Here is a 61,707-nt window from a genome sequence, read left to right as displayed (position 1 = left end):
TGTCCAATAATATTATATACTCTAAAATAGTGTAAAACATTTGGTTAGCACCGGGGAAGAGACAATCGCGTAAATCTTCCAAACCAATGAATTTGTTTGAGAGGCTCCTGTCCTGTGCGCGTGTTACAGAACCCCACCGGCCAGGCCCACCCTACATAGAGAAATTCTTTCCTGCACCGAGTGTATTAGTACATCCCATACACCGTTTCTCCAAAAATAATATATATATATATATATATATATATATATATATATATATATAAAATATTTTGGAAGCATGATTTCAAGTGAACTACAAAACGTCACGTGGCGCGGTTTCATAAAAGGTTCCAATATATCTTGAAAATAGTACTAACCATCAAAAATTATAAAATAGTATAATGCTTTTCTTCTAGTTGAAGAATACCTCTCTCTATACTGTTGATTTGGTGTCTATAAATATTAGGGAAAACTTCAAATACCCTCTTGTGGTTTCACTTTTTCTCACTTTAGTACCCTATGGTTTAAAGTGTATCAAGTTAGTATCCTGTGATTTCGCACTTTCTCACTTTAGTACCCTGTGATTTAAAAACCATAGGGTACTAACTTGATACAAAAATAAAAGCACAGGGTACTAACTTGAAACAAAAATAAAACTATAGAGTACTAACTTGATACACTTTAAATCATAGGGTACTAAAGTGAGAAAGTGCGAAACCACATGGTACTAAGTTGATACACTTTAAATCACAAATTACTAAAATAAAAAACTACGAAATCACATGGAGGGCTTTTGAAGTTTTTCCTAAATATATTAATAAGATTTTCAAATCTTATGCCTTCTATATTTCAGTTCTCGACCAAAAATAGGGTACGTGTCGGTACACCGGGTACGCCGGTTACACACCGGGTGCGCGCAATAATTTCTCTCGGGAGCAACGGCTACCTGGTTTTTGAAAATTCGAAACGACAAAGAACCACCGACCACAGCGGCAGCAGCGTCTTTCCAGCTCGAACCCCACCACCTGCCAAAGAGACCTGCAAACCCCGCGCCCTCCAGTATTCAACTTCAAAGTTCAAACTCCTCTCCACCACCCCCCCACCCATAAATATCCAACTGAGTACTTAACGAACGAACCTCGCTCGTAGCCACATACGGTACGCCAACATATCAATGCCCACAAGAAATAGGAGGCCCATACTGGAGAGGGCGCTGGCCCTCCTCGCCCTCTCCCTCACCCCCATGGCCAAAGCCAAGAAGCCCATCGCCCGCAGGCTCCTCCTCTTCAATAAGACCAAGCGCTTCAAGCTCTTACGCCACTACAACTACGCGTACATCGGCGAATACGAGTTCTCGCCCTCGAACACCCCCTTGTTCCACCACTACCACCGTGATTCTTCGGCTCTCGTAAAGAAGAAGAAACGAAGACACACCCGAATACTGTCCCTTCTTTGCGGCGGCGGCGGCGGCGGCAGGGGGGATACGGCGGCTTCTGCGGAGGCGGAGGCATTGCATGATGACGCCGGAAGGGATACACTACTGTTCGATGAAGTGCTGTCGGAGTGGGGAGAGGAGGATGATTTTTCGGTCGACGGGCGGGCGGAGAGGTTCATAGAGAAGTTTTATGAAGAGAAGAGGATTGAGAGGCAAGAATCTTTGCTGCAGTATAAAGAGATGCTTCAGAAGATTTGCTGATCATAGTTTTGTGTTCTGCTTTGCATTGTTAATTAGCCTATGCATGATGTGTTTTTGTTATCATGTTCTTCCAGTTTTATGCATAAGAAGATGCAGTGTTTAATTCTATTTTTCTTTCCTTCAGGCTGTGGAGCTAGCTAGGGTTCCAAATTTTGTTGCTTGCGAATCCTTTTTTCTCGTTGGTCACTTTTGAGTGTGTATGTTGATTCATTTTGAGTGATTTTATTATTTGTCTACTGGTTTGCAGTTGAAGCTGAATCCAACTTTGTATTTGCGATTGCTGGCTGGCCGTAAGGGTTATAGATTGCTATATATATGTACAGATCTCTAATAATCCTTAATTAATTTCTTGTTTCCCTCTGTTTGTCAGTGTATTTTCAGTGAACTTGAGGAATGTAATATTTTCGATCATTTAAACTGATCAACTTTGTTAGGATTTGATTAGATTTGTAGGTTTTTTTAGTTGGATAAAAATTAATATTTAAATCTATTTAAGATAAATTAAGATTTAAAATATTAAATAAAGTATAAATCTAACTAGACTAAGATATATATATTTAAATTTATCGGAGACAAACTAACTATAGATTTAAATATTATTTAGAGTATGAATTCTAATTATATTAGGATTGGGATACGTACGTTTTATTGTAAGCATTATATAAGTATCATGTGGTTGCTTTTAGAATATAGTATGGAAAAGAGAGAGAGCCTCCTGGGTGGTGTGGTACTAGAGAGAGAGAGTTGGCCATGGTTGCATGCACCTAGTGTATGGGTGCATCCAACAAGAGAAGTCTTTTAGGTTTATAAAGGACGAGAGAAAAGGAAAAGAGATTCAGAAAGAGAGCTCGGGTTTTAATCTACTCTGTTACAGAAGAGAAGTTGACGTAGGACGGGATATAGGGTCCTACGTTTTTAGAGGGCTCTAGAATATAATTTATAATTTTTGAAGCGTTTTGAAAATTTTAAAGTCTTTTTTTAGAAATTTTCGTAATTAAAAAAAAATAAATAAAATTAAAGAAAAGGTAGAAGACAACGACGGTGGACACACTTGGCGACGGCAACAATAATGGGATGTGAAGGAAGTGCAGATGGAGCCGGCGCTGCTATCAGTAGATGGCGTCGAAGGTACTGGACTTCAAGTCGGAGAAGACATTGCAAAGGAAAGGATAGAGATAAGGGACTCGCCCCCTACAGACTCGCTCCGGTCGACGCATAAATGCGAAGAAAAATTAGAGAACACATCTCATTTTAAAAAATAACATTCTTCTTCATTAATATCATCGTCTAATACATAGAATATTTAAAGAGTTTTCCTGACAGTAATAAGCTTAAAACAAAAATCCTAACAATAAAATCTCTACCAAATTAACAACCTTCATAACAACTTCTAGATAAAATCCTAACAATAAAATCTAAAACTAAATACAGATAAAACTAAATTAGAGGATAACAACAAAATCCTTATTTAACTAACTAAAAGATATGCTCAACTAATCTAATCTAAGTTTTAAAAAACAATGAACTAAATCAGTTTAATCCGATCAATATAGGTTCAAGTCTGTTCTGCATCATTCGCTTCCGCTGTGCAGAATCTCGTCCTCGAGATTAGTTGAATTTGTAAGGAGATAGGAAACAACCTAGTGGGCAGAATAAAGTGATGCAGTCCAATGCCTGCATGTCGAACAATCGGTATCATCCGAGTTTCCGGCTTGGTCTTGATGTAGGAAGAATGATTGATAAATTCATGAGACTTCATGAGGTTTGATATCAACGAGAAAGATACTTCCGATGCAATTTGAAGATCTAATATAGTGGACTCATATTGCTGGACCAATGAGGGTAACTCGATCTGTAATCTTACCTCCTCAACACACTGATTTACCTTATCTTCATGAATCAACTCTGGATTTTCTAAATCTAACTCGGACTTGGCCACATCTGGAACTTCTTGGCAATCGGATGGTGTGGATGGAACTGGATCAGAATTGTCGACTTCCAACTGTTCTATAGGTTGTGTACTCTGTTGAGCAACTAGGGTTTCCAGTTGAACTTTTAGTTGGATCCAGCGATACTCATCTCTGACCTTACCCATCCATCGAAAATCATCTGCAGCAATTTTAGCACCATTTTCAATATTTTTCAACATTCTTTCTTCTTCCTCCAAAAATATTATGTTAAAATCAAGACGAGATATTTGCCTTTGTCTATACCACCATCTCAAGTCATCAAATATTTCCATCCGAATATCATTTCTTCTTCTCTCAAAATATAACCTCTGATCGTACAGCCGTTCATCAAACTCTACTCCTGTCATCTCACATATTTCTTTTAAAGACTCAATATGAATTCATTTTCTTCTACCATACTTTTGAGAAACATTTTTAAGACATTCTTTTGCATCCATAATTTTTTTTTCTTTTTTTTTCTTTTATACACTCTCCATTTTCTTTTTCTCCACACTTTTCTTTCAACTTTTTTTTAAAAAAATTTCCACCTTGTTTTCGTCCACAAGCCCAAATTTTTTGACGAAATAGAATCGTCAAATAGCCTAAGCTCTGATACCAAATCTGATGCAAGACGGGGTATAGGGTCCTACGTTTTAGATGGCTCTAGAATATAATTTATGATTTTGAAGGCTTTTTGAAAATTTGAAAGTTTTTGAAATACCTTTTTTTAGAAATTATCGTAATTAAAAAAAAATTAAAGAAAATAGAAAAATTCAAAAAAAGAAAGAAATAAAAAAGATAATCAGGACTCACTCCTGAACCGAACTCACTTCGGGATTGGACTCACTCCAGGGTGACGCATTCGCGAAGGAAAAATTAGAGAACACATCTCATTAAAAAATAACATTCTTCTTCATTAATATCATCGTCTAATACATAGAATATTTAAAGAGCTTTCCTGACAGTGATAAGCTTAAAACAAAATTCCTAACAATAAAATCTCTACCAAATTAACAACCTTCATAACAACTTCTAGATAAAATCCTAACAATAAAATCTAAAACTAAATACAGATAAAACTAGATTAGAGGATAACAACAAAATCCTTATTTAACTAACTAAAAGATATGCTTAACTAATCTAATCTAAGTTTTAAAATATAATAAACTAAATCAGTTTAATCCGATCAATATAGGTACAAGTCTATTCTGCATCAGAAGTCAGATGTAATCTTCTCGTATTTAATAAATCTTATTTTACCAACATATTTTCTATTTGGATTTCTTTCTTTTGTGATTGTATCAGCTTTTACTGAGGAGACAGATTTATGATAAAAACTGGATTCGATGCTTCCATTGCGGAATCCCAACATTGAGTACTGAATCAACAACAGTTGGTATCAGAGTGGGTTGCGGATTCTCAAAATTTGGCACCATGCAAGTACCATATTCCCAACAATTGATATCAGAGCTTAAAGTTACCAATCTGCAAAAAAGATCGACGGAGATGGCCATGAAGTTCAAAATCGAGAAGTTCGACAGTAAGAACAATTTTCAGATTGTGGCAAATTAAAGTACGAGTGATCCTCGTACAATAAAAGTTGAATGAAACATTGAACAAGAATGAGGCAAAGTCAACAGAGGTCATGGGTGCGGCATGGACGAAGATGGAGCGAAAAGCGTTGAGTACGTTTTATTTGTAAATAGTAAATGACGTTCTTTATAATAGCCAGCGAGATGACACCAGCAAAATTGTGGAAGAAATTAGAACATCTATACATGACCAAATCCCTGACGAAAAGATTGTATCTGAAGCAACGATTATTTACATTGCGGATGCAAGAAAACCTAGCCTATATGAGCATTGGAAGGAGTTCAACAAGGTAGTAGCCCAGTTGACCAGCATCGAAGTCAATCGGGATGACAAAGATAAGGCCTGATTTTACTCTCTTCGCTACCGGCAGCATATGAGCATCTGGTGACTATATTGCTTTATGGCAAGGAGACCATAACCAATAAGGTGGTCACAGTGGTGCTTCTTTCGAACGAGATGCGAAAGATGACTCAAGAGTCTGGCATACAGAGCAGGGATACTACTTTGGTGGTAAGAGCAAAGAAAAAGGCTACAACATCGGCAACTAGAGATCGATAGAAGAAGCCGCTCTCTGAGGTAGAGTGCTTCTATTGTCACAGGAAATGTCATATCAATCACAACTGTCAGAAACTTCAGAATGATCTAAACGAGTTAAACTGACAGAAGGAGAAAACTGTCGTGAACTAGGACAAGGAGATATCAATAATGGCGCAGATGACAGAATTAGAGATGATCAATTCTGATGTGCTGTATGCGGCGACCAGTGGTGCAAAAATTTCAGATGATGCGTGGTTGCTCGATTTGGCATGTTCCTTTCACGTCTGTCCAGGGAAGGAGTTTTTTGCCACCTATAAGGCAATCAAAAGTGGAAAAGCTCTAATGGAGAGCGGGATAGTGTGCAAAGTTTTGGGAGTCAGCACGGTGAAGATCCGGATGCACGATGGGGCTGTGAGGACGCTGATAGGTGTGCGGCGCGTTCTTGGTTTGAAGCGGAATTTGATCTCGCTAGGCGCGTTGGACTCGAAGTGTTGCGATTTTTCAGTGTCAAGCAAAGCTATCAAGATCCAAAAGCAAGATCAAGTCGTGTGCGAAGCAAAATGGAAGTACAGTCAGAACGGGAGCAAAATCAGTTTGGGTTCCAAAAGTTCCCGGAGGTGCAGTCGCTCGAGATGGAACGACGAATGCGGTGACATCAAGTGAAGGAGACAAGCTCAAGGAGGAGCTTGCATGGTGAGCTCGATGCAACGATTGATGGCTACAAATCCAACCAAGATAGAGATTGTTAGGATTTGGTTAGATTTGTAGTTGATTTTCTAGTTGGATAAGAATTATATTTAAATCTATTGAAGATAAATTAAAATTTAAATATTAATTAGAGTATAAATCTAACTAGATTAAGATAAATATTTAAATCTATTGGAGAAAAATTAAATATAGATTTAAATATTATTTGGAGTAGGATTCCTAAGTATACTAGTATTGGGGTACATTCTATTATAAGCATTATATAAGCACCATGTGGGTTACTTTTGGAAGATAGTACGGGAGAGAGAGAGCCTCCTCTTGGGTGGTGTCATACAAGAGAGAGAGTTGGCCATGGTTGCATGCACCTAGTGCATGGGTGCATCCAACGAGAGAGAAGTCTTTTAGGTTTATAAACGAAGAGAGAAGGGTAGGAGAGATTCAAAAAAATGGTTCGAGTTTGAAGCTACTCTATTACAGAAGAGGAGTCAGGTATAATTTTCTTTTATTTAATGAATCTTATTTTATCTACATATTTACTGTTTGATTTTCTCTCTTTTGTGATTATATCAGCTTTTGCTGAGAAAATGGGTTTATAATAAAAACTCAATTTGATGCTTTCGTTGCGGAATCCCAACATTCGGTACCGAATCAACGATAACTGGTATCATAGCGGGTTGCGGATTCTCAAAATCTGGTACCAAGACGAGTACCAGATCCCCAACAAATTTTATAACTTATCTTTATATATATAGAGAGAGAGAGAGAGAGGAAGAGAGAGAAAGAGAGTTGAGCTCTTGTACTTTTAAAAACACAGGAACTCAACGTATTTGTAATTTTTTAGTCGTTTAACCACCTCGTGATTTGTACAATACTAATAAAGAAGACTTAATAGAACACGTCGTTAATAATGTTGCACCAATCTTGAGATAATCCGACAACTAAAAAAATCATAAGCACAAAAAGCTCAACTCTCTCTCACTCTCTCTCTCTCTCTATATATATATATATATTACAAAGTTCTACTATTTGGATTTTAGGCCAACCCAAATACAAAGAAACCAATATTTTTTCTATTTCTTTTTTTCAATTTTTCACCCATTTATAGGACCAACATTCCTACTTTGTCTGCAAGTCAAACTCGTTAATAAACAAGTCAAACACAAATTAAATTTTTCGGCTTAATATTTTAACAAGCTCGCTCGTGTTTGGTTCGTTGACAGCCCTATACACAAGTGATGCTGGCAAATTACAAATTAATGCACAGACATTCCACAGTTGAACTAAGAATTACAGAAGATGAAATGACATTCAAAAAACATAGTTTCCCTCATGATATTCACATAAACCAAAGATATGAGGACTACATGACAGGTTCTTTTTAAACTTAACATACAATGCTCTACCTAAGCGACACAGCTGCAATTTCTGGTCATAACTTAAACATCCTTTCCGAAAAGTGCTTTCTAATCAATATATCCATCAATCTGTACATACTTCTTACTTATGTCCCCACTCCAAAACAAATTTAGCAAAGATACTGCAAATGATATTCAGCCACCAGTAGTAGTGCTTCTCTTCCAGCATTACCACAAATCAAAGACAAATTCATCAACAAGTGCTTGAAGTATATTGTTCTCAATCTGCATTCCTATCTCAAATTCTTCATTTTCGAATGTAGTCCACTTTGTGACTTGACAATCGAATTCCTTCTCTACCAAATTGTCCAGAACCTTCCCAGCCATTTCCCTCCAAACCCTTATCTCCTGGCTGACTTCTTTTATTAGCCACTCTTTGCTAAGAAGCGGACGCAATTTTGACCATGTATTGTATCCAGTTTTACAGAAATGAGAGTAGTTCGAGTCCAAAAACTCAATCATGCAGTCAAATAGAAAGCCCCGAAGCTGATATCCCTCTTTTACTTCTCCGAGAACTACGCTGCCTTGTGAACTTACATAGAGGGCATGCGCTATAGCTTCCAACATGTCAAGAAGAAAAGAATCTAAAGAAAACATTAATGTCCCATCTGAGTTGCTCGACAGAAAGCTACTGAATAGGACTTCAATATCTGAAATAGCTCCGGTGGCACATTTGAGTTTGGCTTCAAGAAATCCAAAATTCAGTGAGTCAAAAAATTGCTCAGTTAATTTTTTGCCAGCATTTACAGAGGTCGGTGAATATGAAAGGTCAAAGTCTAGACGGGGTAATTCTTTTTTTTCCCGATTGCCCATCAGCACAGTTCGTAATTTGCTTCCTGCAATCAAAAAATAAAAAAGAAATGGATTAGAAACATCACTAAGTTATCAAAACATAGCATTGACAATTCGTTAGTTTGATTACTAACTCTTTCAGATTGCACGTATAAGCTCAAGTCGTCATGACCAAGAAGTCACTTAATGCCAATTAACAATATGCACTTTTTACTTACAATAAGGAAGTCGCCATCTAATCAAGCACATGCAATTACTTGGTACATCACACATATCCTCTTTCTGCCATATATGCAGTCAACTGAGAAGCAAAAATAAGCAGGTCTTGGAAGTTATAAGTGGGCAATGGTATTGATTTCTGTTGATCTATATGTCATAGTTGTTTTCGGCAAAAGTAAACTAAATACTACCTTTGCTTCAGTTATTTCTAATTGTTCAATCATTCAGAAATTCATAAATGGTATTGCTATATTTATTTGCTTATGGACTTGAGAAATAGTACATGACGTTCGTATTGGATTTTATTGGATTTTTGTGATTTAAAACTTGTTTAGGCCTCTTGGGCTGCCCAATAATTATTAATGGGTCTTGCTTGGGAGCCCAACTAAAGTTTTCATGTGTGAGATTTAGTCTCACATTGGAAACTAAAAGAATGTTGTTGGTATATATATATTTCTTTATTCTCAAGATAGTTGTTTGGGAGAAAATAAGAGTTATGCTTTCGTTTAAACACACGCACGCACGGCATGAGCACGAGCCGAGCAGGGCCGGGCGGGCTGTCACAGGGTTAGCTTTTTCGCCTTGAAAATCCCCCGCGCGGCGCTCAAGTGTCGCACACCCGAGCCAGCCTTCTCGAGTCCTCTCCACGGACAAGTCCCAGACTTAACAGCGGAATACCAATCCAAACATTTTGCCAAGCTTGCTCCTCCGCGAGACTTACAGCACGACCCTTCACCTGTAATCGAACCCCTCATCGGACTCCTCGAGTTCCCAACGAGCAACCCCAATACCGAGGTTGGCCACCAAGCTAGGTGCATCCCGTCTTGCCAACCGATCTCTCCTCGAGAGTGCTTTATAACCGAATGCCATGTTGCCTCTGTCACTAGCCCCAAGGACATTACAAGTTCTCCGCAACTTGTCCCATATGAGTATAGCCAAGCGTTTCGCCTCCCACGCGTTTCGCTCCCGCGACTCAATCCGCACGCCTCAAGCGTCGAGGTCCGGGCTTCGCGACATCGCATGCCCCGAAGGGCACTCATAACTATAAGTTCCGGTCCAACGGCTTACCTCCGAAAAGCCACCCAAGTGTGCGCCACAAGCTCGCTTGTCCCCAACATCAGCACCTCAGCGTGACACCCCGCACGTCCATGCTTCGCATTTCCGTGCTTCGCATCCGACCCGTGCGGCCCTCGTGTCCCATCGCTCCTGACAAGGGAACCAACAAGTCCACAACGTGCTTCTCGACCGTCTCAACGACCCTCACTTTGCCACGACGCTCCGCGCCCTTAACCCCCATAGGTTCGCCTCATAAGGTCCCATACAAACGAACCGGCCCTGCTCCGCATCGCTAACCACTGGCCCCATCCTTGGTTCGGCCACGCCTGGCCGCTCACACCATTGGTCCAGTCTCTCGTGGTTCACTATACGGATACCGATACCGCTTGCCTCATTGGGTTCCGCCCCTCGAGTCTCGTAGGCCACCAACCTTACGAATTCTCCCTCGGCGTGCCTCACTTTAGCGTTCCTATTGAGTCCCACCTCCTTGGCCTTCGTGGGCGCCGCGCCCCACGAATCTCCGCTCGACACACTTGCCTTTGCGAGCCTTGTCCTTTACGGAGGACCGTCCGTCGCTAGACTGTCCCTCATCCGCTCGTACGCTCCACTACAGAGATCCAAGCCCGCATAAGGTAACGCAAGCGATCCTATGGAAGAAGCCTCCCGGTATTCCCCACTTCCGTAATGTCGTCGACCTCTCGCGTCTCCGACATTACCCTAGGCCCGTGTCCCTTCAACCGTCCATTAACCGGCTACACGGAACGCTAGGCTTGGCTACTCCGCTAGCCAAGGGACGACCCATGTCCTATGGGTCGACGGGGGAGTCGGGGCCACTTACGGAGTGTCCACCCCTCCTCTAATACCCTTACGAGGCATCCACTCCTTTGGCACCCCGGGAGTACAAAGGTGCTCACCGAGGGGTACGTTTTCAAACCCCGCATGCGGCACCTATTTCCATGTCATTGCACGGGCCATTGCTAGGGAATTGCCTCCGTTGACTTGACAGCGACTCCTACCTGTCGGAACGCCTCAACTTCGCAACTCCATAACTTCGTCAACCCAAATGCCTATCAAATGTGGCCCCCCAAAGGTGTCACGGTCGAGTCCCAGCAATCGACCCGTGACAGGGCGGCGGCGCGCGCGGTCATACACCCGGTTTATTTTATTTTTATTTTTTTCGGTTTTATCTTTATCCTAATCCGTATCCGTATCCGTATAATCTTAGGTTATTCTGTTCTACACGGATTTGACGCGTTGAAGTAAAATTCTTGCCTTGGTTATATATATTGGAGGAGATTGTGTTAGTTCAATAAGAACCTGAGCATACCTAAACCCTACCTCGCCTTTTCCTGCTTTCTCGCCATTGATTTTTTGCGCCAATTTTTGTCGAGCTTTCTTTGTGCGCCATCTTGAAAGTGTGCCGACGGGGTGGAACGTGTCGGATCGTTGGCGCTAACCATTAATCCCAAAAGCTCGAGCTATTAGAAATACGCAACCAATTCACTTAAAGCATACAGAAACAGCGCCCACGGGTCTCGATTGTGACTCGGCCCACCTGGCCTCACGCCACTTCGAACATGACTCGGCCCAACCCAGCCTCACGCCATTTCGAACATGACTCGACCCACATGGCCTCCCGCCACAGGGCAGGATGCTGGCCCATTTAAGCCAACAATCCCCCCTCCAGCACCTGCACACATTTGCAGCATGCAGGAATCGAACCCGTGACCTCTGGCTCTGATACTACTTGTCGGATCGTTGGCGCTAACCATTAATCCCAAAAGCTTGAGCTGTTAGAAATACGCAACCAATTCACTTAAAGCGTACAGAAACAGCGCCCACGGGTCTCGATTGTGACTCGGCCCACTTGGCCTCACGCCACTTCGAACATGACTCGGCCCAACCCAGCCTCACGCCATTTCGAACATGACTCGACCCACATGGCCTCCCGCCACAGGGCAGAATGCTGGCCTATTTAAGCCCACAGAACGTGGTTGTTGTATCGCTGAAAGTAATTGCCGGGAAGCCTCGCACGTGGAGGGACAATTTCGCTTCTAGGACAGTGCTCTGCACGCCTCGATCCACAGGGTTTTTCTAAACCTTTTCTTTACAGTATTTATTATTATTTATTTTCTTCCTCGGATCTTTTCTAAAACTTAAATTAAACTTTCGAATTGTTTTACGGAATATTTTAATAAAAGATCAGAAAGATTTTTCCAACAGTTCACACCATCGCATGGCTGGAAGGATCAAATAGGCAGAACTCATACACACGATAGAATATAAATTGAGCAAGCTTACTGCAGTGACATACATAGACATTTAAACAATTCTCTATATTTACTGTTGAATTACCTTTACACATTTGGGAAGTCTATATATTTTTAGATATGAATAAAAAACAAAAAATGCACATGCATATCCAATATAACATGAGCGCTTGGAGGTAACTTGATTGACTAAGTACTTAGCTGCCTTATAGAAAACTGAGAGCATCTTTTGGCACCGTTCCACACTAAATCTTTGGTAGCGTATAGCAATGGGCATTATATCAAAAGGGTATTACTACCTTGTTATGAGAACATTATGCTGCATTCTACAGATCTAAAACCCCTGTGGTATTACTAGTTTGTACTACAACAGGCTTTATGTCAAAGGGTCAAAGGGTGTTTACTAGTTTGTCATGAGTTTTGAGAACATTATGCAACATTTCATGCTACAACATCTTAGAGGTTCTAATTATATAACAATAACGCCCTTCTTCTTCAACCATAACTATCTCCCATCCTTTAATTCCTGGTTGTCTGTAACTATCATATGCAGTACTCCCCTTGATTCTTTGATCTTCAATGCTTTCTGCCCTTTAATCACTCACACAACCTTTAGCAGCAAAAGGGTGCCATCAAACTATATGTCCTTCTTTCTCTCCTCGTCATAACTCCCCAGGCCTGGATCCTCTTGCCAATTAACAAGTTCTCTGCTCAACCATTTCATCCTCCTGTCTCACCCTCCGATCCCTTGTGTGGTTGTAGTTAGAGTAATTAGTGCATATATATTTAGAATGACTGAAAGTAGTCTATATTAGTCAATATTTATATTTATTACTATTTTATTATTGATCTAGTTGTATGACAACTGGCTTCTACCTTACATACACCTGTACCTATTATATATAATACAATATCCTAAAGGGTTGTGTGGTGGCTTTTATCCAATCTTTCATGGTATCGGAGCAAGAGATCCTGAGTGCGAGTCTTACCAAGCTCCTTACTTCATTAAGTTTCCTCCATTTTAATTCAGTTTCACATCTTGAGCCCAGACATGAAGTAGAGTGATGAATGTAAATATTTAAAATACCATTCTCTAGTAACCTAAGCTTTTGGAGAACAATGGTTGTTTCATAATTTTCAACATGGTATGACATAACTAATTTCAATCATTTCAAATACAAATGCACTAATTATTCTAACAGTTGCAAACATATTGGTGGACTGAAAGGTCATGACAAACTATCCTTCTTCAATTCTGTCACAAACTCAACATCCCTATGCTGTTGGAAATATTCAAGTTGTTAAATATAAAAAATATATAAACATTGTTCTCTACCAGCTTAAGCTTTTCGAAAACAACGGTGTTTATATATTTTTATATTTAATACTCCACCTACCGCTATACTCTAAAAACTTAAGCCGGTAAAGAACAGTGTTTATATATTTTTATATTTAACACAGGTAATTAACAGATTCATTTGATCTTCAACATAGAAACGAAAATTAAAATAATAAAATAGAACTAAGAAAAAAGGAAAAAGGAATGGCCTGGTCGGATGATCACCTTATTGGGCTGTCCTAGAATCAATTTTTACCTGCACTGGTAAGGCTATTGGCAGTGGTGGATCTAGACATATAACGAACCTTGGATCACTTTGACCATCCGTCAGTTACATCTCCAAAGCATCACACATATTAGTGACTTTTAGGATCTCAACAAAGTGAGCATAGGAAACAGCATTAGTAAATTAAAGACAATCAAATAGCATTCAATAGTTAAGGTTTGATGTTGACTACTGTATTCTAAATCCCGTCTTGCCATTGCATAGCATTATATAAAGAAATGGGATCATCGGCATCGGCATGTGGTTATTGTATTCAAATGAATGGGTGCAAAATCTTGCAACCCACCAGCATGTCTACCAGCTAGTAACAACTTGTTCTAAAAGTTCAAATCATAAATAATTTACTATAAACATATATAGATTATATCGAGCATGCAACATGTGAAAGTGTTCTCTGTTCCATTTCCTATACAATGGGAGTGCAAGGATTTGGCTTGATTTGTGGTTATCCAAAATCAAGTTTAAATTCAAATCGACTTGGAGATAAAAGTTATGTACCGATGTGAGTAGATTTTCTTGAAGCTTTTTAGAGAGAACAATATCATGATGCTCGTACTAGTGATGACTAAGATCTTTGACTCTAGTACAGGCTTACGTGCCTCAGAAAATAGTAAAGCTACATCCCATCTTTGTCTTCTTCTTCCTACAATGTTTCGTAATGAGTAATTACACCGCTAGCCCCTATACTTACATCTCTGAACTTTGACTTGTTCTATTATGGAGCTAGAACAAGGAAATTCTACTCTTAGTCACACTGTCAACTTTGAGCACCCAGAGTGACCAAAATTTAATGTGGCACCCCAAGTCATTGTTTTTGAGCGCATCAAGTACATGATTACGTAAGAAAACATGGTCATTTGAGCCTCGAATGACAAATCTTAGTTTGAAAGTGAGGCATTCTTTACTAAGATTCACTGTGTGAGAGACCCATCTATAGATATAATAAATCCTGAGTTTTACTGTGGCCGACGTGTTGGCTCCTCAGCGCCCCCCTCTCTACCATTCCCTCTCACGCCTCTTCGAAGCCTCCCCGCGTTTGGCGGGGGGGCTTCGGTGACCCCTGATTCCTGCCCCCTCTGGATCCGCAAAGCCCGCAAGGTGCGGACGGTTGTCGCACTATGCCTCCTACGCCCCTCTCCCCGCCTCCTGCCCCTGTCGCCCGCCCGCCCGCGCTGCCATGTGCGCGCGACCCGCTGATCCCTCCTCTCATCTCTCTCCGATCTCTTCGCGATCTGCGAGGATCTTCTTCTCCTCTTCCCCCCCCCTCGCCATCACGCGGAGGAGCTGGCAGGCCCCCGCGCCCTCTCCCTAGCGCTCGCGCCTTGTTTGACGAAATGCCGAGGCGATCGCAGGGCGCTTCGCGAAATGGCTCATGCTTCAGGTAAGTTCTATACATTTTTACTAACATTCGAGGAGCTCGCAGGCCCCCGCGCCCTCTCCCTATCGCTCGCGCCCTGTTCGACGAAATGCCGAGGCGATCGCAAGGCGCTTCACGAAATGGCTCATGTTTCAGGTAAGTTCGATACATTTTTACCAACATTTACAGTGAACAATGCTATATTTGTAATTTATTTTGGATTGTAGATCTTACTGGTATTTATTTTAATTTAAATTTTTAAAACCTGTAGTGAGGGATCAGAATTCTTGAATCTTCCTACAACCTAGACGACGGTAGAATCAGATTATGATAAAATTAAAACAAAGTCAGAGAAAATTAGAATGTACCATCTTGAATATTTTGTTTTGATGCCAAAATTTATTTTATGCTTTGTACTGAATCAAGAGTTTTAGTTCTCTTTTTCTTTGTTAAACACTCTATCTACTAAGATTACTACTGGCAAAAAAACAATCATGTAACAATCATGTAAATTTACATTGGTTCTATCATTTTCTTAATTGCAAACACACCAATGTGCCATTGAACAAATAGCCAGTTAATAATCAAGTTTATTTATATGACAATACGAACTTATTTGAGTGGACATAATAATGTTATGATGTTTAGTTGTACTCGAGTTTGGCATTCCTATTTATTTAAGATGAAAAAGTTGTGCTTTTCAGTGTGCTCATCTGCTACCTACCTGCTGATTCAGGATTTACCAACAGCTCTCTTTTTGCACTCTTTATTTTCATGAGGTATGAGCTGTGAGATTGGATCACCTAATGTTTAGCTGGTGGCCAAATATGACCCTCGGATATTTTATTTTCTGGCTGATAGCCGAATCTTTTGTGGGCAACCAGTTTTACAAATGTTTAGTTGCGCTGGGGTTTACTATTCCAAACTTTGTTTAAGATTAAATACAGTTCCTTTAGATGGCCTCAGCTGCTTTGATTCATTGTTATTTTCCTAAGATTACTTGATTTTTCCCATTCCTTGCTGTTTCTTTCTAATTTCTAGCTCTTCTTCGAGGCGATGATGAAAAGTTGAGAAAAGTGAGGAAAATGTTTACTTCGAACAAGTTGAGGTTTGGATGACCTACTCATAGGCAGCCGCTTCATATTGTCTTATCCTTGGTGGTTGCGTACATTTTCCTCTGGCGGTAATTTATTGCTCGGCAACCAGAAAGTGCAGAAAATGTTTACTTCGAACAAGCGGAAGTTTGGACGGCCTACTCATTGGCAACCGCTTCATTTTTTTTTTTCCTTGGTGGTTGCACACATGTTCCTCCAACGGTAATTTATTGCTCGACAACCGCTTCCTACCGTTCTTATTCTTCGTGGTTGCACACATTTCCCTCTTACGCGAAGCTATTGCTCCTACTACTACCCTGTGTACTTATGAGAGATGTTGCCGAGTACTTATGAGCAATGTTGCCGATCCAACTTAACTGAGCCTTACCTTTTTGTCCACCTTTTTTTACATTGTTTCAATTGATTTTCTTTTCCCCTTTTTCCCCCCTCTTTTTCCGTGGGTCATTATAACAGAATTTATACAACTGTTTCGTTTGTTTCTTGCTTATTGACTTTTTAAATAATTTACTTGGTTTTGACTGTCGACATTGGAGTTGAATTCTTGCTAGGATTTTTTTAGATGTAAGAAAAGCGCGCACCCTTAACTGTTACTGTGTGCTTCATTTGTTTGGAATCAAAGCTGATGCCTTAGTTTTAAATTAAGAAAATTGTATACATCCAATGCATAAAGTGTCTTTTCCCCATTAATTAAATTGAATCATCAATACTAACTGTATATGTTGTTAAATTTTTGGGATGGTGGCTGGCACAAGAATGTGCTCAGGTTTAGTTGTAGTCAAATTTGGTACTCCTATTTTTAATCGGGGTAAAAAGTAGTAGATCTTGGTAGAGATCATCCACAGGTAACTTGGATTCCTTTTTTGTATCTTAGCGCTTTTTTTTTTTTAAGCAACACTTAAATCATAGCACTTTATCCTCCCACAATATGCAACCTTCTACAACAAAGCCGTTCTACAGATTTGTTGTATCATAAGTTATGTGATCCTCAATCAATATGATAGTCTAATAGTTGTTCAATTAGTATTATTGGTTGCAGGATGTTGACTAGACTGGTTGAATGAAAGGCTAGAGAGAGGGACAATCCAACTGGAATGTTTTTAGAAGTATTGAAGTGTTCATGTGTTATAACCTTCTTAGTCATTAGATCAATCCTAGCATGCATCCCTTAGATCATGCATAATGGATGACTCCACAAGTAACCATCATTGTCAACCTGCTGTTTTGCTACTCTATAATTTTAAGTGTGCATATGTGATGCCTTCCTGGTGATTCGGAATTTGACGTCAGCTCTCTTTTTACAATCTTTTTTTTCATGAGGTGTGGGTTGTGGGATTGGATCACCTGATGTTTAATTGGTGGCCAAATATGACCCTCGGGCATTTTATTTCTGTTTGATGGTCAGATAATTTGTGGGCAACCAGCTTTACAAGTGTTTGGCTGTACTGAAGTTTTCTATTCCTATTTTTGTTTGGCATTGAATGGAGTAACTTTGGATGGGCTGCACTGCTTCGATACATCATTATTTTACTGATATTACTTGGTTTCCTTCATTCCTTGGTGTTCTTTTCTATTTACTAGCTTTTATTTGAGGCAATGATGATAAGTTGAGGAAAGCGCCTTCATTCCTTGGTGTTTTTTTCTATTTACTAGCTCTTCTTTGAGGCGATGATGATAAGTTGAGAAAAGCGTGGCAATTTTTTGTTTCGAACAAGTGGGAGTTTAGTCGGCCTGATGATAAGTTGAGGAAACTAAAAAATTTTTGCTTCAAACAAGGGGAAGTTTGGACGGCCTGCTCATAGGCAACCACTTCCTATTATTTTTATCTTTGGTGGTTCCGCGCTTCTTATCCTTCGTGGTAGCCCACATTTTCCTCCTACGGCAGTCTATTGGTCCTACTAGCCTATGCTTATGAACAAATTTGCCGAACCAACTTAACTGAGCCTTACATTTTTGTGCATTAATTTTTTTAATACTAAATTTTTCCCCCTTACTTTTTTTCCTCCCCTCTTTTTTGTAGGTCTTTATATTAGAATTTATACCATTGTTTGGTGTGATTCTTGCTTATTGACTTTTTAAATAAATTTAAGCAATTTAGAATAATCGAATATATTTGTAATTAATACTAATTTTATTAATGTACTTTCTAGGTAGTGATGATAGATGAAAGGAATTTGGTTCTGCAGGCTTCCTACGCCTTCCAGCTGGTTGTAGGTTCTTCGCTCCTCTTCATAGTTGTGCCCTTTGTGGTTTATAATCATGTTCTGTCGCTTTTCGGATATTTTGCTTACGCCTCTTTTTTTAGCCATGCTGTGATGACTTGAGTGTCACCAGAATTTGACCCTTCTATTTTTCGAGTCTTTGCTTACCCTTCTTTTGTCCCATGCTATGATGATCTTCCCCTTGAATCTCAGATGGTTGCAATAATTGATAGGGGTCCGAGCCTTCTTGATTGGTGATGAGGAAACTTTGGATGGCCTACTTCGTGGGCAACCAGTTGCTCTCATTTGTACTAAGGACGGTTTCGACATGCATATGGACTCTAACTCAGTCAAAACTATTAATCAAGAAGGCTTCGGTGCTAATTTAATAATGCTCGATGGCCAGGGGAGTCTGAGCAGCCTATATTTATTCATTTCTATACTCATTCATGTATACTGTTTGGTTTGGTTTCCACATGCTGATTTAGTATAGAACTTTTCATCTCTTTTTAAAGCATTCATTTTATACTACGGTTGAAAGTTTAGATGCTCTACTTATTTGGATGGTTACTTATCTGAACAGTTCTCACTGCTCTGCTTATTTGGATGCTTGCTTACCGCCGCAAAGCGCAGGCCTTCACTAGTATGAGAATATTTGGCAACGCACAAATAGTTGACAGCCTTAGAATGGTGGCTTGACATGGCACATCAAATTTCTGCGTCTTAAGGTATAGAAAGTTGACGGCAGGACTAATGGAATGTTTTAAAACTTGAAGACCCGGAGACCCCCTAATGCAACAAATCAAAGTTAAAGACCAGAGCGAAAGTCGAGCAAAAATTTTGAAGCTAGTGAAATATGCGTTCTTTACTTAATACCGTTAGTACATCTCTTCAATCTATACATCATCAAGGATTCCGGTGCTACTGACATAGTGTCAGGGTCCTTTTTAGTTGTCAACGGCCCTGATTTTGTCAATAACATTGAGTTTGTAAGGAGTCTGTAAATGTTGTGTCGGGCACGACGTCGACATAGGATTTTCCTTGTTTGGGATGGGCATTGCTTGTAAATTGGCATCCGGTTGGCTACCCGCGGGTTTTCTTGTGCTACGGATCCAAGGGGACATAGGTATTTCGCTAACGATGGCCGCTTATGCGACGGATTGAGCCGGACGCGTGTCGGACATGAGTCGGCGGCCTATTTTCCCATGGGTGTGCGGAGTGGGGAAAACGTACCCCTCGGTGAGCGCCTTTGTACCCGCGGGGTGCCAAATAGGTCGATGCCAATATGGGGTAGTACGGAAAGGTTGGGTGAGACGTATTAAGTGAGCCCGCTTCACTAAATGCGTAGTGTCTTGGTGATCATTTTGCCCTCACCGGCCATGCCCAACCAAGTCGAGTCGTGTGCCTTTCACTTGTAGTCCAACTTTTCATTATCAATAAAATACTCGTTGTTTGTGCCAATTTGCAGGATCCCTTTACGTGCTTGCTCTCAATTCTCGGTCGTTGCCAATTTGCGAAGTTGTGCCTTGGGACGATTTGGCTGGCTTGTTTGTGCAGGTGACAGACGAGCGCCACGCGGGCTTTTCGACAAAAAGTCAATAGACCCGTGACAAGTGGTATCAGAGCCCGAATCGACGGAGACGACATGGGTCGGAGCAAAGCCCCTGTCGTAGAAACAAGTACGGTGGCGCAACCATCGACAACGCAGCATGTGGCGCCGGCGGATAACGAAGGACAAGGCGAATCAGATAGGCACAGGAGCAATCAGGAACGACTTGTCGACTTAGAAGCCCAGCTTAATCGACTCGACAAGAAAGTGACAAAGGTGGCCGCGCATGAGGAGCGGGTCACCATGCTGGAGGTGACGCTCGCTCAACTCGTCGAGCAAGTGGCTGAGCTACAGGATAATACGAAGGAGGCGGTCCATCACTTGAAGAAGCAGACCATCGAATTGTTTGCACGGGTGAACCTGCTAACAAGGGCCATGAGCAATGCTCCTCCCACAACCCAAGATGGGGGTCATGCAGGGCGTGTTCGAGTGCCGGAACCACAGAGCTTTCATGGAGCTCGTGATGCGAAGGAGCTCGAGAACTTTCTATTTGACATGGAACAGTACTTCCGTGTCATCCAACCCAACAAAGAGGAGTCAAAGGTCACGTTCGCGACGATGTACCTCGATGGGGATGTTAAATTATAGTGGAGGACCCGATATGAGGACATTCAGAAAGGTCGCTGTACCATCGACACTTAGGAGGAACTAACGAAGGAGTTAAAGGCTCAATTCCTTCCTGAAAATGTCGAGTTTATCGCGCGGCGAAATTTGCGAAGGCTCCAACAGGCGGGGTCAATTCGAGAATATGTCAAGCAGTTCTCCGCGTTGATGCTCGATATCCGAGATATGTCCGAGAAAGACAAACTCTTTCATTTTCACGAGGGACCGAAACCTTGGGCACAGGCAGAATTGCGTCGCCAGCATATCAAGGACTTAGCCGCGGCCCAGGGGCGGCTGAGTGACTGACCGACTACTCAACGCCGGAACACCTCAAGAAGAAACCCGTGAACAACAATCCCAAGACCCACAACCACAAGGCGAAGGGTAAGGGACCGGCACCCACGAAGCGAAAAGGGGTAGGGTCAAAGGGTCCGAAGAACTCGAAGAGCCTTGAAGAGGGTTGCTTCCTTTGCAGGGGTCCACACTTTGTCAGATCGTGCCCTCAGAGGAAGTCCCTCAACGCGATGCAGACGAAGGACCCCGAATCCGACGAAGAGGAAGAGGCAGCAGAGACAGGAAGCATCCGGGTGGGGGCACTCCGGTTGCTCAATGCACTGAAGGGTCAAGTGGGGGAGAAAGAGAAGACCCCACTACCGAAGGCGAAATCCCTCTAACCAAAGGAGAGTAAGCATAGTGAGCTGATGTACGTGGACATCAAGCTCAATGGCAGGACAACTAGGGCGATGGTGGATACAGGTGCTACTCATAACTTCATTGCGACTGGTGAAGCTGAACGTCTCGGAATTACACTGAGCAAGGATGGGAGTCATGAAAGCAGTAAACTCGAAGACCCAACCTATTGCGGGTCTTGCGAAGGAGGTGCCTGTTAGCATCGGCTCGTGGACGGGTAAAGCCAATTTCACGTCAGTGCCGCTGGATGATTTCCAAGTCATCCTCGAGATGTAGTTTCTCCAGATGTCTAGAGGGGTACCAATGCCATTCTTGGATGCTCTCTGCATGATGGGAGATGAATCTCCATGTGTCGTTTCGGTGGTGCGGAAGACGACGAATGCCCGACAGATTTCAGCGCTCCATCTCAAGAAGGGCGTGAAGAAAGGCGAGCTGACTTATGTGGCGGCTTTGAAGTTGGAGACTGGGAGTGGGGTCGAGACTCCGACGCCACCTGAAGTGGCGAAGCTCTTGAAGGAATTCAAAGATGTCATGCCGCCAGAACTACCGAAATCTTTGCCTTCCCGACGAGCAGTAGACCACTGGATTAAGCTCGAGCCTGGCACGAGGGCCCCGACTCGCTCTCCCTATCGTACGTCTCCTCCGGAGTTGGCGGAACTTCGGAAGCAACTAGATGAGCTGCTTGAAGGTGGTCTTATTCACAACTCGAAAGCACCGTTCGAAGCCCCTGTACTTTTCCAGAAGAAGCATGATGGCAGTTTGTGGCTATGCGTGGATTATCGAGCTCTGAACAAAGTGACAATCAAAAACAAGTATCCAATCCCACTCATTGCGGACTTGTTTGATCAATTGGGGAAGGCGCAGTGCTTCTCCAAACTGGACCTGCAATCGGGTTACTGGCAGGTCCGGATCGCGGAAAGTGACGAGGCGAAGACAACATGTGTAAGGAAGTGAATTCTCGAAATCCGAGGATTGTACTTCATCCAGGATCAACTAATTGTCTAGAGAATACCCTTTGTGGGAGTTGGAAATGTCCAAAACACAAAAAGTGTTTTGGAGTTGAGTCCACGAGAGCAAATGGGCAAAATCTGGATTCAGCAGATTCTTGCTCTCGGGGACCGGTCCCTGGAGGGAAGGACTGGTCCGCGTAGCTAATGGTCGCGGGGGAGGTCGATGCGACCGGTCCCTGGCTGAGGGGACCGGTCCCCGTGTGCGATACCCGCGAGAGGACGCCAAAATTTGGCTAAGTCCTGAAGGTTCCTCGTTCGGGAACCGATCTCTCAGGAGAGACCGGTCTCCCAGGGACCGGTCCCTCAGGTGAGGACCGGTTCCCGTGCGCGAAAAGTCCCCAGACTGCAGGGAGAGCTCTCGGGGACTGGTCTCCCCGACCAGGGACCGGTCCCTCTGGGCTAAAACAACCCAGTGGCAGCTGCGTGAGAGATGAAAAGTTGAGAGGTTTAAGTGCAAAATGGCCTTTATTAGAGTGAGCTGAGCCCCCTCTCTCCCTCACAGTCATCCCATTCCCTCTCTATCTCTCTCTCTCTTGCCCTCTCTCTCTCTAGAAAGAAAAGGAGAAGAAGAAGAACAAGAAGAAGAGGAAAGAAAAGAAGAGGAAGATAAGGAAGGAGAAGAAGAAGGAGATCAAGAGGAAGGCCTTGGACACCTTCATCTCCCTCTCTTCTCTTTGGTGTAGCACAAGAGGTAAGCTTTTGAACCCTAGCTTCTAGAATTTGGGGTTTTGGGTTTTTATGCTTTGGAATGGGTCAAATGGACCCTAAGCACGCTTCTAAATAGATCAATCCCAAAAATCTAGGGATTTATTGGATGGTTTGCTATCGGTGCAAACCTAGGGCTCCAAAATGGGATTTTTGAAAAAGTATGAGATTGATCTCATTTGAAGCCTTGGAAACCTAATTGTTAGGTCACAAAACGTGGGGGCGAAGTCGGTTTTAGCATTCGGCAAGCCGGCGTGAAGTTCTCGGCAAAATAGGGCCGGGTTAGCATTGACTTGGGCAAGGAAGGCTAAAGCCTTTTCGTAAAGTTCGCCGAGAGAGGTTTCCGAAGCCTCTACATCAATTAAAGGTTGGGGGTGCCATCCCGAAGCTTTCGAACTCCTTTCTATGTCTTAGATTGCATTTGATCTCATCTCTTCATGTTGCATTGTAGGATTGCATAGTAACTCCATTCCTTATGCTTTCTAATTGATAACCTAGTGTACTTGGAACGCTTTGTGACTTAGATAAGTGAGGATTGGGTCGGAACGTGGATCCTACGATGCGAGAGAAAAGAGATGAACCCGATGGGGGTGTTGATGACATAGAAAGTAGTGTTAATGTTAAAGAACAAACGAGTGGCATCCAAATGTTAAATAATGACGAGTGGCATTAATGTAGTGTAAATAACACTAGAGGTTTGAGAACCTAGGGATAGGTGGATCTCTTAGAAAATGCCTTGTGGACAAGAACTTAGTAAACCTAAGTAGCCTCACATGGAGAGGTTGTCGATTAGTCGATTGAGACATTGACCCTAGTGGTAGGGTTTCCTCACTTGGAGAGGATTTGATTGGGTTGTGGACCCTAGTGATAGTGCTCCCTCACTTGGAAAGGATTCGATTGGGTATTGACCCTAGATGTAGGGCATCCTCACTTGGAAATGATAGATCTAGCTCACAGTCTGCGTTTGGGATGGTATAGCCAGCCAATCCCCACATGGAGGGGATTGTCGTCGAGTACTCCGGAGTGTCGCGCGACTAAGACCACTCGGAGATCCGGACCACATGGAGGTCCGCAGACGGTCCCGGGCTTGGGTGCACTTGGAGCTCCCTCCCTACTTTGGGATTGAAAGGTGAGTTATAGGCGAGCCCTAGGGCCTCGCCACGGATTCGGTAAAAGTAAAGGTAAAGGTTTAATAATGTCATTGAACATTGCTATTCGAACATGGATCGAATTTGTTAGCACGATAGCAAACCTTTATTATATGATGCATGCATTCATATTCATGATTATGCATAGTAGCATAGTTTTCTTACTATTGCATTTACAGTTTCAGATACATATGTATCTATCTATCTGTTGTTACTTGTGCCCACTTGGACCTAGTGGGGAGATCGGCAGAGTCGGCGGCCGAGCACACTGGGAACTATGGAAGATAGTTCTCACCCCACTCTATTTCCAGTGGTAGGTACAGGGCTGCCGAGGGAGGACCGCGGCAAGAGCATTGCCCCCGACCAGTGAGACCGTGGTAGAATAGTAGTTTTCCTTTTTGCATTAGTGCACCTATGTATTGAGAGAGATTCATTGTAGGTGAGGATTTGGAGAGCTATGTATTTTGGATGAATGATGTAAATGAAAATGATGAAACTATTGTTATAGTTAGTAAAGTACTCTCTTTATTTCACATGTGTATCTTGTGGATTGCTTGCTCTTTGTATTGTTGGCACTGTTTGTGCCCTTGCGGATGTGTATGTTTAGAATTTAAATTCCTGGGTAAATTCTTGTACACATCCCTGTTGTTGAGCCTTGGACGGACAGGGGAGTGCTGTCCGTTCGGCGGTCCGCTCGCCGCGCCCAAATCGTGCCAAATTGGTAGTGGTTTCGGGGCGGGACGTGACAGCCGTGGTATCAGAGCCATAAGAGCAAGTAAAGAGAGAGTCTAGGATGACCTAGGAGGCCCTAAGTTGGTAAGCCCTAAGGTTATAGGTGCGTGAGCGAAACGTGAACCTATAGCGATGACGGAAGTTAATTCGATTGGGTCGAAATTGGTAATATGTCTCTAGTTGTGAATAGAGACAGATTCAAGTTGTATGAGTTTTTGTCTTGAGGTGGTTGTGTCGGCGGCCGGCAACATGATACCAAGAGTCTAGAACGAGTGCACTTGTGTGCTTCCGCCCGATTTTGTGGTTGAGTCGTCATGTGTCGTAATTGCGACGAGATAATTGGTTAAGATGACTGACCAAGTATTTGCGTTTCAGGGACTAATGTCTCCAAGACGCTACACACGTAGATCTGCCCCAGCACCGATTCCTGAGGTGCCCGAGCAGGAGGAACCGAGCGCGATCGATCAGTTGCAAGCGCAGGTGACAGCGCTGACCAACGTGGTGCAGCGCCAGGAGACCCGATTCGAGCGGCTCCAGGATCTATTGGAGCAGCAGATCGCGGCGGCGGCTGCGACGGCGAATGAGGGCGGTGGTCCGCCCGCACCCTCGACTCATGCACCCGGAGCGACGGAGGGTGAGGGCATAGCGGCAGTTCCGGTGACGGCACGCCCACCGCCAGCGATCGTACCACAGGCGGCATCGGGATCGGCTACACCCGATGTGTCGGCCGAGGACGTGGAGGGAGAGCGCGCTTTGGCGGCTCTTATCAAGTTCAACAAGTTCCATCCGCCGACCTTCGAGGGCGAGAAGGTGGAACCGGAGATGATCGAGTCTTGGATCGACTCGATGGAAACCCTCTTCGATGACTTGCGCACCTTGGAGAGGGACAAGGTGTATCTCGCCACCCACTGCTTGGAAAAGGCGGCGAAAGTTTGGTGGAAGCGCGTCAAACGGGATCGGCTCCCCGGCCTTCCGCCAATGTTATAGGAGGAATTCAAGCGGGAGATGTTCGCCAATTATTTTCCCGACACATTGAAGCAGAAGCTCAAGGAGAAGTTCCGCAAGCTAGAGCAAGGGGGCCGCTCAGTGGCGGAGTATGAACAAGAATTCTCCCATATTATCGACTGTGTCCTGGACGTTGTAAAGGATGACCGGGACCGGGCCGAGTGGTTCTTGCGAGGACTTCGGCCGGGAATCTACAAGGCCGTGCAAATACTCAAGCTCACGACCTTCGCGGAGGTCTTTGATCGAGCCCTATGGGCGGAGCACGGAGATGCCCACGTTCGGGAGAAGCGTGAGGCTTTGGCCGAGTCTAAGAACAAGGGCAAGAAACGCCAAGGTGGCGGTAGCTCGGGGGGACAGACACGTTACAAGAAACCCCCGAAGTATCCGCACACTCAACAGAAGGGCGTTGGAGCGAGGCGATGCATCGTATTGGGCGGAGACCACCCGGTCTCGCGCTGTGAGCAAGGCCGAGGCAAGTGCTACAAGTGTGGGCAGCCGGGGCACTTCATTCGAGATTGCCCGGGAGGAGGAGCCTCACCTGCCCCCTCGATTGCATCGGCGCCGGCGATTCCGGCTCACTATGGAGGAGCTCCACCGACGAGCGCTGGAAGTGCGATGATGCCGCGTCAACATGAAGCGACGCGATCGGCCCCAAGCGGAGGGACGCCGCTCAGGTCCAGGCTGAGGGACCTGTGGAGGCAGAGGAGCATCGCCTTGTGGCAGGTATGGTTTTAATTAACGGAGTTTGCTCCAGGGCTTTATTTGATACAGGAGCCACGCATTCATTCATAAGTAGATCATTCGAACGCATGCATGGCATACATATAGAAGCGAATGACAAATGGCGAGTGGAGGGCCCTGGGTCGACATTTAATACCTACTCGGAGTGTGCGTCATGTCCAGTACAAGTGGGTGACTGGATTATGCCTATCCGGACACTGGAACTCACGAAGCTCGAGGCTCATGACGTCATTCTGGGCATGGAGGCTCTCGAAATATTGCGCAACGATCGACTGCAAGAGCAGGGTGATCACATTCCGTGAGCCAGAACAAGAGGAGTTCACATATCGGGTTTGTCAAAGCTCGTGCTTCGTCGCGACGGTGTCGGCGACGAGAGCAAGGAAGCTAGTTAACAGCGGTTGCACTGCATTCTTAGCGACTGTTGTGGAAATGGAACGAGTAGCTCCAACGTTAGAGGAGCTATCGGTGGTGCAGAAGTTCCCGGACGTATTTCCCACGGAGTTGCCGGGGATACCACCGGGTCATAGACTTGGTTCCGGGTACCGCACAGATCTCGAAGGCTCCGTACAGAATGGCGCCGGCGGAATTGAAAGAGTTGAGGAGTCAATTGCAAGACCTCCTCGACAAGCAATTTATCCGGCCGAGTGTATCACCGTGGGGAGCCCCGGTGTTGTTTGTGCGGAAGAAAGACGGATCGTTCCGACTCTGCGTGGATTATCGGGAGTTGAACAGAGTCATGATCAAGAACAAGTACCCACTACCCCGAATCGATGACTTGTTCGATCAGCTGCAAGGGTCGTGCGTGTACTCGAAGATAGATTTGCAATCCGGCTATCACCAATTGAAGATCAAGCCGGAGGATGTGCAGAAAACTGCGTTTCGTACGCGGTATGGACACTACGAATTCACGGTCATGCCATTTAGACTCACGAATGCTCCAGCGGCGTTCATGGATTTGATGAACCGTGTCTTCAAGAAGTATTTGGATAGATTTGTCGTGGTCCTCATAGACGACATATTGGTCTATTCTCGTAGTGACGAGGAACATGCCGAGCATTTGAGGATAGTGCTTCAGGTCCTTCGGGAGGAGAAGTTATATGCTAAGCTGAAGAAGTGTGACTTCTGACTCCGCGAGGTCGCCTTCTTAGGGCATGTGATTTCCGCAGGTGGAGTTTCTGTAGACCCGAGGAAAGTCGAGGCAATCAAGGATTGGCCGCGCTCGACGAATGTCACGGAGGTTCGAAGCTTTGTAGGCTTGGCGGGCTATTATAGGCGGTTTGTGGAAGGCTTTTTCAAAATAGTGATTCCACTTACCCGCCTGACTCAGAAAGGCACCAAGTTTGTTTGGAGCGAAGAATGCGACCGGAGTTTCAAAGAGTTGAAGCAAAGATTGACTTCGACTCCGGTGCTCGCTCTACCGGTGCAGGGCGAAGACTTTGTAGTCTACAGTGATGCCTCCTATCTTGGGTTAGGGTGTGTATTGATGCAAAACGGGAAGGTAATTGCTTATGCATCCCGTCAGCTGAAGAGCTATGAAAAGAACTACCCCATCCACGATTTGGAGCTAGCGGCGGTGATTTTCGCCTTGAAGCTATGGAGGCACTACTTATATGGTGCCCACTGTGAGATCTATATCGACCACAAGTGTGAGATCCCTGGTGTTCAGCTGTGGAGGCTTGTCGGCAGCTCTGGAGAGTGTCGGGACAAGTTCGAGTTGCGTTGGCGTCAAATAGACGTAAAACGGACTCCGTGCGACGCGATGGCAGCTTATANCGGTAGCGCAGGCTGCCTCAGGCAAAATGCAGATAAACTGCGGTTGCGTTGAGCTTGAACAGGGCTGTGAGAGGTCTCGACGGCTGTTCGGAGGTGTCGACTTGTGGTCCCTAGAGTAGCTTATAGCGAAGAAATCTGCAAAACTGCAGATTTCTCTGCTTGCTGTACCGGTACAACCAGCGTGGCTGTACCGGTACAACCATCGCGCAGAGGCTTAGCAGCTCTCGGGTTGGCTCTTGTACCGGTACAAGAGCCCGTGTACCGGTACAAGGGGGTAGGTAGAGGGTTAATTTAGTAATTCTCTCCCTCGTTTGTATCACTACTCCACCTACTTCTTTATATAGGCGTAGAGAGCTTGAGAGGGAGTTCTATTGCTGCTCCTTCTTCCCCTCTCCCTCTCTAGCTTGGTTCGACCGTGGAGGAGTTCGGTTGGAGCTCGGATTCGACACCGACGTCGCGCCGCGAAGTCGTTCGGGGATACGGTTGGGATCGTAGTGCTGCGAGGAAGCTAGGCGAGGGTGCGTTTTCGCCGTTCTCGACGCCGTGTCGCTGACCGATTAGCCGTGGAGGTGAGCGTTCCGTTGCGTTGCTTCAAGTATTGACATTTCGAGCTAGGTGCTGTTTGCTGATTCCCATCGTCGACCGTTAGTATTTCAGCTCGTTCTCGACGTAGGAGCATCGGATTGCGACGAAACTTGGTGTGTTGGATTCGGGACTTCGAGAGGAATCCACGAAGCCCCTACTTGCGAATTTTGGTGAAGGTTAGCTTGGTCGAAATCCTTCTCTTCTCTGCTGCTGTGGATTTTGGACTGAATTGAGTAATTTTGATGTTTTTAGTGGAAGTTAGCTCGATTTCAAGGCTCGGGTGTTTTTCGTCGATCCAGCAGGTGGTGTCGCAGCCGAGGGGGTTCGGTGCTGCCAAGGATTAGCGTGCGAGGTGGGTTACATCGGTTTTACTCCTAAGTTCATATTCGTCGACATGTATAAATTTTGATTTTTGGATAATTTATTCTAGCTCGAATTCATGGATTATATGATAGAATGCAAATCTGAATTTGGAGCATGTGGTAATAAGTTAAGTAGATTATATATGTTGGACTTGGAAACTGAATTAGGAGAAAACTTGCGATTTGGACCTGTCACTTGATTAAACTGCCTGATTTAGCTCTAGAAGCCGTTATTAAATTATACTGTCGCAGTATCTTCGAGACGAGTACTCCAGGTAGTTTAGAATATATCTACACTCGTGCTTGTTCGCCCAGGGAATTTTACAGGGTCGTTCAGGCTGTTCCGGACTGTAGGGTGCCGTTGAGGTTGACGGTGGACCCGTATCGCCTTTTTGGCGTCTGATAGTACCGAGGGCACGTTACTTGTTGGTTGTTAGACCAGTTAGAGTCGATTTCTTGACTTTGGCTTTTCAGAGCCTGTTTGAGCTCGACAGAGATACGCTGCATACTCGGTTGGGTAGCGCCCACGAGTGCCACTCCGGAGTCAGGCTTGTGCTTTCGCGTTGGTGTCGCTCATGCCAGTTGGACTTGCTCTCCACGGACCAGTTAGTGTGGATAGAGCTTGATAGTCGCAACGGGGCAGGGACGGGTGTATTCACAGTCCCGAGGACGGGTATGCTTACAGTCCCGATTGGATTGGGTCAGAGTTGACATTTCCTACAGTTGGTTAGTGTAGAGCATGATAGTGTAGTGATCGATAGCGGTAGAGTTTATTTCCTGCTTTTCTGACTACTCTTGCTCCCTTCTGTAGACTTAGTGGGTGGACCGATGTTGTTTTGGGCGGTACCCACTGAGGACTACTTGTTTTTACAGTAGTTCTCACGCCCAGTTGTTACCTATGTTTTTGCAGAGCCACAGGTTCCGGCTGCTGCACCGTCCGCGGACCAGGATCGAGGCAAGGGCGTCGCGAGTTAGAGCCCTACCCGACGTGCTGAGCTAGAGGTGCCCCTACTGCAGGTAGATGTTTTGTTTCGAGTTTATGTACATAGTTGACTTAACTCGCCAGTGCGAGTAGCTCTGTATTTTGGATCTGAACTATGTATATGAAACTCTATTTGTTTAGCTTCTGTTTTCTCTAGCAGCTCTCTACTACTGTTCGTAGTAGTGTTTGATTTACAGGTACAGCTGTCGCTTCGTATACAGGGAAAATTTCTTTGTATACGGCGAATTTGTCGGCGTGCCCGGGGAACGTGTAATCCGGGGCGTGACAACAAGAGCTTGAAGTACCTGTTCACACAGAAGGAGCTCAATATGCGTCAGCGGCGGTGTTTGGAACTGTTAAAGGATTATGATGTTGATATCCTCTACCACCCCGGGAAGGCAAATGTGGTCGCGAACGCACTTAGAAGGAAGTCGGCGAAGAACCTCGCTTTTGATGTTACCCAGCAAACACCCATATGGCTGGATATGGAGCGATTGGACCTTGAAGAGGTCGCCCCCGAGTTCCCGACTCAGCTGATGGCACTCATCCAACAGACTTTGTTGGAGAGGATCAATGATCTGCAACCCGCAGACCCCGAACACCAAAAATTGCGGCGAAACATCTAGGAAGGACATGGCGGCGATTTCAAGGTAGACGCCGATGGTACGCTTCGGTTTCGAAACCGATGGTGTGTGCCGAAAGATGGAGAGCTTCGTGAATTGATACTACAAGAAGCACACCGATCTCCGTATGCCGATCACCCGGACGGCACCAAGATGTATCAAGGACTGAAAATGCACTATTGGTGGCCGGGAATGAAAGGTGACATTGGACGCTTTATGGCAAAGTGCTTAACATGCCAACAAGTGAAGGCCGAGCGTCGATTTCCAACGGGAAAGCTTCAAAGCCTACCAATCCCCGTTTGGAAGTGGGAGGATATATCGATGGACTTCGTGGTCGGCTTGCCTCGCTCAACAGGCGGCCACGATGCAATTTGGGTAATTGTGGACCGATTGACAAAGTCGGCTCACTTCTTGCCGATCCACACCACGTGATCGGGTGACAAGTTAGCGCAGGTATATCTTGACGAGATAGTGAGACTGCATGGGGTGCCGAAATCGATCGTGTCGGATCGTGACCCCCGGTTCACTTCACACTTCTGGAAGAGCCTACAGGAAGCCCTTGGCACACGGCTCGACTTTAGCACTGCATTTCATCCTCAGACCGATGGGCAAACAGAGAGAACTATTCAAACTCTGGAGGACATGTTGCGAGCATGTGTCATTGATTATAAAGAAAGTTGATGTGACCACCTACCTATGGCCGAGTTCGCCTACAACAATAGTTACGATGCTAGTGTGGAGATGGCACCGTTCGAGGCTCTTTATGGGCGGACGTGTCGGTCCCCTATACACTGGAGAGATGTAGGTGAGCGTGCTGAGTTCGGCCTGGATGTGTTGCGAGAGGCGGAAGAGAAAGTCCGCCTTGCTCACAAGAGATTGCTCACGGCGCAGTCGAGACAGCAAAGCTATGCAGATAGGCGCCGTCGAGATCTAGAATTCGCGGTAGGCGACCACGTGTTCTTGAAGGTTTCACCGATGCGGGGCGTGAAGCGGTTTGGAGTGCGGGAAAAATTGAGTCCCCGATACAGTGGGCCATATGAAATATTGGAGCGAGTCGGCACGGTGGCCTACCAACTTGCTTTGCCGCCGAAGCTTGCGAATGTACACAATGTATTCCATGTCTCCAATCTCCGCAAGTATATTCACGACCCCGAGCATGCGATGCCATATGAACCGCCGGAACTTCAAGGAGACTTAAGCTATGAAGAGTTTCCAGTAGGGATTATCGCCCGAGAGGTGCGAAAGTTGAGAAATCGAGAAATCCCCTATGTGAAGGTTAGGTGGAGCAATCACGAGGATCGCGAAGCCACCTGGAAACTCGAGGATCTGATAAGAAAACACCATCATCATCTGTTTGAGGAGTGAGGTAAGAATTTAAGTAAAATAAAGAATTGAGTTCGTTTCGAGGACGAAACTCCTTTTAAGGAGGGGAGGATGTAAGAAAGTGAATTCTCGAAATCTGTGGATTGTACTTCATCCAGGATCGACTAATTGTCGAGAGAATACCCTTTGTGGGAGTTGGAAATGTCCAAAACACAAAAAATGCTTTGGAGTTGAGTCCGCGAGAGCAAATGGGCAAAATCTGGATTCAGCAGATTCTTGCTCTCGGGGACCGGTCCCTCGAGGGAAGGACCGATCCCCGTAGCTGATGGTCGCGGGGGAGGTCGAGCGACCGGTCCCTGGCTGAGGGGACCGGTCCCCGTGTGCGACACACGCGAGAAGACGCCAAAATTTGGCTAAGTCCTGAAGGTTCCCCGTTCGGGAACCGGTCTCTCAGGAGAGACCGGTCTCCCAGGGACCGGTTCCTCAGGTGAGGTCCGATTCCCATGCGCGAAAAGTCCCCAGACTGCAGGGAGAGCTCTCGGGGACCGGTCTCCCCGACCAGGGACCGGTCCCTTTGGGCGAAAACAGCCCAGTGGCAGCTGCATGAGAAATGAAAAGTTGAGGGATTTAAGTGCAAAATGGCCTTTATTAGAGTGAGCTGAGCCCCCTCTCTCCCTCACACTCATCTCATTCCCTCTCTATCTCTCTTGCTCTCTCTCTCTCTAGAAAGAAAAGGAGAAGAAGAAGAACAAGAAGGAGAGGAAGGAAAAGAAGAGGAAGATAAGGAGGAAGAAGAAGAAGGAGATCAAGAGGAAGGCCTTGGACACCTTCATCTCCCTCTCCTCTTCTCTTTGGTGTAGCACAAGAGGTAAGCTCTTGAACCCTAGCTTCCAGAATTTAGGGTTTTGGGTTTTTATGCTTTGGAATGGGTCAAATGGACCCTAAGCATGCTTCTAAATAGATCAATCCCAAGAATTTAGGGATTTATTGGATGGTTTGCTATCGGTGCAAACCTAGGGCTCCAAAATGGAATTTTTGAGAAAGTATGAGATTGATCTCATTTGAAGCCTTGGAAACCTAATTGTTAGGTCACAAAACGTGGGGGCGAAGTCGGTTTTAGCATTCGGCGAGCCGGCGTGAAGTTCTCGGCAAAATAGGGCCAGGTTAGCATTGGCTTGGGCAAAGAAGGCTAAAGCCTTTTCGTAAAGTTCGCCGAGAAGGGTTTCCGAAGCCTCTACATCGATTAAAGGTAGGGGGTGCCATCCCGAAGCTTTCGAACTCCTTTTTATGTCTTAGATTGCATTTGATCTCATCTCTTCATGTTGCATTGTACAGAAAGCCTTTGATGACTTGAAGGCTGCGGTGATGGAGGAGCCAGTACTACGTCTGCCTGATCACTCACTCCCGTTCGAAGTTCATACGGACGCCTCGGATTATGCTATTGGGGAGGTACTTGTACAAGATGGCCACCATGTAGCCTTCGAGAGCCGAAAGCTGGATGACACCGAGCGGCGGTACGCGACCCATGAGAAGGAGATGACAGCAGTAGTGCATTGTCTCCGAGTGTGGAGACACTTTCTTCTTGGATCCCGACTCGTGGTCAAGACAGACAACGTCGCCCTGAGTTATTTTCAGACTCAGAAGATGCTCACTCCGAAGCAGGCGAGATGGCAAGACTTCCTAGCAGAGTTCGACATGGTCTTGGAGTACAAACCAGGACGATGTAACCAAGTTGCTGACGCTCTGGCCGAACTTGCCGCTCTTAAAACTCTGTCAAATGAGAGGGCAAGTCAAGTACAAGCGACTTTGCAAGAGAGGATTCGTGAAGGGTTGGAGAAGGATCCCATGACAGTGACTCTCAGGCAACTGATTGACGAAGGCAAGGCGCGATGGTTCTGGATCCAGGACGGCCTCATCAAAACCAAGGGGGATCGAGTGTACGTGTCGTGGGCGAGGAACCTGAGGAGAGAACTGCTCCACGAGTGTCATGACACTCTGTGGGCAAGCCACCCGGGCGTACATCGAACCCTGGCCCTTATGGAGAGGACCTATTATTGGCCAAAAATGGGGGAGGACATCGAAGAATATGTACGCACCGATCTCACATGCCAGCAAGACAAGGTAGAGCGAGAGAAGCCGTGTGGGCTGTTGGAGCCCTTACCAGTGTCGAAGCGGCCATGGGAGAGCGTCTCCCTGGACTTCATCGCGAGTCTGCCAAAGGTGGGGGAGTTCGGTTAGATTCTTGTCATAGTGGACCGATTTTCGAAGTATGCCACTTTCATCCCCGCACCCATAAGTTGCACTGCTGAGGAGACGGTGCGGCTATTCTTGAAGCATGTAGTGAAGTATTGGGGAGTCCCACAGAACATCATCAATGATAGGGATTCCCGCTTCCTCAGGCGGTTATGGACGGAGCTCTTCAAGCTCTTGGGTTTCAAACTATACTTCTCTACCAGGCTGCACCCCCAGACTGACGGCCAGACTGAAAGAATAAATGCTCTGCTCGAGCAATATCTTCGGCACTTCGTAAGTGCCAACCAACGAGACTGGGTGAAGCTACTTGATGTGGCCCAGTTCTCGTACAACCTGCAGCGGAGCTCTGCGACCAACAAAAGCCCCTTCGAGATCATCACCGGCCAGCAACCTTCTACACCACATACTTTGGTCATCGGGTATACCGGCAACAGCCCCTCAGCTTACCACCTTGACAAGGAGTGGCATTGTAATGCTGAGATCGCCCGAGCCTACTTGGAGAAGGCGGCAAGAACTATAAAGAAGTGGGCCGATAAGTATAGGCGGCCTCGAGACTACAACAAAGGCGACCTCGTGCTGGTCAAGCTCCAACCAGCATCCTTGAGAGTGTTCCGAACAGTGCACAAAGGTTTGGTCCAGAAGTATGAAGGCCCCTTTCCTATCGTGGGCAAGGTGGGAAAGGTCTCCTACCGTGTGCAGCTCCCGGCGTGGCTTAAAATCCACCCGGTATTCCATACGAGCTGCCTGAAGCCCTACCATGCCGACCGCGAAGATCCCTCACAGAACAGCTCAACTCGCCCCACCCCCACAATTTCTTCAGTCGAGAGGCGAGTTAACAAAATTCTGGCGGACAGAGTGCGGAAGCTACCTAGTGGAGCAGCTGAAAGAGAGTTCCTCGTCCAGTGGAAAAACCTGCCAAAGGCTGAAGCCAGTTGGGAGCATGAAGATGCACTTTGACATGAAGAAGACCGGATCAGGGAGTACCAACAGAAGACCTTGGCGGATACGTCGGGATGAACAAAGCACGCATGGAGTTACAAGCTGAAGACCTCGACGAGGGCGTCGAGAAATCAAGTGGGGGAGTCTGTCAAGGTCCTTTTTAGTTGTCAACGGCCCTTTGTCAATAACATTGAGTTTGTAAAGAGTCTGTAAATATTGTGTCGAGCACGACGTCGACATAGGATTTTCCTTGTTTGGGATGGGCATTGCTTGTAAATTGGCATCCGATTGGCTACCCGCAGGTTCTCTTGTGCTACGCATCCAAGGGAATATAGGTATTTCGCTAACGATTACCGCTTATGCGACGGATTGAGCCGGACGCATGTCGGACATGAGTCGACGGCCTATTTTCCTATGGGTGTGCGGAGTGGGGAAAACGTACCCCTCGGTGAGCACCTTTGTACCCTTGGGGTGCCAAATGGGTGGATGCCAATATGGGGTAGTACGGGAAGGTTGCGTGAGACGTATTAAGTGAGCCCGCTTCGCTAAATGCGTAGTGTCTTGGTGATCATTTTGCCCTCGCCGGCCATGCTCGAACAAGTCGAGTTGTGTGCCTTTCGCTTGTAGTCCAACTTTTCGTTATCAATAAAATGCTCGTTGTTTGTGCCAATTTGCAAAATCCCTTTACGTGCTTGCTCTCAATTCTCGGTCGTTGCCAATTTGCGAAGTTGTGCCTCGGGACGGTTTGGCTGGCTCGTTTGTGCAGGTGACAGATGAGCGTCGCGCGGGCTTTTCGACAAAAAGTCAATAGACCCGTGACAATAGGGCATGTCGATATATGCCATCAGCACAACACGGCAGCACATTGGCACGGCCCATGCCAATTTTGGGATGGCCCTCCATGCCAGTGGCACACAAGTGGCAGACTTAGCACATATTGGCACGTTCTATCAAAATTTCATAAAAAAAAAAAATTAACATTTTAGAGCATATTAATTTTTGTAATGGTTATAAAAGAAGGATCAAATGGCATATCTCAATAATTAAGTAAGAATTAAAGAAATAAATATCTTAATAATCGAGAAGATCATATTATATGTATTATGAAGTACAAGCACAAAAATGAAAATGAAGTTGTAACTTGTAAGTGCGTAAAATTTCATAGAAAGACACTAATATGGGCGAATTCACTTGATCTAAAACGATCAGAAAAAAAATTAGGTAAATTTTCAAACTAAAATTTGGTATCGCCACGGAATGAAGCACAATAATTGCTCTACAGTTTAGAAAATCAACAAGATGTACAAAATTTAAAAAAGAAAAAAGCTTTTTTAAATCTTTTCATCTAAGAAAAACTCAAAAAAGACCCTAAAAAGCTAAAGAAAAAGTAATTTTTCAATATGGTATCAGCACAACCCTGTGCCACATGTTGGCAGGGCCTCAACACGGTATGACACACTCGGCAGAGGGAGGCACAAGCAATCCTTGGCTCTAACAAACATGAAGTTAATCTATATCATATTCACTTTGTCTTAGCAAGCACAATCAATTCATTTGGTATGATAATTTTTGAAATTTGAAGTTAACAAAACCACACATCCTAATATTGTATGCGCTATATGATATTCAACAAAACCAACAAAAAGGAAAAAAAAATGTAGAAAGCAATGATGGAGAAGGAAAAATTGATGCAAAACAAATCATTCCTACTTTCAAAAAGGTAGCAATAATATTTTATACCTTGGTTGTCATTTGGACTCCCCACAGAACAACTGTCAGTTGAAAAGGATGCCTCAAGGATTGATGTTGGGCTTGGCTGATCGACATCACAGGTTAGATATGCAGCTGAAAAACCAGTTTTGGAATCTCCCTGAGAAGACAACAACCAAGTGAGACACACTAGAACCATGTCAAAAACAAATCAGCAAGGTGGAATAATACAAATCTGATATTAAAAAATGGTTTTTCTAGTTAAAAATCACGAAAAGACCTCATTGTCAAAAAGTAACAAATGGAAGTATCAGAATAATTATGTAAATCAAAACATAGTAGTCCAAGGTAATATTATCATGAACTTGATCGTTCTGTCTATAGATCTTATTTTCATATGCATAGAATTATATATGAGATGGTATAAAACAATTAATTACATTTTAAAAGCTAATACTAAGCTCAACAGTCTATACGAATGCATCACTATCAATTGTTCATAAGACATAAGACTAATAAAAGTTGCTAAAACTCATATGATTCATTGTTTCAGAACTTTATATGAAAGCTCCTCTTTTTACAAATGTACTTGATTATTATATGATAAGTGATTCTTTGAGAAATTAAGCTAATCCAATTATCAGAATATCCATTTTCTTAAAAAGAATAGATATATCGGTTTCTCTATGATCTGAAATAACCTTTCACCACAATGTTATTATGTACATTTTCATAATGAAAAAGAACACCAAGTCGGAAAAGAAAAACTGGGATATAAAATAAAAGGCAGCCTAACTATGTACCCGTTTGGCCTTGCGGTTGCGCCTGCGTTTGCAGCACGCAACTGCAAAAGATCCCTTTTTGAGAAAGTTCTGATTTTGGAGCTTTCTCAAGAAGTCCTGCGGTGCGGCCCGCTTGTGGGCTGCCCTGCCAGGCCAAACGGGCCCTATATCAGAACATCCTTTCACTTCCACACATGGCTATCTAACAGAAATATGTTCAAATAATATATCAGCTGTTGCTCCCTCTGTGACAAGAAAAATTTAAGCCAACAACTGGCTTTCAACACGATGTAATTAGAACAGGCACGATGTAATTAGATCTTTTTCCCAGAAAATGTGGGAGATAAAATAAGAATAGTTATTCTTCTGCAGAAATTCAAAACTATATAGGTAGATGTACTTCAAAGTAAAGATTTAGAAAGCTAACCAACAGTTAAACACAAAATATGACGCTAGACAAGTTGAAAGGTACAAGTAGAAAATTTGATAAACTGACCATATAGTTTTTGCAAGAGTCAGGTGTATGATCATTAAAGATCTCATAGTCTAAGAAATCAACGCAGCTGTGATGAATATTACAAGTTGCGGTGGACCCGCCAGAGAAACTATGACCGCTTTGATGAGATTTAGGTGTCTCTGTGTCGAGGGAAGGAACAAGCTCTTGGAGTACAGAATCCATAAATCTCTCTGAAGAAGAACCAATTGTGGCCAAGTCATCCTTATCAAAAGGAATTAGTTCTCTGATTTTCTGGTCCAAGAGTTTGCTAAGTTCATCTCCGCTTAAATTTATCATCCTTTGGGATGAAGTGCTTTCATTCTTTGCACCCCAGACGGATCCCTTTCTTTGAGAAACATCGATTCTCTGCCTGCTTCTGCCCTGAGTCTTCTCGACCATTTTACAGTAAGAGGAAGGCTTTGTCGAAGGCTTCATTGGTGAACCGAAGGTGAAGGAAACTACATCATCCTTTTTTGTTCTTCTTATAGCATCACTACCCGCTTTCTTCCTCCCCTCCCTTTCAACACAACCGCTATTTGCAGGCTTACTGCTTATGAAAGCTTTGCCTCTTTGATTAGCCATAAGATCCCTCCCACATTGCTTCCCAAGGGCTGAACTAGCCATGCCGAAATTGCTAGAATGAGTATTGCTGACTGGTCTTCTTTTCCGCGTCATGCTCTTCTCCCTACCGTACCTCTCAGTTTCACTTCTAGCACCGTTACCATCTGATTTCGTCAATGCGCAATTCTTTTGGTTCCTCGCTAAAGCTCCAAACTCCTCAGCTCCCGCAGGCTCATTCAAGACCCCTCGGCCATTGTTCTGAGTGGATACTTTTGATCCAGCGACAGCTATGCCGTTAACCGCAGGCTTTTTTATCGGCCTCAGATTGTTGCCTTTAATATGAACTATGCATTGATCTTTATCTTTTCGTATTTCGCACTTCCTTTCCACTGAATCGCAAACTCTTCTCTCTGCATTGGCCTTAATTTCAACAGGATTAACCCTATCGCTACCCCGGTCATCTAACATCAACGCTGGCTCCGTTTTACGCTCTAAAGAGTCCGGCAAGAGATTCCGAGAGCTTATCCAGCTTAAAGCCGCATCGCTTGCTTGTTCCGCATTACAATGTGAAGAAGACGAAGCGACGTTGGCGAGAGCAAATTTAGAGTGAGCTGCCGGCCGCATACCGGGCTCTAAAATCTTACATGCTGCCTGCAACAACCGCGCCCGGTGACCTCCAGAGAGCGATCTCGGGCTCGTCGAGGGCAGCGGAAGCTTGTGCTGCCGCCTTCTCGAGCGCGAAACGAGCACGGTTTTGCCGACCACATTGGCACCGGCATTCGCTGTCTGCCTCTCCAGCAACCCCCCACCCGTCTTCTGCAGCTTTGGCGGACGCGAAGAGTCCGCCTTCCCCGCACCACAGGTTTCCAAGCAGGGATCTCCGTCCGCCACCCAACAATACCCATCAGAAATTTTACTGCTACTTTTCCTGCTCCAACCACTAGCATTTCCCACCTTACGGAAAGGTTTACGCGGATTTTCATTGGCGGCGACCGGCATCGACTCCAAACCCATCAGCCGGGCCACCAGCCCAGCCGGGCGCATCGCGTCGCTGCCGTCGCCGTCGTCGGCGTCGGCGTCTTCCAGCAGCGGCTTCTTCCTGGCGCTCGGGAATCCCCCGCAGTTCTCTTCCGCTATCTGAAACATTTCATCCATACAGGTGATCGATTTTTTAAAGCATATATAGCAATTTGCAGGAGGATAATAAGAGAGTACGTAGTACCAGAAGCAGCTTGTTGGGAACGGGGGACTGGTGGTCGCCGGGGAAGTGCTTCTTCGGGAGGAGCTTCCTGGGGAAGTGCTTTTGCTTCTTCCGGGCGAGAAGCCGGTTCCAGCCGACGAGCTGGAACAAGAAGCCGGCGCAACCGCCCGGCGGGCGCTTCTCCCTAACCGACAGACTCATCGCTCAAAATCGCAGCAGCAGCAGCAGCAGCAGCGAGAGACTAATTCTTTAATTAATTGGGAACAGAGCAGCTAGCTAGCTGTAACGCAACAGCTGCTGCTGCGTCGCATGTCAACACGCAGTGCGAAAAGGAGGCGGAAAAGAAGGATGAGAGAGAGAGAGAGAGAGAGAGAGAGAGAGGAGTGGGTGAACGAAGAACGATGCGGAAAGGCCTGGAAAGATGAGAACGGTGTCGGACGGGAATCCGCTTACTCGCTTGCCGGGAAAGCAATCCCCTGCTTGCAACCAGCAGCGTTTACGAACAAATCCAGATAAATGGCGCTACGTTTTCTTTCTTTTTTTTTTTAATTTTTACCACTACATTACAAAAGGATTATATACTCAGATTACACTGAGGTTTATTTACGCCCATTGCCCCATCATTTTAAAATTCACAAAAATTTAAATAATTTTTATTAAAGATAAAAAAAAATTTGATGCTATAAATGCTAAATTAATGATGCTTAGATAAAATGGATGTAACATATTAATATGAAATAAACCTACTGCACTATTAAGAGCACAATAACTCATGTGTTCTTAAATTTCTAACCATTTATCAAAAATGAGAAAGAAAAAAAAAAAGTTGGAGAGAAATTCAAATGTTTCTCCCTAATTTTTCTTCTCTCTTTCACCCTAATCACCTATCAAAATTGATGAATAGTTAGGAATATACGGGCTGCTGTATTTCTAATAACACAGTAGCCCTATTCTATATATATATAACTGTAAGGACTGAGATTTTTGCAGTGTAGCTAAACTCTCAGTTGACGATGTTTTTGTGTGTAATTTAATTACAAAAGCACTCGTCAAGTTTCGGGCGAAAACGAGTTAAAACGGAAATTCTACGCGATTTCCAAGTTTCACTTAAAGTGAATAGTAACTCGATTTTCCGGAGAAGCCACGGTGTGAAGTTGGCTTCAGGCTCGTATCGGACTCCGTTCCTAGCGGTCCAATAGCTCGTTTCGACCGGTTCAGCTGTTCTGGAACTAATGGCGCTGACGGATTTTGAGTTCGACGAACGGATTTCGAGAAAATCCAAAAATACATATTCTATATGTATTTAGGTGTGTTTTCTTCTATTGGTAGAAGGGTTGGATTTTGCCGTGAATCCGTGGTCGATCGAGACGAAACGAGATCGTAGCTTTGTTGTCTCCGTCGTGCTGATCGCACTGGTGCGATCCGTTCGCAAATCTGACGGACGGATCTGCGGCAATTGCATGTTGTTCGAGGAGAGGTCGGTTGTGGCAAAACGGTATTTTCGCAAAAGTCGCGATATTTTATGTACCGTTTCGCGTGGGATCGCACGTAGAGGGGTGTTCGCGTGTTTTACACACGCTGTGAGGGACTCAGTTGTAAATACTGAGGTTCGGTGGACTTATTTGCAATGTTGCACCTTTGTATTTAAGCTCTCTAGGGTTTGGAGCCATCTAACCCTAATCCTAGCCTTAGCCAACCCCCCCAGCCGCCTCCATCTACCTCCTCTGCACCTGCTACGCGTGCCCTGGCCGCCGCTGACCGAGCCCCGGCCGGCCAACCACCGCGGCAGCCACCACTTTCCTCCATATCCCTCTCTTTCTCTCTCCCTCTCTCCTCTCGGGTTGTGTGGAGGCTCGGGCCTGCGCCACCTTCAGACCCTCCACCGGCGTCGCCCCGTGCTCCGGCGAGCATCCCCGCCGACCGCCGCCGTCGCGCGCGCCGCCGCTGCTGCTCCTGCAGTCTGCAACAACCCAGGCCGAGCTCTGGCCGAGGTGGGTTGCATCTGCTGCCCGCGCGCCGCCACCGCCTGGGACCTCTCCCGCCGACGTCCTCGGAGCCCGGGCACCCCTTCCCGCCGGTCGCCGCCTCCCCGGTGCGCCGCCGTCGCCGCCTCGGCCAGCCGCAGCCGCCCCAGCCCCGCTCTGGCCGAGGCGAGCGTGCGACGCTCCCCCTGCGCCGCCGCCGCTTGGGTCCGCACCCGAGGCACTCTTTTGGCCCCGTGAAGCCCGCCTCCGCCGTCCCGGAGCTCCCCGGCGGCCACCGTGGCCGCAGCAACTCGTGGAACCCGAGCCCGATCTCGTGCGGGCTCAACTTGCTCCGTCGACGCCGTCGCAGTTCCCCGCCGCCAACCGAGGTGAGCACTGTGTTACTCACCACCCCCGCACTCCACCCTGGCCCCCGCGCGCGCCGCCGTGTCGCCGGAGGCCGACCGGAGCAAGGTTGCTCCGGCCAAGCCCGAAATAGGGCTTAGTTTAGGGCTGTTTGTTGTTCTGGGCTTTCCGAGCCTCCCCGATCTCTGCGGAAGGGAGCACGATGATCTTGATCCTGGCAAGTTTCTGATCATCGTGCTCACCTTATTTTCTGTCGGCGAGACTCCGTTCCGCTGTTTTTGCGGTGTCGACCCTGTGGAGCCTTTCTTTAGCTGTTGTGCTGTGTTGTGCGTACTTTTTCGGCGATCCGAGGCTGTTCTGATGCCTCCGGAGGTGAGCACGGTGACCGCTGGTCAGTGCTGATCACGGTGCTCACCTTATTATGGATCAGAAGTGTTCGGCGTGTTTTTTTCGTGGCTGCGCGCTATTCGCTGAACTTTTGGGTTGCTCCCGCGCTTTCCACAGCAAGCCGCTGTGCTCCGGATCGTGAGCACGGCCTCCGGTACGTCGAGACCTGTTGGTACGTGTCTCTGCGGACTTTGAAAGTCCTCGATTGCGTGAACGAGCCACTTGATCGCTCAAATTACATAAAATGATAGGATTTTATGTAAATTGAGGGCCTTTTATGCAATTGTGCATTGTGTGGCTACTGTGGGCAGTGTGTGTGAGTGTGTTTGACCTCTGGACTGATTGTCCATGATCCGTTAGCTCCTACGGAAACCAAAAAGTCGATTTCGGTGCGTTTTTCGGCGAAATTCGCTGAAAGAACGCGATTTCGGTTCGGATTCTTTCCGACGGTGTTTGTTTGCTCTGTGCTTGGTCGCCGAGCCTTGTTGGCTGGTCACCAACATCATCTTGTGGGTTTGGTGATGATCGGTGAGCGACTGTGGGTTCCAGTGTCGAAATAGACACTTCCGGAAACCCGGATTCGTACGATTATCCGGCGATAATCGTATGGTGGTGTTATCTTGTGTTTGCTGCCAAAACATCCAAATTGGAGTGTTTTGGGGCAGCAGGTGACTCGTGACACGAGTCGATGAGTTTCGGGACACTTAGTGGGTCCCGACGGCGTCCCGGTGTGATTTTCGGGACTTTCGGTGAGTTACGGTAATCGGTATTGGGAAACCGATCTTCATGAAATTGTTTGTGGGTTTGTGGATACTGTGATTATTAGTTGTGGGTTAGAGACTAACCCGGTGGACCCTCTATAGGTCCTGTCGACATTCTTTTGCAGTCAGGAGACAGACGCGACATCCTTACAGGTGGGTACTTCGATCTGACGTCGGTACAGTGGTGCGCGCTTGGTGATGGTTTCTTACCCTTACTCTTCTGTTGTTACTATCGCATAATATATTGAGCCTTGCACCCTTGTTTATTCGTTATACTCTACTCGTTGTTTGCATGCTTAGTATCCTGAGTAGGAGTAGAGTAGTTCTATCTACATGCGTATCTGTTGACCTAGTTGGTTGGTTGTTGCATTCCGTATATGTTGACCTGGTTGGTCGGTTCTCGTACTTCGTTTCGGTGACCTGATTGGTCGGTTCTCGTACATCGTTCGATGACCTTTGAGGTCGGTATACCCTAAGGGGTGGGATTGTCGGTTAGCACCGATGGATGATTATAGTTTACACAGTTCCACTATTTGGCATACTTGTGACCTAGTCAGTCAGCTTCGTGAGTCCTGTCGTTTGATGACCTATTGGGTCGACGTACCCTGAGGGGTTGGATTGTCGGCTAGTGGCCGACGGTAATTCGGGATTCTATTGATATACTCTGGTGACCTATTCGTCAGTTCGTCGTGCATATGTGTTAGTTGACTTTAGTAGTCAGTGCTTGTATACCTTTGGTAGGATGTTGAGTTGTTCCCTCTTAGTTGACCTGAGTAGTCGTTTCTTGTGCTTCTATATAGTTTGATGACCTATTGGTCGGTTTGCCCCGAGGGGCGGTGATTGTCGGCTGGTTGCCGACATTTGGCTATTGATCATATCCGCATTGATCGCCACAGCTCGAGTGCATTTCACGTACACCAGCGGGTTGATCCCCCGCAGGAGGGTGTTCTTTTCCGGAAAAGTGGTCGTACATCCGACCCGTGAGCCCAGCGGTGTTCTCTTTGTGCTAGGGTTACATGCCAGGTGCGAGCAGGTAGTGGCTTTTGCCTGAGGTCCTTAGACCGACACGGCGGTTTAGATTGGGTACTTTTGGACTACTTGTCCGGTTGACGCATATAACTATAGTAGCAGTGGTCACTTGTATATCTTCAGTTCTTTCGTTACATTGTCTTGCTACTATAGTCTTGTTACATGTATACATTCAGTTGTTCATTACAGTAGCGGTAGTTGTACTTTCTTTCATATATATGTCTCTTTCATTCATTATTATTGCTACTGTATTTTCTACTGACCCGTACTGTTGTTTAGCTCTTCCTGATCCGGTGAGTACTCCTCGCCTTCATCGGCTTGCGGTACCCACTGGGAGGGGAGACATGTTTACATGTTCTCACCTCCCCCACTATTTTTCAGGTATTGCAGGCGTTGAGTTTTGGGACGAGACGTGAGGTACGTTCGTAGCGGTCGATAGAGCTTCCGACCCAGGTTATCGATTTAGTTTTTATCCTTACTATTCTGTTGTTATAGCTTAGTTAGTTTATATGGTTCAGTTAGATGATCATACTTGATGTTTGAATGTTGTGAGCTGGTTGAATTTGTGGATTTGTGGAATTGTGGATTTGGTTTATGGATCTTCAGTTTTGGGATGTTTGTATACTTTGTGGTTCTCGGATTTGTATTTATGGATTTACGCATCGTGGTTTTCTACCCCTCGAGGTAGTCGGTTTTCAAAATAGAGTTTCCGTGTGGAAAACAGTTTTCAAAAGATTTTCAAATGGTTTTTCATGATGAATGAATTAGAGTTCAAAAATAAAAGTTTCTGTGTGGGGAGCACTTTTAAATAGGATGGTTGTTGTATTGTGCATTGCATCATCCAGCGCCTAAGGAGTGCTTAGAGGCATGCATCATTCTAAGGATTGTTAGCTGTATGGAAATGCATATCATGAATTGGTTGCTGATTGGTAATGTAGGTTGTGGTTGTGATCCTGTTGTAACCGTTGGTACGCCGTGCAGATACAAAGGAGACTCTGCCCGAGTGGACAGAGGAACTTTGTATTTGTGGCGGGTCTGTACGTCACGTGGGCCAGGTTTTTCAAAAAAAAAAATTTGGTACATCTTCCGCGACTCTGAGTTTTAAAAAAATGGTAATGGCTTTTAAATCGGCCCCGGGGCGTGACAATAACCCATTTTGGAATGTACTAGTACTATTATTTTTTTAAGATAAAAATATATAGAATTTATCTGAACTCTGAATCATTTTGAGTCAGCTATTTGATCGTTCAAAATTTTGACCTTACTAACCAACTTTTTATTTTGTTTTATTTGAATCACATCATAGTATTTTTTACTTTAAAATTTAAATATGTCGTCTATTTTTACTCATTTAGTTAGTATATTTTATGCGATTCTCACAACTATAAATTTATTGAATAAGTAATTGACTTACATTTTGAAGTCAAAATATTATTGACTGATTTAAATTAAATAAATTAAAATTTTCACTAGTGAAATCAAAATTTAAAAAAAAAAATAGTTAGTCGATTTAAAATGGTCTATAGTTGGTGCAAATTCTATAGTATTTTTATCTTCTTTTATAATTTTAAAAATTAAAAGTTGCTTCACTCTTAGATAGAGAGCTATAAGATTTCAACCTTTTTGTGTTGTGGATTTAGTGTTTTTTTTTTTTTTCTGTTGAAGGGTAATTTGGCTGGATACCTTCCAAAAGTAGTTAATTTTATGTTTTAGTGCTATTTTTTTTTTGCCACAATATCCTATTTTCCTAAAAATAACTCTGTAGAGCTATTATTTCATTACTAATTTCTATATTAATTTTAAATTTATTTTTATTGGCATCTTGTCACGTTACACGTCCCCGGGCACGCCGACAAATCCGCCGTATACAAAGAAATTTTCCCTGTATACGAAGCGATAGCTGTACCTGTAAATCAAACACTACTACGAACAGTAGTAGAGAGCTGCTAGAGAAAACAGAAGCTAAATAAAACAGAGTTTCATATACATAGTTCAGATCCAAAATACAGAGCTACTCGCACTGGCGAGTTAAGTCAACTATGTACATAAACTCGAAACAAAACATCTACCTGCAGTAGGGCACCTCTAGCTCAGCACGTCGGGTAGGGCTCTAACTCGCGACGCCCTTGCCTCGATCCTGGTCCGCGGACGGTGCAGCAGCCGGAACCTGTGGCTCTACAAAAACATAGGTAACAACTGGGCGTGAGAACTACTGTAAAAGCAAGTAGTCCTCAGTGGGTACCGCCCAAAACGACATCGGTCCACCCACCAAGTCTACAGAAGGGAGCAAGAGTAGTCAGAAAAGCAGGAAATAAACTCTACCGCTATCGATCACTACACTATCATGCTCTACACTAACCCACTGTAGGAAATGTCAACTCTGACCCAATCCAATCGGGACTGTAAGCATACCCGTCCCCGGGACTGTGAATACACCCGTCACTGCCCCGTTGCGACTATCAAGCTCTATCCACACTAACTGGTCCGTGGAGAGCATGTCCAACTGGCATGAGCGACACCAACGCGAAAGCACAAAGCCTGACTCCGGAGTGGCACTCGTGGGCGCTACCCAAACGAGTATGCAGCATATCTCTGTCGAGCTCAAACAGACTCTGAGAAGCCAAAGTCAAGTAACCAACTCAAACTGGTCTAATAACTAACAAGTAACGTGCCCTCAGCACAATCTGACGCCAAAAAGGCGATACGGGTCCACCGTCAACTCTGACGGCACCCAACAGTCCGGAACAACCTGAACGACCCTGTAAAAATCCACTCAGCACACCAGCACGAGCGAAAATATATTCTAAACTACCTGAAGTACTCGTCTCGAAGATACTGCGACAGTACCATTTAATATCGGCTCCTAGAGCTAAATCAGGCAGTTTAAACATGTGACAGGTCCAAAACGCAGGTTTTCTCCTAATTCAAATTCCAAGTCCAACATGTATAATCTACTCAATTTATTACTACATGCTCCAAATTCAGATTTGCAATTTACAATAAAATCCATGAATTCGAGCTAGAATAGAGTATCCAAAAATCAAAGTCTATACATGTCGACGATTATGAACTTAGGAGCCAAAACCGATATAACCCACCTCGAAGCTAATCCCTGGCAGCGAAGGACTCCCTCAGGTGTAGAGCGACCTGCTGGATCAACCAAAATCCGCCGAGTCCAGAATCGAGCTAACTCTACGCTCTACACAACACAAGTCACCGTTTCAGTCCAGAAATTATAACAGTGAGGTTCAACAGAGATTCGTCCAAGCTAACCTTCACCAAATCCAGCAAGTAAGGGCTTCGTGGATTCCTCTCGAAGTCCCGAATCCAACGAACCAAGCCCTGTCGAAATCCGATGCTCCTACGCCGAGTACGAGCTGAAATACCAACGGTCGACGGCGAAAAACAGTAAAACAGCACTTAAGCTCAACTTGATGATACTTGAAGCACTTGAAGTAATTGCAATGGAACGCTCACCTCGACAGCGACTAGCACCGGCGCGACGTCAAGAACAGGGAAGACGCACCCTCGCCCGGCCTCCTCGCAAAGCTCCGGCAACAACCGTATCCCCGAACGGCTCCGCGGCGCGACGTCGACGACGAACTCCGAACTCCACCTTGCCTTCAACCGGATGAGAGTGAGAGAGAGATGGAGAAAAGCAGCAAGAAGGCTTCTCCCTCTCTCTACACGAAGCTATATAGAGGGGAGTGAGGGGTGATACAAACGAGGGAGGGAATTACCAAATTAACCCTCCACCTACCTCCTTGTACTGGTACACGGGCTCTTGTACCGGTACAAGAGCGAACCCGAGAGCTGTTAAGCCTCTGCGCGATGGTTGTACCGGTACAGCCACGCTGGTTGTACCGGTACAGCAAGCAGAGAAATCTGCAGTTTTGCAAATTTCTTCGCTATAAGCTGCCCTCGCGTCGCACGGAGTCCGTTTTACGTCTATTTGACGCTAACGCGACTCGGACTTGTCCCGACACTCTCCAGAGCTGTCGGCAAGCCTCCACAGCTGAACACCAGGGATCTCACACATCTTCTATATTATTCCCAAAGACATTTGTCACTAACTATTTTCTCCCCAAACCGGCCGTCCCTAAAGCAAGTGGCAAAGGATTTAGAGGTTGGTATCCAAAGCCCAAATTCAAATCCTAATTGAATTTAAAAAATTTTATTTATATAATTTTATACTATAATTTTATACTAGTTGAATTTAAGCTAATTACTTATTTCAATTAGCTTAAATTTTTAAAGGCTAGTTGAATTTAAGCTAGTATAAAATTATACTAGGATTTATAGTTATAGTATAAAATAAATTAAAAGGTCAAGGAATAAAATCAAAATTTTTAAAGGCTAGTATAAAATTATAATTATAGTATAAAATAAAAATTATAATTTTATACTAAAAAAAAACAAAATAAATAAAATTATAGGATAATATACTGCAACTTTTTAAAAAGCAATATGATAAAATAAAAATACAATAAACTATAAATAAATTAAAGTTTACACATACATTAAAACTTATTTCAACTATTAGCCATTTGGATTTGACTATCTAACCTTTAAAAATTTTGATTTTATTCCTTGACCTTTTAATTTATTTGATTTGAGGCAAATAATAACTCTTTAATTTAAAATTTTTTTATTATAATATATCTTCTATAATTTATATAACTATAAATTAATTGAAATAAGTAATTAGTTTAAATTTCAGACCTGAAAATTATCAAATTATTTAAATTATTAAATACACTAAAAAATTGAATATAAAAATCAAATAAATTAGAAGATTGGACGCTCAAAATTAAAATTTGAAATATTTAATATTCGAATCAAAATGATATAAAGTTTGGATAAATTTTAGACATTTTTACCCATATTTAGACATCTGTAAAAACTTCTGTAGAAGCGACAAATAAGTGAATAACCGGAAGGATATCTGGTTCATGGAAAAGTGGGTAGAATGGCAGCACAAATCCGACAGGAAATCTGAGACCGGGGTAGTAGATCTGTTGGGTCCCTGCTTGAAATGACGGAGCGTAGTAACGAGTATCATAGATGCAAATGTACGGAGACCTCCTCTGCTAGTGCTAGCTACAGGCTACTTTCATATAGACTTTTCAAATTTTATTTTTTCATAAACACATCTCAATTTTTATTTTTTTGAGCTTTTATTTATGGCATTTTTGCATAAAATTATATTAATGGCTAAATTACAGAAAATTTTCTTGTCAATATTCATTTTTTCACTTTCCCCCCTATTATTTAAAAATCAATACTTTCTCCCTTGAAAAATGAGAATTGTTTACTTTGACCCCCCGCCGTCAGTATTCCGTTAGGGTTCCATTTATATTCTATTATTATATATTTTTTATATCCAAAATACCCTCTCCTTGCTGCCGCCTCTTTCCTCGCCGCCCTACACCGCAGCCTCGCCCTACACCGCCGCCTCGCCCTGGCCCACCCCTCCATTCGCGTCCACACGCATGCTCTCGCGCTCCTTCGCCATCTCGCCCTCGCCCTCACACGCCTCTCCGTCCATGCCCACTCCAATCTCCTCCCTATCATCGCCGAAATAGAGGGGCAACGCGAGTGCAGGAAGTGCGAGGGAGCATGTGGAGGAAAATGGAATCGGAGCTGCGGTTGAGCGAGGCGCGAAGAACGGAAGATGAGGGGCGACGACTGAGAGAGGTAGGGAGAGACGAAGATGATGAGGGGTGATGACTGAGAGAGGTAGGGAGAGAAGACGAAGATGTTGAGGGGCATTTTGATTATTTTGTCACGGTGTACCTCTTGTGAACATTTCTCATTTTTTAAGGGGGCAAAGTGTAGGTTTTTAAATGACAGGGGAAGTGAAAAAGCGGGTATTGACAGGGAGGTTTTCTGTAATTTAGCCTATATTAATTCTAAGTTTTATAAAAATGAACCACTACTTTACATTTTGTAGATGCCATCCGAATTTTTAGCATACTGACCAAAATACCCTTTTTTTTTCTTTTTTTTTCTCGTTCGTTTCTTTTGGGCCAATTTGCATAAAAAATCTGCTAGTTTTGACCTTTTGCAAAAATAGGCTGCCTTTTTAATTTTACAAATTCAGACTGAATTTTTAATAAACTGACTAAAATACCCTTGTTTTATTTTCTCTCTTCTTTTTTTCTTTCGTTCTTTTTTTATTTCTCTCCAAAGAAGGCAGCAGAGGCGGAGGCGGCATGCCTCACCTCTGTCCCGCGCACCCTCACCCTCACCCGTTCACCCCCCCGCCTTCCTCGCCTCCGACTCCACTAAAGCCGTACCGTGACCTTCTTCTTTTTTCTTTTTTCTTTTTTTTCTCTTCGACCCTCCTCAACCGCTTCCCCGGCTCTTTACCATAGTAAAGAGGGTAACGCTAGTTCTCTTCCTCTCCTTCTTTTCCCTCGTTTGTTTTTTTTCTTCAACCCTCCTCTACCGCCTCCACAACCATCCACGACGATAACGAAGATAGTATCGCATCCTCTTCCTCCGCTTTCACCGGCGCAGACACCGACACCGGCACCAGAGAAGGAGGACTTGGAGCGAGAGCGGGTGAGAGCGGAATTAAGGAGAAAAGATGCAGAAAATAAAAAAATAAAAAAATAAAAAATAAAATATAGAAGATTTAAAAAGTGGATGCAAATTCTACACCCTATCTATTAGATGTGTGGGATTTATCTATTGATCATCTTGATTTGACTGGTGGGAATATCCCATCCATTAGATCTGTAGGGTATAAGATATACACCTAAAATGAGATGCATAGATAGTATTTTTCATTGAGAGGTATTTATGCATTTCTTTTATAATTAGGAAGGGCCAATTTGCATAAAAAATTCACTAATTTTGGGCTTTTGCAAAACTGGGTCACCTTTTTCAATTTTGCAGATTCAGATTGAATTTTTTACCATCGGACGAAAATACCCTTCTTCCTTTTCTTTCTCTCCCTTCTTTTTTCTCTCTCCTTTTTTTTTCTTCTCTATGTTTTCCTCTTTTTCCGCACCGTCCGCCCTCCCCATCGCCGCCTCGCCTGTGCCTCGTGCCGCGCTGCCGACTCCGGTCGCCACTTCTCCGGCCCTGGCGCCCCGCACCCCCTGTCGATCCCCTCTCTCTGCCCTTCCTGCCGCCCCGCCGACCCCCCTGCCCCTCCCTCTCTACCCCCGCCTCCGCCCCCTCCTCCAGCGCCGACGCCGATGACGACGTCCTCGGCGTCAACGTCGTCGTCGTCAAGCTCTTGCGTCCCTGCCGCGGTGCTCTCGAGCCGAATAGGCATAGCCCTAGATGGGCGCTGTCGTGTGCCGCGAAGCTTCGCAACGGCACGCGCGAGAAATTATCGTGCTCGAACGGGAGTGGCGAAGGCGGCAGAGGAGGGATGGGCTGAGTCGGCGGCCTCCTTACTCCACGACATGCTCCACCGCGGCCTCCCCGCCGACCTGCCCCTCCCCCTCCGCCCCCGCCTCTGCCCCCTCCTCCGCCGCCGACGCTAACGACAACGTCCTCGGCGTCAGCGTCGTCGTCGTCGAGCTCCCGTGTCCCCGCCGCGGCGCTCTCGACCAGGATAGGCATAGCCCGATATGGGGTGACGCTGTCGTGCGCCGCGAAGCTCCGCGGCTGCACGCGCGATACGGGGATCACTCGCGCTCGCGCTCGTTCTCGTGCTCGAACGGAAGTGGCGAAGGAGGCAAAGGAGGGATGGGGCGAGTCGGTGCCGTAGGCGAATCCGGCTCGGTTTTTAGAAGATTTTTGTTGTTACGATGTAATGGTGTAATGGTGTAAAAAATAAGAAGGAAGAGGAAGAGGAGAAAAAGGAGAAATAGTGCAATTTTGGGCGAAATTGTGTAAAATTTGACGAAATGGTGTAAATTTGGGCGAAATTGTGTAATTTTTGTTTCAAACAGGGTAATTTTTATTTTAAGGAGTGTAACATTTACCTTAAATAGTATAATTTTTTTTAAAATAGTGCAATTTATTATTAACAGTGTAATTTAATTTTAACGGCGCCAACCTCCTCGTCGCCCGCCATGTCTGCCGCCTCGCATGCGCCAGTGCCGCGCCACCGACTCCGGCCGCCGCTCCTCCGGCCCCGACGCCCCGCACCCCTCGTCGATCCCCGCGCTCTGCCCCTCCCGCAGCCCCGCCGACTCCACTGTCTCTTTTAGGCGAACGTTGTACTATTTGGGTAAAATTTATATCATTTTTTATTCTCTTCTTCTTCCTCCTTCTTTTCCTCGGTTTATTCTCTTTTTTTTCCTTCCTCCTTCTTCCCCTCGGTTTATTCTTTTTTTTTTCTTCCTCCATCTTCCATCTCGAGGAGCTCTGAAGCCGCCTCGCGCTGAGAACTGCGAGCTCACCGCGCGGCTCGACGGCGCCGCCCACCTCTCCGCGCTCCTCCCCTGCGACTCCGACTAGTTCTGAGCCGAGTCCACATCCCTCCGTCGTGGTCTCGCGTTGAAGCGCCGACGAAGAAGGAGAAGGAAGGAGGCCGCGGTGGAGCATGTCGTCGAGCAGGGAGGCGGCGGAGCGGGCCTGGCCACGACGGCAAAAGGCCTGGGCGAGGGTGCGGTAGGAGGAAGGGTTGGGGGAGAGGCCGAGGTGGGGGAGGCGGGCTCGTCGCCCGCGACGTGGCCGGAGCGGGCGAGGGCGACGTTCTCCGAGAAGAGAAAGAAAAAAAGAATGAGAGAAAAAAAAAAAAAGAGAAGAGAGAAAAAGGTATAAGGATATTTTGGTCAGTTTGCTGAAAAATCGAATCGAATCTGTAAAAACGAAAAAGATGACCCACTTTTGCAAAAGCCCATAATTAGTGGATTTTTTATGCAAATTGGCCATTCGGAAGCCCTCGTAAATTTTATTAAAAAAATATAAACCACAAAAATTCGTAAACTTTACATTTATACAATGCCGTATATGGGTAGCATTTCTAATACTTAAATGGATGAAACAAGCAAACTTCCCTTGTCATTATCCTGCTTCAAAGTTGTGAAATCTAAGTTCTAGTTATCTCGTAAAAGCATATCAATTTAAAAGAGAAAAAGAAAATTGGAACCTATACACGCTATCATTTTGAAAGGGAAAAAGAAAAATATAAAAATGCACTTTAATTTTGATAACAATTTTTAAAAAATTTTATTAAATAGTTTAATAAGTTCTTCTCCTTAATTGAAGTTATTAATTACATTGCCATTTTAATTGCTTATCTTAAATATAATTTTATAAAGCTTTAAAACACAAATGAAATTTGTTTTTAGTCTAATATATCCAAAAAAAGACCCTAGGTTCCCCCTCTTATTCAACCCTAGTGTTTAATTATTCAAAGCAGATTTTTTGCATTTAATAATTAAAATATGTATAAAATATATCTATAGATATAATAAAAGTTGATTTCTCAGATAGCTCCACGTGGCAGCATGGACGGGCGCAAGCGCGGGCACGCTTGAGGGGCGCGAGAGGACGCGGGGGCGGGTCGGCGCAAGCCAGCGGGCGCGGGTGGCTTGGGTGGGATTTTTTTTTTTCCCTCTAATTCTTTTCTCTCTCTCTCTCATTTAAATTATATAATCTATAAATTTTGCACATAATTTTTTATATAACTAAAATTACATATATTAAATATAAATTTTAATTTTATAATATTTATCACTTAAAAATAAGTTGTACAATAAAAATTAAAAGAGAGATTGATAGAGTTTAATTTAATTACTTACTTTAGTAAATTTAAAATTACGATAATTGTATGAAATATATTAACTGAATTTGTAAAAATAAATGATGTATTCAAAATTTAAAGTTAAAATATCGTTGATTGACTCAAATCAAATAAATTAAAAGATTAAATAATAAAATAAAAATTTTGAAAAGTAAAATAATCGATTCAAAATGATCCCTTTGGTTTTAATATTATACTTCAATACTATATTTATAGTTTTATAAGCAATCAATTTTACATTCAAAATCTTCTGAAATATTCAAAAAGGGACACGATATTTTAGATCTTAAATGTTAATTAGTTACAATTTCCGACTCAAATTATGAGATATATGATATTTTAATTTTCAATTCTTACTGCTACTATAAATATAATTCTTTTTATATGTTTTTTCTTTTTTTTAAGTACTTCTTAAATTTTTACTGTTGTAGCTGTTATTTCATTTTAAATTTCTTTATTGTATTTTTTTTTATCCTTCGACTCTTTTTATTCATTATTTTTTACTTTAAAATCTAATTCATTAAATAAAATTTAAATTATTAACTTTGTAGGTCATATATGTTTAATTAAGTTTTGATATCAAAATATTTATCATCTAATATAAGTTGTGGTGTATAAAATGTTACTATATATCATGTGCATGTAGGAAAAAATTTTTTCAATCAATTTTAATAAGGTAAAGACATCTTCGACTTTATGGCAATTAGCAATAAATTTCTCAATTTTAACTTTTTAGTTAAAATAGTTATTTATAGAACCATTTTCAAAACTATTAAATTTGATTAATTTATAAATAAAATTATTAAAATAATGTAACTACTCAAAATTAAGAAAATATTAATGTAAAAGTTTTTTTTTAATGTATATAACACTATTTTATAATTTTATTATTTTGTTATAATTTTTTTATTTTAAAATTTTAATAATTATCTATAGATATATTAATTTGACAATTGGGTCACAGAAGCCCTCGGAGTGACACGTGTTCTCTTTCCTCTCTCTCCCCTACTTCAACAATATTGCATGCATCCGGTCTATTAAAATATCACATGCACCAAGTCTCTTTTTATTGTTAATATTTTAAAATATATAAGAAATATAATTTGACAGTTCCATTAGATCACAAAAATTTTGACAGTTGGGTCACATCAGAAGCCCTCGGAGCGACACGTGTTCTCTTTCCTCTCTCTCCTCTACTTCAACAATATTGCATGCATCCGGTCTATTAAAATATCACATGCACCAAGTCTCTTTTTATTGTTAATATTTTAAAATATATAAGATATATAATTTGACAGTTTCATTAGATCACAAAAATTTTTAATATTAATTATCAGATATTCTATCAATCATCTAATATACTTTTATGGTGTTTGAAATATTAGTGTACATTAGATATAAGTAAAGTTTTCTCCTATTTTTCTTGGAACTATGAATGCACTTTATTAAGCATTCTCTATACCGGATGTATATAAAAACATACACCACATATTAAAATATTTAATCGAGATTTTAAAATTTAATTTAGTAAATATATTTAAATTATTAGACTTTGTAATTTAGATATATTTAATTAAGTTTCAATATTAAAAATTAGTCCTTTAATATAAGTTGCGGTGTATGGTGTGTTAATATACACCAGGTGCATATAATAATATCTTTTTTCTCCAATCCATGTTAACTAGATTAGGATAATACAATATATTTGCAATTTAGAATAGGTCCTCTAATTTTAACATTTTAATTAAAAATTTATCTACAAAATAGCTAGTAAAACTACTAAGTTTGATTGAATTTTTAGATAAAGTTATTTGAATATTTTAACTCTACAAATAATGAAAGTTAAAAAATATTAATAAAAAAAGAATAGCTCTATAATATATAGAATACTATATAAATTTTTTTTATTTCTTATTATATTTTTTAATTTTAAAATTTTAATAATTATATATATTAATTAACTGAAATATTGTCGGTCCGGGGCCTAAACTAGTGTGAATAAAAGTGATATTCAATTAGTCTCCTTTTCCCAATTGCAAAGCCTCCCCTAGGTAGTATTTTGTCCCTACGTGCAGCTCATCAGCCTACGAATTAGTTGAGGAGACTGTGGGATGGGTCCCAGAAGTCAGGAGTAAGACAGGGAAACAGGTCAGTTCGAATCTGAGTTACTAGTGCTTGAAATGGCAGAGCCTAGTAATACTATAGTGCGAAAGGATAAATATTAAATAGTAAAAAATATTAAATGCTAAGAAAGTTAGTTGCCAATTTACAAAAAAAAAAAAATTTATTGATTTTGAGATTTTATAAAAATATGCCGCTGTTTTTAATTTCATAAATTTGATTCAAATTTTTAATAAATTGATAAAAATATCCTTATTCTTCTTTCTCTTCTTATTTTTGAAAAAACTTCAAATACCACCTCTGTGGTTTCTCACTTTTTCACTTTAATACTCTGTGGTTAAAAATGTATTAATTTTGTATCCCATGGTTTCATTTTTCTCTTTTTATTATCCCCTCCACTAATTTTTTTTTATTAAATCAGTGAACAAAAAGATATTAAAGTGAATATTCGATAAACCTAGGCAGGGTATCCGAAGTTTTTTTTTTTATATAATTTAACGAAATGTTAACGGAGGAGTTGACGAAAAGAGAAAAGTGAAACCACAAGGTACGAAATTAATACACTTTAAACTACAGGGTACTAAAGTGAGAAAGTACGAAACCACCGGGATGGTATTTGAAATTTACCCTTGTTTTTTACGCTTGTCTTTTTCCATACAATTCGTCTTCTTCTTCATCGTCGTTTCTTCCTTTCTTTCTCCTTCCATTTTCTCTTATTTGTCTTCCTCTTCCACCACCCTAACGTCAACGTCGCGCTCCTCTCTCTTACTTTGTTTGCATCTCCGCCGACGCTAGCTCGGATATGGCACATATCGTGATGCGGTGGACTATATGGCCACGAATAGTGACGGTGACAGTGATGAGGGTCCCCCAGGTTTTAAGGACGACGGAGCGGGAGAGCGTGTTAGGGTGGAGGCGGCGGCGACTGTGGGCAAGGGAGGAGATGCGATAACAAAAAATGATGCATCGGATGAAAGAAACAAAATAAAAAACAAATAAAAAAAATTTCTCTTGAAAAAATCATCATGTGTTATGCCCGTTTCAAATAAAGAAGAGAGAAGAAGAAAACAAAATTGCATTGTTTGAGACCAAATTGCACTATTTGAAAATAAATTGCACCATATGAAACAAATTTGCACTATATAAAAAGAGTTGCATTATTTTTAGATTAAATTGTACTGTTTGAGACTAAATTACATGATTTAAGAAAAAAAAAAGAGAAGAGAAAAAAATAAAATTACACTACTTAAGACGAAAGTTGCACTAACAAAGAATAAGTTGTACCGTTTGGGACAAAATTATACCATTAATTATAAGTTTGTCTCAAATAGTATAACTTAGTATTAGACAAAATTGCACCATCTCCCGTCTTCTCGTCTGTGCCCTCATATATACTCTCCGAGCTCCACTCCTTCCACCGCCACCACCTCCTCCTCCTCTCATCCTCCTCCGCGGGAAAAATTCTAGAATGCAACGGGTATATTAGTGATGTGGCGTAACAAACCAATCAAATTAATCCTTTTAAGAATATGTCCCATCATGATTGTAAAAAAGTATTTTTATTGTACTTTTGTTTGAAAAGAAGGAATGTGATTGGCTTGTTATTGATGACGTGGTGCAAGTGTGGCAGTGTAGAATTCCTCCCTCCGCGGCCACCGCTGCTGCCACGCCCCGGATTACACGTTTCCCCGGGCTCGCTAACAGACCCGCCGTATACATAGGTATTTTTTCTATATACGAAACGAAAAGTAGAAGTACCTGTAATCATACAATACTACAGATAGTAGTATAGAGCAGCTAGGAAAATAAACCATATATAAAAACCGTGGTTCAATACATACATGTCATCTAGGGCAAACAAATACTCGCTCTGGCGAGATACAACAACTGTATGTAAAGACCGAAAAACTACAACTACCTGTAGCTCGTGCTCCTCTAGCTCTGCGACTCGTCTGGAAGGGCTCTAACTCGCGACGCCCTTGCCACAATCAAGATCGATAACAGCAGCAGCCGAAGGCGATGGCTCTGCAAAAATAGTGGTAACAACTGTGTAGTATACTGAACTTTAGCAATTGCGAAGTTCAAGTAAGGGGGAATGACATTTGGAACCTCCCTACATGTTTTAAAGACTTTAAAGATGGTTACGGATAAGTTTGGAAGTGATCGGATTATTGGAGACAAGAAAGTGTATTGCCATTTCGAGTTTGGCATTTTTTGCATTAGTGTACTGGTACAAACATAATGTTGTACCGGTACAACAAGCAGCAGAGTCAGCAGGTGCGTGGCAGCAGGGGTCATTTGGTCTTTTGGGCTCTTGTGCTTATCCTCTTAAGTCTCAGCTCGACTCCTGAAGCTACCCAAGGGTGCTGGGAGTTCAGGAGTAGGGTTTGGCTTCTCTCTCTCCCCCTCTCACTCTAGGAACTTCTCTCTCTACAAGGAATCAAGGGTTTAAGCTTGATTCTCCTCTTTGCTTGTTGTTTACTAGCAAGGAGTGGTTTGGAGCTGCTGTGGAAGGAAAAAGAAGGAGTTTTAAAGAGTATTTCGCAACCTTGAACCTTGTTCTTGCAGGATGAGGCTTTGGGGAGGTAAATTACTTATTTACTATCTAGTTTGAGGCATAATAATAGAGCTAAGTAGGATTTGGTTCTTGCTGCCAGCCGAGGTTCGGAGAGGTTCCAGCAGCTAGAGGAGAGCTCTTTTACTGTAATTACTTTACAATAGAACAGGGAAGAATGGAAGTAAGGGTTGAGCAAGGTAATTAGTTAACTAATTACTCTATTTTGATGCTATATCAAGGTTAGTATTGGATAGTAGTGTTGATTTTGAAGCTATTGTGAACAGCAACTACAAGTATTACTTTGAGCTGAGATCGTGATCTTATGGATTGATTAGGAAGGTACTTCAGTGTATGGTAAGTAGAACTCCTGATTGGAAGTTTGATCAAGTAAGATTCTGACTAAATAATGTAGTTATACAAGTATGTTGATGCTGTTTTGGTGATAGTTGGCAGCAGGTTTGCCACAGATCGTCGGATGATTCTTGACTAACATTTGGAAACTTTCGGAGGTTAAATTGGTGGACTAAATTGAACCCAAAACAGTTCAAGCTGGGGTCTTGTACAAGGTGAGATTATTGCTAAGTTTCGATGTTTGATACCAGTTTTAATGCAGCTTTATAATTAAGTTACAGCAGGATTACGACCTGATTGAGCTGAATTCGGGACTCACTTGAACAGGTTTAAGCTGAGTTTGGGGGCCTCTATCTACGTTGAAGAGTAAACTCAACTACCTTTTAAAACTATGTAAGTAATTGCTACTTATTCGGGGAATAGGTAAGGTTTTACTATCGGTATCTAAATTCAGCTTATAGCTGATCGGGATTTGTGAATTAGGAACCTGAACACTTGGACTGCCTACCAGTGTGAGATCGACAAGAAACATCGATTAGTAGGTGGGTTTGATCTTACCAGAGCAAGTGATTTCCCTCTATGTTCTGTATGATACTATAGAACTACTAGTTGTATGCACTTATGTGAATGTGCACGGGATAAAGAGTAAAAGATGCCATACATACGTTTATCTTCTCTAATTGAATGAAACCTTTGTAATGTAGAGGGAATTGTGCGTAGTGATAGTAAGACTCAGTTTAACTGTCACGTCCCGGATTACTCGTTTCCCGGGCGCGCCGACAAATCCGCCGTATACAAAGAAATTTTCTCTATATACGCAGCGATAGCTGTACCTGTAAATCATACAATACTACAAACAGTAGTATAGAGTTGCTAGAAGAACCAGTAATCAAACAAACCGAGTTCCATATACATACGCCAAATCCAAGATACAAAACTACTCGCACTGGCGAGTTAAACGTCTGTATGTACATGAACTACAACCAAAAACAACTACTTGCTGTAGGGGTACCTCTAGCTTGGCTCGTCGGGTAGGGCTCTAACTTGCGACGCCCTTGCCTCGATCCTGATCAGCAACAGCAGCAGCCGAAGACGATGACTCTGCAAAAACGGGGTAACAACAGGACGTGAGAACTACTGTAAAAACAAGTAGTCCTCAGTAGGTGCCGCCCTCAACATCATCGGTCCACCCACTAAGTCTACAGAAGGAAGCAAAGGTAATAATAAATGCTGGAATAAAATCTACAGCTACCATTTATTACACTATCATGCTCTAAGCTAACCTACTGTAGAAATGTCAATTCTGACCCAATCTCTTTAGAGACTGTAAACATACCCGTTCTAGGGACTGTGAACACACCCGTCCCGCCCAGTTGAGACTATCCAGCTACCTCCACACTATCCAGTCCGTGGAGAGCAAGTCTAACCGGCATGCACGACACCAACGCGAAAGCACAATGCCCATCTCCGGAGTGGCACTCGTGGGAGCTACCCAACCGAGTATGCAGCGTATCTCTGTCGAGCTCAATCAGGCTCTCTCAAGCCAAAGTCCAAGTAACCGACACTAACTGGTCTAACAACCAACAGTCACGTGCCCTCGGCATAATCCGACGCCAAAAAGGCGATATGGGTTCACCGTCAACCTCGACAGCACCCAACAGCCCGGAACAGCCTGAACGCTACTGCAAAAATACACTTGGCATTCCAGCACGAGTGTAACTGAGAGCTAAACTACCTAGGGTATCCGTCGCCTCGATACTGCGACGATACAAAATTACAACGGCTCCTAGAGCTAAATCAGGTAGTGTAAACAAGTGACAGGTCCAAATCACTGGTTTTCTCCTAATTTAATTTCCAAGTCCAACACGTATAGTTTAACTAGATTCCACACATGCTTCAAATTCAAATTTCAGCCAATACGCTACTCAATGAATTTAAGCGAGTACGAAGTATAAACAATCGGAAACTATACATGTTTACTAATCTTTACTTAGGAGTAAACCCGATGAAAACCCACCTCGAGAGCTAATCCCTGGCAGCAATGAACTCCCTCAGCTGCGGAATAACCTGCTGGATCGATCGAAATCCTCCAAGTCCAGAAATCGAGCTAACTC

At 43.6% G+C, this 61,707-nt stretch overlaps 2 protein-coding genes and 1 long non-coding RNA gene across 5 annotated transcripts in view; 2 read left to right on the top strand and 1 right to left on the bottom strand.

Moving 5' to 3' along the window:
• On the top strand, positions 1,124-1,781 carry LOC109716767. The gene has a single exon (XM_020242322.1). It carries the CDS (start codon positions 1,154-1,156, stop codon positions 1,673-1,675), a length of 522 nt encoding a protein of 173 aa, XP_020097911.1. The 5' UTR covers positions 1,124-1,153; the 3' UTR covers positions 1,676-1,781.
• LOC109716554 lies at positions 7,625-40,871 on the bottom strand. The gene is made up of 4 exons (XM_020242069.1): positions 40,364-40,871; positions 38,581-40,278; positions 37,333-37,462; positions 7,625-8,713 (listed from the first exon to the last, which is right to left on the bottom strand). The coding sequence occupies exons 1-4, from the start codon at positions 40,541-40,543 to the stop codon at positions 8,046-8,048; spliced, it is 2,676 nt and encodes an 891-aa protein (XP_020097658.1). The 5' UTR covers positions 40,544-40,871; the 3' UTR covers positions 7,625-8,045.
• LOC109716700 overlaps positions 59,055-61,707 on the top strand; it is a 7,714-nt gene continuing 5,061 nt past the window's right edge. For 2 of the 3 annotated variants that reach the window (XR_002218015.1, XR_002218014.1), the window contains exons 1-6: positions 59,055-59,270; positions 59,343-59,439; positions 59,527-59,596; positions 59,689-59,808; positions 59,921-59,986; positions 60,077-60,135. This is a non-coding gene — a long non-coding RNA (uncharacterized LOC109716700). Of the gene's footprint in view, positions 59,271-59,342; positions 59,440-59,526; positions 59,597-59,688; positions 59,809-59,920; positions 59,987-60,076; positions 60,276-61,707 lie in introns of those variants that run through there. The other variant, XR_002218013.1, reaches the window with a different exon arrangement.

The sequence above is a fragment of the Ananas comosus genome, linkage group 10 (assembly GCF_001540865.1).
Source record: "Ananas comosus cultivar F153 linkage group 10, ASM154086v1, whole genome shotgun sequence".
Classification (NCBI taxonomy): Eukaryota; Viridiplantae; Streptophyta; class Magnoliopsida; order Poales; family Bromeliaceae; genus Ananas; species Ananas comosus.
Note: the sequence above shows the minus strand (reverse complement) of the source record. Positions and strands in the feature narration are given on the sequence as shown.

Coding starts and splice junctions, on each gene's coding strand:
- LOC109716767 (XM_020242322.1), top strand. CDS start 1,154: ATGCCCACAAGAAATAGGAGGCCCATACTGGAGAGGGCGCTGGCCCTC.
- LOC109716554 (XM_020242069.1), bottom strand. CDS start 40,543: ATGAGTCTGTCGGTTAGGGAGAAGCGCCCGCCGGGCGGTTGCGCCGGC. Junction 37,463..38,580: donor ACTCTTGCAAAAACTATATG/GTCAGTTTATCA, acceptor TTGTCTTCTCAG/GGAGATTCCAAAACTGGTTT. Junction 8,714..37,332: donor GAGTCCAAATGACAACCAAG/GTATAAAATATT, acceptor TTTTGATTGCAG/GAAGCAAATTACGAACTGTG.